Source organism: Lolium rigidum, chromosome 3 (assembly GCF_022539505.1).
Source record: "Lolium rigidum isolate FL_2022 chromosome 3, APGP_CSIRO_Lrig_0.1, whole genome shotgun sequence".
Lineage (NCBI taxonomy): Eukaryota > Viridiplantae > Streptophyta > Magnoliopsida > Poales > Poaceae > Lolium > Lolium rigidum.
Genome location: NC_061510.1, coordinates 322,202,401 through 322,258,843, shown reverse-complemented (window position 1 = coordinate 322,258,843; position 56,443 = coordinate 322,202,401). Strand labels below are relative to the sequence as shown.

The following is a 56,443-nucleotide window of genomic DNA, read 5'->3' as shown; positions in this document are numbered from 1 at the left end:
CCTAATTCGGATCAACACCTACTCGGGGTCGACGGCAAGAAAAGACAATCACCTTGCGGCGCAACATGTCAGCGTCCCTCCACGACAGCCAGCATCGCCGGTGGTCATCGCCCCACCAGAACGGCCAGCTGCGCCAGAGGTCAGCGCCCCACCACAACAGCCAGCTGCGCCGGAGGCCGAGGAATACGAACGTGAGAACTTCCAATGGGATATTCCTACGTATTCACAAGTTGTCCATGAGGATGCGCCGGCATAGAAATATGTGTGCTCCAAGAAGCTGTTCGATTCTCAAGAAACGGCTGAGGAGGAAAATCCTGAGGAGGTCGCCACCGCCGCCGTCAAAAATATGCTGAGCCCAAACACACTCCGTGCTACGGCCACTACGGCGATGGATGGTCCAGCACTACAACCCAAGAAGAGGAAGAGGGCAAATAAGAAGGACGCCAAAGACAAGGCGGCGGCCAAATCCAAGGACAAGGTCCCACTCCTTGACAAGTTGCCAAACAATTGGCGACCTCTGCATCACTTGGGTGAACCGATGCTTGCCGGAGCATGTCCTGAATAAACTCACCCCGGATATGAGGAGCTTGCATGAGACTGTCAGGGCATGTGGAGAACATTCTTCTCAAATCAAAAGATCCTTCTTACCCTCTCTTCGTGGCGAAGGTGCCAAGCGGCATGAACTTCGTCGAGAAGTACCCCGTGGACTTGTGCTTCATCCGGTTCAACGACATCTTCAGCATCTATCGCATGCAAGCGCTCCACTTTAGTGTGGTTCGCCTAGTTGCTCTTAGCTTGTCTTCCCAGATTGTTAAGGAGGGGACGCCGACCATCGCGATAATGGACCCCTTCTATATGCGGGAGAGCATCATCCGCAACGCCGGGGATCGCGCGATTGCCACCCAGACGAGTCGAGGATTTCATGCTGGCGAACATTAAAAAGGGCGCCATGCATTCTCATCCCTTACTTCCCCGAGTAAGTAATCACTCGCTAGTCCCCCATCACCATTCTATCCTATATCTCCATTTGCATTTCCAAAGGTTAATCCGTGTGTTTTCCGCAGAGACAAGTTCTGCACCCTCATCGTCGTGCACTCGCAACACTCGCATGCGATCTATCTCGACTCGGGTAGGGACCGCAAGAAAGACTACACCCACATCAGGGCCCTTCTCAATGATGCTCTCACCGGCTTCGCCAACAAGGCAGGCCCCCTCAAAGTAGAGAGGAAATCCCGAGGAGGCTTGGTCTTAACCCACACAACCAACTTCCCCTGCCTCAAGCAGTCGACGGAAGACAATGGGATGGACGCGTGGTACGCCATCCTTCAGATGCAGGAGTACATAAAGTACGCAGATGACATGTTGCTGCCAGAGAATCCCATAAATAGGTTTGCAAACATGGCGGATGTCCCTGATAGAGAGATTAGAAAGAAGCTCGGGGTCGCATCCAGCAGTTCATTTGCACGGTAATCCTGCGGGATGTCAACGCTAGGTCCGGCGAGTTCTTCTACGGCTACGGTCTACCACCTAATGACGAGATAGAACTCCGCTTGGAGATGTCGCGTGATGAGAGGCCGTTCAACTCGCTTGAGGGCTGCCGTCCATTCCCCCCTAGGCGTACAACCTGATCCTACGACGGGAACACTTGCTAAAGCTTGAACGATATGTCCTTGAGCTTCTGTATTGTAATAATTGCTATATATTCCAATAGAATCGACTTGTTGCTTTTAGTTAGTTGTATGAATGTGCATGTGAACATGTGTCTATAGTTTCATTTACTTTGCTATATATTTCAAGATTATGGCGTAGATAGCTTAATAATTATTTGCATTACTTGCCTCGTATTTGGAGTTCGCCGATGATTAGAATGTTCGGTCACTCGTACACTCGAGGGTGGAGCCAGTGAACCTTGGTGCGACGGCCACAAGTATCAATATCTTGTGCATCCTACCTAGCCTCACTGACTCCATCCCTGGATGTTAATATTTGTTTCGACCAACAAAGTATGAGGCACATGCTATTTAGTTCGTACTACTTGTCTCTTATTTGAGTTGGCACTTGTTCATTGCATTGGTACTAACGTTTTTACTTGTCTTGTGAATGGAGATGCCGACGACATATGTCGTGTACAAGGGAGGGTTCCTGGAGTCTACGACTGACTCGGGAGGACTGTCGGACACGAGTGCACTCTGTTTCAGCGGCAACAGACTACAAGGGATACCCCACTAGGGTGGAGGCGGAAGGAAGATACGCCCGTTATATAGCGGGAGAGATGAGGGACATGAGGACGAACCAGATGAAGACCATGGCCTTCGTGATGATGGTCATCATGACCATGTTGGTCATGTTCTATGTGATTGTAGTTTAGGTTAGGACCTACACTGTGAGGTGTATGACGATACTTGTGACGACTATGTACCGAGACTTCTAACTTTGTGAAACTTCGTCGTTCGGTGTTGCATATGCACATGTGTTGTATGAATCAACGGGACTTGCGTATTTGTGTATTGATACCGAAATGAAACTTGGCTCTCTATGTGCTTCTCATATTGCATGTACTGCTGTCTAAATGTGAACTGTTATATACTGCTATATAAATATGCAAATATGAATTGTAATATGCTGGAAAAAGTGCGAAAATTGAATTTTCGAATATTACTGCCGGCGCACCTCAATGCCCTTCTGCCGGCGCACATCGCACGCGCTAGTGCTGGCAGCCCTACTGCCGGCGCAGTGGCACGTGCGCCGGTGGAACAAGCCCGTTGCCGGCGAAGTAATGCTGGTGCGCCGGCAGTAGATGAACTTTCGCCGGCGCACAGGGTGGTGCGCCGGCAGTAGCCACTTATCACCGGCCCGTTTGCACCGGTGGGCTAGGGTGCGCCGGCGGTAGACCAAATAGGTGCGCCGACAATAGGCCTTTTCCTTGTAGTGTCATGGTAATCATTCTACTTCATTCTTGGAAACATGACAAGGAGATCAACTCTAGAAATATATATTCTTCTCTATTCCAAATTATCCTACATCAAACCTAGAGAGGTGAGAGTTCTATATTATTTATTAGAGAAGCAATGACAAACCTTGAGGCAAACCTTGGATATATATATCCATATAATCACAACATCATCTTTAAGAAGAACCCTAGGATATTATTCAAGACATTCCCTAGAGAGAGAACCCATTTATGTTAACCCTAGATATGATGATCACATCATTATCTTCGGAACATAACCTTGGGATATTATTCAAGTCATTCCCAAGTGAGAGAAACCATTCATACCAATCCTAGCTTTACTTATTTAAGAATCCAGGACAACCTTTGAACTAAATAATTAGGAGATAAAACTATTTCATCTTGAAGTGGTGAGATGACCAAATATCAAATGGAATACTATCATATCCATGAATTGATAAAGTAAGGAGGAGATATTAGGAGAACACCATAAATCGTAGAATAAATATTTCTATATGAGAGAGATCAAGCTATGGTGTATTGATAGGGCAAAGGTGGCCGATCTTTCGATGAGACGTGGATAGATCGATTTGTTGGTGGAGTTCGTGCTTGACGATCCGACTACACGTGCAAAGCTCGTGCGCCAATGCAATCGCTAGGACAATCTCAGAAATCACTAGGACAATCTCCGGGAGTTACTGATCTTGCGGTTGCACGATCAGCCTGACCAGCGAGGGTCTTAATTCCTACCTGAAATCGAGAACAAGTAAGAACTAATAATGCAATCAGAATATTGCGGATGAAAGATGAAAGCTTTATTGAAAAAGGTGGGATTCCGAATAGTCGGTCTTGTTCTGGGCGTTGGCCTCAAAAGAAGTACACGAGAGTTGCAGCGATGGCTAACTTTTAATCTAACCAAAATCCAAGTTCTAATGACGGCTAAAGAGGGATATATATGGGGGAAGTCAAGGGATTTTCGTCCAACCAGCTAGGGTTGTCCAAAAACACCCCTAAATGGGCCTTCTCCTCTTATATGGCCTCTTAAAATCCCCTAAAATACCTAATCCAAAAATACATGGGCCTAGCCCATTAAATAAGGTGACGCAGCACCATAAATAACTCTTTGGACGAATTTTATGATGGAGTAACTTGTATAATTCATCCAAGCATCATTGCTTCACTATGGTGGCTTCAATGTTCCGAAATCCTCGCTTGCAATGCCATCCTGAATTGCTTCACTATGGTGGCTTCAATGTTCTGAAATCCTCGCTTGCAACGCCATCCTGAATCCTTGCAGGTCTGCTGCCATCTCCATGCACGTTCCTAATCCAATGCTTGGCGTCCATGCTAGATCCATCCTAAATAATATAAATACATTTGATTTAGGCAGCATCATATTCTCATATATATTAGGAAGGATTCCTCGTAACGAATGTACTTGAGATGTGGTTGTAGGAGTATTGGTTGTATCTATCATAGAGATGTCCTCATCATCCTCCCCTACTTGAATTGAACTCGTCCTCGACGTAGTCTCATCTTTTTCACCAAGATATGCCTTCAAATCGAAGGTAATCATGTCCTCATCATGTATCCTCAAGATAGTTGAGGCCACACTTGAACTTGTGAGAGAGATCTATTCATAGAACCAGATGATTATATCATCATTCTCTGTAAAGAACCCTAAGTAATTATCTCAGGCATTCTCCTGGGATATAAACTATTGAGACAACCATAATCATGTCCATTCAAGAAACTATTGAGACAACCTTTGATCATTACCAATTGGGTAATGATCATATACTCTAAGAATTGGGAGTAGAAGCCATTGAGAATAAGTTGCTCACGATAATGTCATGATCATGCTATGGAGAAATAGAAGAATAAGCCATAAGTTAAACCCTATATGATAAGTAGATATCATTCACCACATGAAATTATAGGGATATCACTAGTAATCAACCCTAGGCTTATATCTCAATCCTAACTTGGGAATCACTTGGTGATCATAAGTAGAATCCTACCACATCCCCATTCCACTTATTCCTCAACTAAAGAACATCTGAAAACCTTAGAGTTAAACTCTATACTTCATATGGTGAGAAACCATTCAACATTATAACCAAAGTTCACTACAAAAAGAACCATAGCCACTTTAGTTACTTTAATGATAGATTAAGGATAATACTAGAAGTCTATTGGTCGAAGATAAAATCAATTCTCATGTCCTTAGTAACTAAAGGAGAACAACACCTATTAAGCAAGTAACCATCTTATCATGGATATGGGAGACTAAACCCTAGCCAATGTAATATGGTGTCATCCCATCTCTACAACCTAGAATTATATCTCAACCCTAGTTTGTGCATCACTTGGGTGATCACAACTAAAACCTAAGCCACAATTAAGTTCCAAATCATGTGCCATTAGGTAAATATAATTAGAATCCTAGAATTGTTCACTAGTTATATCTTATGCTTCAATTATTGAACATAAGAAACACCTAGTACTAAATCCCATAATTAAAACCCATGTGTGGTGATGAAACACTTATTCACCACTTATCCTTATAATTGAGATCAAACCATCATTGAAACAATACCTACTTTAGATAATTTCAAAGATAATGATAGTATTGACCTTAAAAGGGGTTTATAATAGAAATTATAAAACCCTAATAGATAAGTGCTCACATAAAATCATATGTAAAGTAACCAACTTCTCAAATATGAGGTCAAGTCCTAATGAACAACCTTCTAAAACACTTGGAGAATAAATTATCAACTCTAACCATTCCAAAAGGGAATTGTATTCTAAAGATGAAATGGAACATTTAAAATGAGGATAGAACATCACATAACATTCATGCCTAACTGGCTATTTCGAATCAGATTCATTAGTATGTAACATGCTCCAATGTGAAATACTTGTTTCAAACATATAATGATGTTCTGATTAGTCATCATACAACATCAAAATTGTCGAATTAACATAAATAAAACACACAGTTAAAATAACAGAATTCAAATATGAATTCAAATGGGAAGATACAAAACAGAAAATTAAAAATAGAAAAGAAAAGGGGAGAAAAAACCTTACTTGGCTTACCTGGCCAAGCAGCCTACGGTAGCCCAAACTTCTCAGCCAGAGGATGTCTACTCGAGCCCAAACTCACAGACACTGTTGGACCGTCCACGTACCAGATGCGTTCGGAGAAGAGCAAAGACGATGACTTACGTCGATCGTCTCCAAGGTTTATCGAACTTGTGCATGGACGAGGTCAAAGACATCCCGCTCGTGCAAGCCACGCAACCACAAAGCACGAAGTCTTGTGACATCCAGCGCACCTAATCGATGCACTAGTTCGCGAAGAGATAGTGAAATACCTGGTATAGATAAGCCTGAGCCATCGTCTTCTTCCTCTCTCTCTGCTTATTTTTTCCCCAAATAGAAACCCTAGCTCGCCCGGCCATCACCTATCGCCGACGTCTGGAGCCTCCTGATACGTCCAATTTGCATCACTATTTTATATCATAATTTGTTGTTATTCATTGATATATTTCATATTGGGACACAATACTTATGTTATTTCATCTACACTCTTGTTGGATGATGAACACATTGCGTAGGATTACACGAACCCTCAATGCCGGAGTTAACAAGCTCCACAATAATGCTCATATTTTAGTAACCTTTAGTGTAAGATAGATCAAAAGACTAAACCAAGTACTAGCATAGCATGCACACCGTCACCTTCATGCATATGTAGGAGGAATAGATCACATCAATATTATCATAGCAATAGTTAACTTCGCAATCTACAAGAGATCATGATCATAGCATAAACCAAGTACTAACACGGTGCACACACTGTCACCTTTGCACACGTGCAGGAGGAATAAAACTACTTTAATAACATTGCTAGAGTAGCACATAGATAAATTGTGATACAAACACATTGCAATCATAAAGAGATATAAATAAGCACCTCACTATGCCATTCAACAAAGTGAATAAGTATTCTCGTGAAATATAGCCTAAGAGACCCACACGGTGCACACACTGTCACCTTTACACACGTGGGACAAGGAGTCTCCGGAGATCACATAAGTAAAACTCACTTGACTAGCATAGTGACATCTAGATTACAAGCATCATCATATGAATCTCAATCATGTAGGGCAGCTCATGAGATTATTGTATTGAAGTACATAGGAGAGAGATGAACCACATAGCTACCGGTACATGCACCCCGAGCCTCGATGGAGAACTACTCCCTCCTCATGGGAGCAAGCAATGGTGATGAAGATGGCGGTGGAGATGGCAGCGGTGTCGATGGAGAAGCCTTCCGGGGCACTTCCCCGCTCCGGCAGGGTGCCGGAACAGAGACTCCCGTCCCCTGCATCTTGGCTTCGCGATGGCGGCGGCTCCGGAAGGTTTTCCGTATCGTGGTTTTTCGCATCGTGGGTTTCGCGACGGAGGCTTTAAGTAGGCGGAAGGGCGAGTCGGGGGCCGGACGAGGGGCCCACACCACAGGCGGCGCGGCCCCCCTGGCCGCGCCGCCATGTGGTTTGGCCACCTCGTGGCCCCACTTCGTATGTTCTTCGGTCTTCCGGAAGCTCCGTGGAAAAATAGGCCCCGGGTCTTCGTTTCGTCCAATTCCGAGAATATTTCGTTACTAGGATTTCGAAACCAAAAACAGCAGAAAACAGAACTGGCACTTCGGCATCTTGTTAATAGGTTAGTTCCGTAAAATGCACGAATATGACATAAAGTGTGCATAAAACATGTAGGTATCATCAATAATATGGCATAGAACATAAGAAATTATCGATACGTCGGAGACGTATCAAGCATCCCCAAGCTTAGTTCTCGCTTCGTCCCGAGCAGTGTAAAATGATAACAAAGATAATTTCTGAAGTGACATGCCATCATAACCTTGATCATACTATTTGTAAACATATGTAGTGGATGCAGCGATCAAAACAATGGTAATGATATGAGTAAACAAGTGAATCATAAAGCAAAGACTTTTCATGAATAGTACTTCAAGACAAGTATTAATAAGTCTTGCATAAGACTTAACTCATAAAGCAATAAATCAAAGTAAAGGTATTGAAGCAACACAAAGGAAGATTAAGTTTCAGCAAGTTGCTTTCAACTTGTAACATGTATATCTCATGGATAATTGTCAACATAGAGTAATATAACAAGTGCAATATGCAAATATGTAAGAATCAATGCACAGCTTAATCACAAGTGTTTGCTTCTTGAGGTGGAGAGAGATAGGTGAACCGACTCAACATAAAAGTAAAGAGAATGGTCCTTCAAAGAGGAAAGCATCGATTGCTATATTTGTGCTAGAGCTTTTATTTTGAAAACATGAAACAATTTTGTCAACTGGTAGTAATAAAGCATATGAGTTATGTACATTATATCTTACAAGTTGCAAGCCTCATGCATAGTATACTAATAGTGCCCGCACCTTGTCCTAATTAGCTTGGACTACCGGATCTTTGCAATGCACATGTTTTAACCAAGTGTCACAATGGGGTACCTCCATGCCGCCGGTACAAAGGTCTAAGGAGTAAGCTCGCATTTTGGATTTCTCGCTTTGGATTATTCTCAACTTAGACATCCATACCGGGACAACATGGACAACATGATAATGGACTCCTCTTTAATGCATAAGCATGTGGCAACAATTATTATTCTCATATGAGATTGAGGATATATGTCCAAGACCGAAACTTCCACCATGAATCATGGCTTTAGTTAGCGGCCCAATGTTCTTCTCTAACAATATGCATGCTCCAACCATAAAGGTGGTGGATCTCTCTTACTTCGTACAAGACGGACATGCATAGCAACTCACATGATATTCAACAAAGAATAGTTGATGGCGTCCTCGTAAACATGGTTATCGCACAACAAGCAACTTAATAAGAGATAAAGTGCATAAGTACATATTCAATACCACAATAGTTTTTAAGCTATTTGTCCCATGAGCTATATATTGCAAAGGTGAATGATGGAATTTTAAAGGTAGCACTCAAGCAATTTACTTTGGAATGGCGGATAAATACCATGTAGTAGGTAGGTATGGTGGACACAAATGGCATAGTGGTTGGCTCAAGGATTTTGGATGCATGAGAAGTATTCCCTCTCGATACAAGGTTTAGGCTAGCAAGGTTATTTGAAACAAACACAAGGATGAACGGTACAGCAAAACTCACATAAAAGACATATGGTAAACATTATAAGACTCCATACCGTCTTCCTTGTTGTTCAAAACTCAATACTAGATGTTATCTAGACTCTAGAGAAACCAAATATGCAAACCAAATTAGCAAGCTCTAAGTATTTCTTCATTAATGGGTGCAAAGTATATGATGCAAGAGCTTAAACATGAGCACAACAATTGCCAAGTATCAAATTATCCAAGACATTATAGCAATTTACTACATGTAGCATTTTCCAATTCCAACCATATAACAATTTAACGAAGAAGCATCAACCTTCGCCATGAACATTAATAAGCTAAGAACACGTGTGTTCATACGAACCAGCGGAGCGTGTCTCTCTCCCACACAAGCATGATGGAACTTATTCAAACATAAACAAAAACAAAACAAACGACGCTCCAAGTAAAGTACATAAGATGTGACCGAATAAAAATATAGTTTCAAAAGAAGGAACCTGATAATTTGTCGATGAAGAAGGGGATGCCTTGGGCATCCCCAAGCTTAGATGCTTGAGTCTTCTTGAAATATGCAGGGGTGAACCACCGGGGCATCCCCAAGCTTAGAGCTTTCACTCTCCTTGATCATATTGCATCATACTCCTCTCTTGATCCTTGAAAACTTCCTCCACACCAAACTCGAAACAACTCATTAGAGGGTTAGTGCATAATAAAAATTCACATGTTCAGAGGTGACACAATCATTCTTAACACTTCTGGACATTGCATAAAGCTACTGGACATTAGTAGATCAAAGAAATTCATCCAACATAGCAAAAGAGGCAATGCGAAATAAAAGACAGAATCTGTCAAAACAGAACAGTCCGTAAATATGGATTTTATTAGGCCACCAGACTTGCTCAAACGAAAATGCTCAAATTGAATGAAAGTTGCGTACATATCTGAGGATCATGCTCGTAAATTGGCTTAATTTTCCGAGCTACCTACAGGGAGATAGACCCAGATTCGTGACAAGCAAAGAAATCTGGAACTGCGCAAGAATCCAAATCTAGTACTTACTTTACTATCAAAGACTTTACTTGGCACAACAAAACATAAAACTAAGATAAGGAGAGGTTGCTACAGTAGTAAACAACTTCCAAGACACAAATATAAAACAAAGTACTGTAGCAAAATAACACATGGGTTATCTCCCAAGAAGTTCTTTCTTTATAGCCATTAAGATGGGCTCAAGCAGCTTTAATGATGCACTCGCAAGAAGATAGTATGTGAAGCAAAAGAGAGCATCAAGAGGCAAATTCAAAACACATTTAAGTCTAACATGCTTCCTATGCATAGGAATCTTGTAAATAAACAAGTTCATGAAGAGCAAAGTAACAAGCATAGGAAGATAAAACAAGTGTAGCTTCAAAAAATTTCAACACATAGAGAGGTGTTTTAGTAACATGAAAATTTCTACAACCATATTTTCCTCTCTCATAATAACTTTCAGTAGCATCATGAGCAAACTCAACAATATAACTATCACATAAAGCATTCTTATCATGAGTCTCATGCATAAAATTATTACTCTCCACATAGGCATAATCAATTTTATTAGTTGTAGTGGGAGCAAATTCAACAAAGTAGCTATCATTATTATTCTCATCAAGTGTAGGAGGCATAGTATAATCACAATAAAATTTACTCTCCATAGTAGGTTGTATCAAAGGACCACTATCATTATCATCAGAAATAGGAGGCAAAGTATCATCAAAGAAAATTTTCTCCTCAATGCTTGGGGGACTAAAAAGATCATGAAAACCAGCTTCCCCAAGCTTAGAACTTTCTATATCATTATCAACAATGGTGTTCAAAGCGTTCATACTAATATTACTACCAAAGCATGCAAATAAGATTTCATAGGTTTTTTAATTTTCGCATCAAACAATCCATGTTTTAAATCAGGAAATAGAATAAGAAGCTCATTGTTGTCCATTATGCTTAACTAGTGTAAACAAGAAACAAAAAGATGCAATTGCAGGATCTAAAGGAAATAGCTTCGAGCACACACACAACGGCGCCAGAAAAATACTTTACCTGGGACCGGTGTATGAGAGCCTTTTTACCTTTCCTCCCCAGCAACGGCGCCGTAAAAGTGCTTGATGTCTACGGGAGCTTCTATTCTTGTAGACAGTGTTGGGCCTCCAAGAGCGAGAGGTTTGTAGAACAGCAGCAAGTTTCCCTTAAGTGGATCACCCAAGGTTTATCGAACTCAGGGAGGAAGAGGTCAAAGATATCCCTCTCATGCAACCCCGCAACCACAAAGCAAGAAGTCTCTTGTGTCCCCAACACACCTAATAGGTGCACTAGTTCGGCGAAGAGATAGTGAAATACAGGTGGTATGAATAAGTATGAGCAAAGGCAACGGCACTGTAAAAGTGCTTTGCCCAGACATAGAACAAGCAAGAGTAACGCAGCAAGTAGTAACGCAAAGAAACAAGAAACAAGCAGCCGATAGCAGTATTTAAGAACAAGGCCTAGGGATTACACTTTCACTAGTGGACACTCTCAACATTGATCACATAACTGTAATAGATAAATGCATACTCTACACTCTTGTTGGATGATGAACACATTGCGTAGGATTACACGAACCCTCAATGCCGAGAGTTAACAAGCTCCACAATAATGCTCATATTTTAGTAACCTTTAGTGTAAGATAGATCAAAAGACTAAACCAAGTACTAGCATAGCATGCACACCGTCACCTTCATGCATATGTAGGAGGAATAGATCACATCAATATTATCATAGCAATAGTTAACTTCGCAATCTACAAGAGATCATGATCATAGCATAAACCAAGTACTAACACGGTGCACACACTCGTCACCTTTGCACACGTGCAGGAGGAATAAAACTACTTTAATAACATTGCTAGAGTAGCACATAGATAAATTGTGATACAAACACATTGCATATCATGTAGTCGACGTTCACATGACACCACTAGAAGAATAACACCACAACTTAAATATCATAACATTGAATATTACCCAACATAACTCACTACTAACATTTAGACTTCACCCATGTCCTCAAGAACTAAACGAACTACTCACGAGACATCATATGGAACATGATCAGAGGTGATATGATGATGAATAACAATCTGAACATAAACCTTGGTTCAATGGTTTCACTCAATAGCATCAATAACAAGGAGTAATCAATACCAGGTGAGTTTCCCCTACCAAACAATCAAGATTCAACCCTAGATGTTACAGCGGTGACGAGGTACAACGGTGGAGATGGCGGTGATGATGATGGAGATGATGGTGATGATGATCCCAATGATGTCCAGCTCGATGACGGTGACGATGGCGTCGATTTCCCCCTCCGGGAGGGAATTTCCCCGGCGGATTTCAGCCTGCCGGAGAGCTCTTTTCTCTCTGGTGTTTTCCGCCCCGCGGAGGAGGCTGTGTCTCTTCGCGATTATTCTCTGGAGCTTAGGTTTTCAGGGCGAAGAAGTACGCGAAAGAGAGGCGACCGAAGGGGGGCTGTGGGCCCCTCCCCACCAGGCGGCATGGCCAGGGCAGGGCCCGCGCCGGCCTATGGGGGGGGGGCCATGGCGGCCCTCCTCGGTCCCTCCTTTTGGCTGGCCTCGTCTTCTGGAAAAATAATATCTTCAGTGTAATTGCCGTCAATTGTTGATCTTCCGAAATATTGCATTCTGACGGTGCTTTTTCCAGCAGAATCCTGAATCCGGTGGATGATCCTCCAACATGAAACATGCAAAATAGATGAAATAACATAAGTATCACCTCTAAATATGAAATATATCAATGAATAACAGTAAATTATGATATAAAATAGTGATGCAAAATGGACGTATCACCCACGTACCCCTTCGTCAAAATAACAATGAGGAGTTCATCCTCATCCTGTCCAACGCGCATGGAGGACAGCACGACGGCGTGCTCGTCTTCTCCTCGTCGCTGGCAATCCCTCCTTGCTCGACTGCGTGACGAGGCTCACTCCCGCGCCGTATAAAAGCTTCAGGACGAACCCTAGCTTCGAGTTCTTCCTCCTCTGCTTCAATTTCGCCCAAACCAAAACCCTAGCTTGTCCCGACCATCTCCAACCGCCGTCGGTGGAGACCTCCCCATGCCAAACCTTGACCACCATCGTCACCGCCGTGCTCTTCTCGCTCAGCCCACAGAAGGAATTGAGCCGAAGCGCCCTGCAACGCCGTTACCAAGCTCATCCTCTCCGACGGCCGGAGCCATTGATTCTGGCGACTCAGGCCAGCTCCAACCTCGCCGTCAAGCCCGGCGTAACCCTGGTGAGCTTCTGACTCTTGTAGCGTGCTCGCCTAGCTCGACATCGTCCTATAGTGTCGCCGCACCGCGACCCTGTCCCTGTCCCCGCGGTACCTCACCGTCGGACAAGCTCCGGAGACCATTTAGGGGCGGCGCTGGTACCAGTAGGTTCACCGTAGCGTGCTGATTCGAATGGTGTGAGAAATCCATCCGCGCGAGTCCGGGAGCGGCGGCGCCGTCGCCGACATCCCGTTGGCAGAGAGCTTCTCTGCCACGTTCTTGATTTTGACTCCGGTCAAAGTTCATGTGGCAGCTGACGTGGCTTAGACCCACTCGTCAGTGACCCTGGGTAGCCCTAGCCCGAGTGCGTTTAGTAGTTTTTGTTAACTTTCAATTTCATAAATTGCTGAAACTTTAAATGAATTTAGAAAATCCATATTAATTCAGAAAAATGAAAATAAGATATCAAAATTCTTATAAAAGTAAATTCTACCTAATAAAAATATAAACTGAAAATATTATTTTAAATAAAAATTTACTTATTTAACCCTATTTAATTTAGTCTTTTCTTTTAATTCCAAATGCAACTAAAATTCAGAAATTAAGAAAAAGTTCTAAAATAAATAAAAACCAGTAAGTAAATAAGGAAAACATTAAAACTAATTTTCCTTTATTAACACCTTATTAAATCCTTATTAGGAGGATTTAAAACCCTAATTAATAATTGTCTTAATTATTAATTCTTTAAAAATAAGAAAATGTCAAATCCAATATTATTTTTATTTTAAAGTTATTCATAACTTCAACTTTATAATGAAGTTATTAACCTAAGAACTATATGGTAACTGGGAAACCCTAATTACATATTTAATAAAGATTACAACCTCAAAATTGTATGTGAAACCCAAAACCCTAATTCAACTAGAAACCCTAGCTCCACTATTTCATGTGAACCCTAAATTGTTTCCAAACCTAAACCCCAAGTTAACATGTGATCATGTTACTTCATGCGTAGTCATAGATCCATAATTAGTAGGTAAATGCTTACCAAGTTCACATAAGCTATAGGAACCCTGTCACTAACAATTTAGCATCCTATATATGTATACTCATCAAACAAAGATGATCAAATAGGATCAATCAAGAATCAACCCTAGTTCCTATAATCCAAATTAACAACCTTAATCATTCCTATTTAGCATCACACCATTGTGATGAACTCCAACAGCAATTATGCCAAATATTATGCAATACATATCCATACTCCATTAAACCCTGCAAATGTTAAAGACTTAGGAACCATCCTATTTAGGAACCAATCATTCTTTACTTAGGGGATTCAATAACAAACCTAGACAACCTCAACCTTAATTGAAATACTTCTTATTACTTAAGAAGTATGTTCTTCAAAATTTATTCGTTTGAAGTAAATAAGGAGTAACCATCAAACCTGCTGAATAGGATCTATAAACCCTAGCCAGCTATCACCAACAAGGTATACCAACCTTGATAGCACCCATGTCTAATGAATTTCCTAATATGTGCTCCCAACCTTGTTTGGATCCATCTAATACCTACTCAAGAGACTAATTTGGAGGCCATAGTAAACCACAGAACTCCACAACCCTAATTATCATACTGGTTCTTTATTAAACAACATGTTCTTCAAGAGTAATTATTTTGAAGCATATAACAAGTAATCATCAACCATGCACTATAGGACTTAAAATTGACAACTACTCTTTACTTATTATACAACTCCTATCCTTTGGTGTGTATGATTGTTACTCTGCATTATACCACTCGTTTATGATTCTAAGACAACAAAACCATAATAAGAACCTTGTTTGTGGAATCTCTCTAAAAGTGCAACACACCCTAAGCAAATCATTTCAACTAACTAATTCTAAATCATCGGGGTTAGGTCACTCTTAGAGCGATTGCATCTCATACTTATGCATTATTGCATCCTTGCCAATCTTTTAAACATCGTCCTTACCGGACGATGATGCTATTTCAGACTTTGGAGTTATTGCGTATCGAAGACCTTGCCTGCATAATCTTGCGGTCAAGAAAGGCAAGTTCATCGCTTGCTCATGTCATTTGAGTATTTTTACCAAATTACTTGCAAAGTACTCTAGTTATCACTCTTGCATAAAAAGCAAAAGTACTATTTTCATAACTATTAATATGACTATGTGGTGGGCAATGGAACCATGGTATGTGTTGATATGGTGGAGGTTCCATTGCAATGGGTTCATATCCATCTAGGATTAAACAACAAATGTCGTCCAGTGATTCTTGTGCCATAAAACTCGTGTTAACCATAAGATCTGGAGTGGGATGGAGTAGTCAATTGTATTTCCACCTCTCGTACATCAACGGATGCGCTTACCGTAGCAGTTGTGTCTTGCGAGAGCAACTTGAGGGTGGGGATCCCCTTCTAATTCCCCACGGTAATGCGGTCTATGATGGTTTGCATTGGCCGGCGAAGGACCATGGTTGTGACCTGGTAGTTGTCGAGGTCGGAAGATATCCAAGTGATATAGCCCGGTGATACGTCTCCGACGTATCGATAATTTCTTATGTTCCATGCCACATTATTGATGATATCTACATGTTTTATGCATACTTTATGTCGTATTTATGCATTTTCCGGCACTAACCTATTAACGAGATGCCGAAGAGCCGCTTGTCATGTTTCTGCGTTTTTGGTTTCGAAATCCTAGTAAGGAAATATTCTCGGAATTGGACGAAATCAACGCCCAGGGGCCTATTTTACCACGAAGCTTCCAGAAGACCGAAGAGAAGACGAAGTGGGTCCACGGGGCGCCGCCACACTTGGGCGGCGCGGCCCAGGCGGGGGGGCCCGCGCGGCCCTAGCGTGTGGGGCCCCCGTGAACCCTCCGAGGCTACCCTTCCGCCTACATATAGTCTTCGTCGCGAAACCCCCAGTACCGAGAGCCACGATACGGAAAACCTTCCAGAGACGCCGCCGCCGCCAATCCCATCTCGGGGGATTCAGGAGATCGCCTCCGGCACCCTGCCGGTGAGGGGAATCATCTCCCGGAGGACTCTTCACCGCCATGGTCGCCTACGGAGTGATGAGTGAGTAGTTCACCCCTGGACTATGGGTCCATAGCAGTAGCTAGATAGTCGTCTTCTCCTCATGTGCTTCATTGTCGGATCTTGTGAGCTGCCTAACATGATCAAGATCATCTATCCGTAATGCTATATGTTGTGTTTGTCGGGATCCGATGGATAGAGAATACTATGTTATGTTGATTATCAATCTATTACCTATGTGTTGTTTATGATCTTGCATGCTCTCCGTTATTAGTAGAGGCTCGGCCAAGTTTTTACTCTTAACTCCAAGAGGGAGTATTTATGCTCGATAGTGGGTTCATGCCTCCATTAAATCTGGGACAAGTGACTGAAAGTTCTAAGGTTGTGGATGTGCTTGTTGCCACTAGGGATAAAACATTGATGCTATGTCCGAGGATGTAGTTATTGATTACATTACGCACCATACTTAATGCAATTGTCTCGTTGTTTGCAACTTAATACTGGAAGGGGTTCGGATGATAACTTCGAAGGTGGACTTTTTAGGCATAGATGCATGTCTGGATAGCGGTCTATGTACTTTGTCGTAATGCCCAACTAAATCTCACAATACTCATCATATCATGTATGTGCATGGTCATGCCCTCTCTATTTGTCAATTGCCCGACTGTAATTTGTTCACCCAACATGTTATTTATCTTATGGGAGAGACACCTCTAGTGAACTCGTGGACCCCGGTCCATTCTTTTACATTGAATACAATCTACTTGTAATACTTGTTCTACCTGTTTTTCGCAAACAATCATCATCCACACTATACATCTAATCCTTTGTTACAGCAAGTCGGTGAGATTGACAACCTCACTCGTTTCGTTGGGGCAAAGTACTTTGGTTGTGTTGTGCAGGTTCCACGTTGGCGTCGGAATCCTCGGTGTTGCGCCGCACTACATCCCGCCGCCATCAACCTTCAACGTGCTTCTTGGCTCCTCCTGGTTCGATACACCTTGGTTTCTTTCTGAGGGAAAACTTGCTGCTGTGTGCATCATACCTTCCTCTTGGGGTTCCCAACGGACGTGTTAATTACGCGCAATCAAGCATATTTTCTGGCGCCGTTGCCGGGGAGATCAAGACACGCTGCAAGGGGAGTCTCCACAATCCAATCTCTTCACTTTGTTTTTGTCTTGCTTTATTTTATTTACTACTTTGTTTGCTGCATTATATCAAAACACAAAAAAATTAGTTGCTAGCTTTACTTTATTTACTGTCTTGCACTCTATATCAAAAACACACAAAAAATTAGTTACTTGCATTTAGTTTATCTAGTTTGCTTTATTTAGTACTGCTAAAATGGCTACTCCTGAAAATACTAAGTTGTGTGACTTCACAACCACAAATAATAATGATTTCTTATGCACACCTATTGCTCCACCTGCTACTATAGCAGAATTCTTTGAAATTAAACCTGCTTTACTGAATCTTGTTATGAGAGAGCAATTTTCTGGTGTTAGTTCTGATGATGCTGGCTGCCCATCTCAATAATTTTGTTGAATTGTGTGAAATGCAAAAGTATAAAGATGTAGATGGTGACATTATAAAATTAAAATTGTTTCCTTTCTCATTAAGAGGAAGAGCTAAAGATTGGTTGCTATCTCTGCCTAAGAATAGTATTGATTCATGGACTAAATGCAAGGATGCTTTTATTGGTAGATATTATCCCCCTGCTAAAATTATATCTTTGAGGAGTAGCATAATGAATTTTAAACAATTGGATAATGATCATGTTGCACAAGCTTGGGAAAGAATGAAATCTTTGGTTAAAAATTGCCCAACCCATGGACTGACTACTTGGATGATCATCCAAACCTTTTATGCAGGACTGAACTTTTCTTCGCGGAACCTATTGGATTCAGTCTGCTGGAGGTACCTTTATGTCCATCACTCTTGGTGAGGCAACAAAGCTTCTTGATAATATGATGATTAATTACTCTGAATGGCACACGGAAAGAGTTCCACAAGGTAAGAAGGTAAATTATGTCGAAGAAACCTCTTCCTTGAGTGATAAGATTGATGCTATTATGTCTATGCTTGTGAATGATAGGACTAATGTTGATCCTAATAATGTTCCGTTAGCTTCATTGGTTGCCCAAGAAGAACATGTTGATGTAAACTACATTAAAAATAATAATTTCAACAACAATGCTTATCGGAACAATTCTAATAACAACTATAGGCCATATCCTTATAATAATGGTAATAGTTATGGTAATTCTTATGGGAATTCTTACAACAATAATAGGAACACACCCCCTGGACTTGAAGCTATGCTTAAAGAATTTATTAGTACACAAACTGCTTTTAACAAATCTGTTGAGGAAAAGCTCAATAAAATTGATATTCTCGCTTCTAAGGTTGATAGTCTTGCCTCCGATGTTGATCTTTTGAAATCGAAAGTTATGCCTAATAAGGATATTGAAAATAAAATTGTTACTACAGCAAATGCCATCCAAGTTAGAATTAATGAGAATATAAGATTAATGGCCGAATTGCATGCTAGGTGGGAAAGAGAAGAAAATGAAAAACTAGCTAAAGAGAATAATGTAGCTAAAGTTTGGACTATTACCACCACTAGCAATGCTAATGCTCCACATGTTGCTGCACCTCCTACTAATATTGGTAAAATAATTGGTGTTGGCAATGTTTCCACTTCTAATGCAAAGCCTGCAAAACTGCCGGAAACTGCTAAAACTGCTGAAACTGCCTGTGATAAAACTGCTGAAATTTTTTCCAACATTGGGGATGATGATCCCATTGCTTTATATTGTAATGGTTTGGATTTTGATGATTGTCACATCTCTGAAGTTATAAAGTTCTTACAAAAACTTGCTAAGAGTCCTAATGCTAGTGCTATAAACTTGGCTTTCACAAAACATATTACAAATGCTATCATAAAAGCTAGAGAAGAGAAACTAGAACGTGAAGCTTCTATTCCTAGGAAGCTAGAGGATGGTTGGGAGCCCATCATTAAGATGAAGGTCAATAACTTTGATTGTAATGCTTTATGTGATCTTGGTGCAAGTATTTCCGTTATGCCTAAGAAAATTTATAATATGCTTGGCTTGCCACCATTGAAAAATTGTTATCTGGATGTTAATCTTGTTGATAATGCTACAAACAAACCTTTGGGGAGAATTGATAATGTTCGCATTACCGTTAACAATAACCTTGTCCCCGTTGATTTTGTTGTCTTGGATATTGAATGCAATGCATCTTGTCCCATTATATTGGGAAGACCTTTTCTTCGAACTGTTGGTGCTATCATTGATATGAAGGAAGGTAATATCAAATATCAATTTCCTCTCAAGAAAGGTATGGAACACTTCCCTAGAAAGAGAATGAAGTTACCTTTTGATTCTATTATTAGAACAAATTATGATGTTGATACTTCGTCTCTTGATAATACTTGATACACACTTTCTGCGCCTAGCTGAAAGGCGTTAAAGAAAAGCGCTTATGGGAGACAACCCATGTTTTTACTACAGTACTTTTATTTTATTTTTGAGTCTTGGAAGTTGTTACTACTGTAGCAACCTCTTCTTATCTTAGTTTTGTGCATTGTTGTGCCAAGTAAAGTCTTTGATAGTAAGGTTCATACTAGATTTGGATTACTGCGCAGAAACAGATTTCTTTGCTGTCACGAATTTCGACCTGCCTCTCTGTAGGTAGCTCATAAAAATATGCCAATTTACGTGCGTGATCCTCAGATATGTACGCAACTTTCATTCAATTTGAGCATTTTCATTTGAGCAAGTCTGGTGCCTCAATAAAATCCGCCTTTATGGACTGTTCTGTTTTGACAGATTCCGCCTTTTATTTCGCATTGCCTCTTTTGCTATGATGGATGAATTTCTTTGTTCCATTAATGTCCAGTAGCTTTGTGCAATGTCCAGAAGTGTTAAGAATGATTATGTCACCTCTGAACATGTGAATTTTTATTATGCACTAACCCTCTAATGAGTTGTTTCAATTTTGGTGTGAAGGAAGTTTTTCACGGATCAAGAGAGGGAGATGATACAATATGATCAAGGAGAGTGAAAGCTCTAAGCTTGGGGATGCCCCGGTGGTTCACCCCTGCATATTTTAAGAAGACTCAAGCGTCTAAGCTTGGGGATGCCCAAGGCATCCCCTTCTTCATCGACAACATTATCAGGTTCCTCCCCTGAAACTATATTTTTATTCCATCACATCTTATGTACTTTGCTTGGAGCGTCGGTTTGTTTTTGTTTTTGTTGTTGTTTGAATAAAATGGATCCTAGCATTCGTTGTGTGGGAGAGAGACACGCTCCGCTGTTGCATATGGACAAATATGTCCTTAGGCTTTACTCATAGTATTCATGGCGAAGGTTGAATCTTCTTCGTAAAATTGTTATATGGTTGGAATCGGGAAATGCTACATGTAGTAATTCTAAAATGTCTTGAATAATTTGATAATTGGCAATTGTTGTGCTCATGTTTAAGCTCTTGCATCATATACTTTGCACCTATTAATGAAGAAATACAAAGAGCTTGCTAAAATTTGGTTTGCATATTTGGTCTCTCTAACGTCTAGATAATTTCTAGTATTGAGTTTGAACAACAAGGAAGACGGTGTAGAGTCTTATAATGTTTACAATATGTCTTTTATGTGAGTTTTGCTGCACCGTTTCATCCTTGTGTTTGTTTCAAATAACCTTGCTAGCCTAAACCTTGTATCGAGAGGGAATACTTCTCATGCATCCAAAATCCTTGAGCCAACCACTATGCCATTTGTGTCCACCATACCTACCTACTACATGGTATTTCTCCGTCATTCCAAAGTAAATTGCTTGAGTGCTACCTTTAAAATTTCCATTCTTTACCTTTGCAATATATAGCTCATGGGACAAATAGCTTAAAAACTATTGTGGTATTGAATATGTACTTATGCACTTTATCTCTTATTAAGTTGCTTGTTGTGCGATAACCATGTTCCTGGGGACGCCATCAACTACTCTTTGTTGAATATCATGTGAGTTGCTATGCTTGTCCGTCTTGTCTGAAGTAAGGGAGATTTACCACTCATTTAATGGTTAGAGCATGCATATTGTTAGAGAAGAACATTGGGCCGCTAACTAAAGCCATGAATCATGGTGGAAGTTTCAGTTTTGGACATATATCCTCAATCTCATATGAGAACATTAATTGTTGCTACATGCTTATGCATTAAAGAGTAGTCCATTATCTGTTGTCTATGTTGTCCCGGTATGGATGTCTAAGTTGAGAATAATCAAAAGCGAGAAATCCAATGCGAACTTTCTCCTTAGACCTTTGTACAGGTGGCATAGAGGTACCCCTTTGTGACACTTGGTTAAAACATGTGTATTGCGATGATAATCCCGGTAATCCGAGCTAATTAGGACAAGGTGCGGGCACTATTAGTATACTATGCATGAGGCTTGCAACTTGTAAGATATAATTTACATGATACATATGCTTTATTACTACCGTTGACAAAATTGTTTCTTGTTTTCAAAACCAAAGCTCTAGCACAAATATAGCAATCAATGCTTCCCTCTGCGAAGGGCCTTTCTTTTACTTTTATGTTGAGTCAGTTCACCTATCTCTCTCCACCTCAAGAAGCAAACACTTGTGTGAACTGTGCATTGATTCCTACATACTTGCATATTGCACTTGTTATATTACTTTACATTGACAATATCCATGAGATATACATGTTATAAGTTGAAAGCAACCGCTGAAACTTAATCTTCCTTTGTGTTGCTTCAATACCTTTACTTTGATTTATTGCTTTATGAGTTAACTCTTATGCAAGACTTATTGATGCTTGTCTTGAAAGTACTATTCATGAAAAGTCTTTGCTTAATGATTCATTTGTTTACTCATGTCATTACCATTGTTTTGATCGCTGCATTCATTACATATGCTTACAATAGTATGATCAAGGTTATGATGGCATGTCACTCCAGAAATTATCTTTGTTATCGTTTACTCGCTCGGGACGAGCAGGAACTAAGCTTGGGGATGCCGATACGTCTCCGACGTATCGATAATTTCTTATGTTCCATGCCACATTATTGATGATATCTACATGTTTTATGCATACTTTATGTCGTATTTATGCATTTTCCGGCACTAACCTATTAACGAGATGCCGAAGAGCCAGTTGCTGTTTTCTGCTGTTTTTTGTTTCAGAAATCCTAGTAAGGAAATATTCTCGGAATTGGACGAAATCAATGCCTAGGGGCCTATTTTACCACGAAGCTTCCAGAAGACCGAAGAGAAGACGAAGTGGGGCCACGGGGCGCCGCCACACTAGGGCGGCGCGGCCCAGGGGGGGCCGCGTGGCCCTAGCGTGTGGGGCCCCCGTGACCCCTCCGAGGCTGCCCTTCCGCCTACATATAGTCTTCATCACGAAACCCCCGGATCCGAGAGCCACGATACGGAAAACCTTCCGGAGACGCCGCCACCGCCAATCCCATCTCGGGGGATTCGAGGAGATCGCCTCCGGCACCCTTCCGGAGAGGGGAATCATCTCCCGGAGGACTCTTCACCGCCATGGTCGCCTCCGGAGTGATGAGTGAGTAGTTCACCCCTGGACTATGGGTCCATAGCGGTAGCTAGATGGTCGTCTTCTCCTCATGTGCTTCATTGTCGGATCTTGTGAGCTGCCTAACATGATCAAGATCATCTATCCGTAATGCTATATGTTGTGTTTGTCGGGATCCGATGGATAGAGAATACTATGTTATGTTGATTATCAATCTATTACCTATGTGTTGTTTATGATCTTGCATGCTCTCCGTTATTAGTAGAGGCTCTGGCCAAGTTTTTACTCTTAACTCCAAGAGGAAGTATTTATGCTCGATAGTGGGTTCATGCCTCCATTAAATGCGGGACAAGTGAACAGAAAGTTCTAAGGTTGTGGATGTGTTGTTGCCACTAGGGATAAAACATTGATGCTATATCCGAGGATGTAGTTATTGATTACATTACGCACCATACTTAATGCAATTGTCTGTTGTTTGCAACTTAATACTGGAAGGGGTTCGGATGATAACCTGAAGGTGGACTTTTAGGCATAGATGCATGCTCGGATAGCGGTCTATGTACTTTGTCGTAATGCCCAACTAAATCTCACAATACTCATCATATCATGTATGTGCATGGTCATGCCCTCTCTATTTGTCAATTGCCCGACTGTAATTTGTTCACCCAACATGGGTTATCTTATGGGAGAGACACCTCTAGTGAACTGTGGACCCCGGTCCATTCTTTTACATTGAATACAATCTACTGCAATACTTGTTCTACTGTTTTCTGCAAACAATCATCATCCACACTATACATCTAATCCTTTGTTACAGCAAGCCGGTGAGATTGACAACCTCACTGTTTCGTTGGGGCAAAGTACTTTGGTTGTGTTGTGCAGGTTCCACGTTGGCGCCGGAATCCCTGGTGTTGCGCCGCACTACATCCCGCCGCCATCAACCTTCAACGTGCTTCTTGGCTCCTCCTGGTTCGATAAACCTTGGTTTCTTTCTGAGGGAAAACTTGCTGCTGTGCGCATCATACCTTCCTCTTGGGGTTCCCAACGGACGTGTTAATTACGCGCAATCACCCGGCGAGGACCCAAGGTCGGATTTGGAACAAAGGGTGGGTGTGCGAGGTAGCGGAGGAATATGATTGGCTAAGACCTTATACCGGGCCTCACACCAAAGGAAGTGTGGACGGGAAACTCGAACCCGGTTGGCACCAAGGTTAAGATCTCATATGGGTAAAGCAACACACCTCTGCAGAGTGTAATGAATCGTGACCTGTCACTCCCTGTTCCGGGTTATGGAACTGCGAACGCTGCCGGAAAGGAACTTCATGAAGTTCTAGTAAACCGGTGAAGGCTGACGGACATAGTTCTTCTGAATAAAAGCAACCTTTTGAAGAAATGGTTATGAAAACCTTCATTGGTATTAGACTCTTTGGTCTAATGTTGTAGCTAGTGCATTAAACACCTCTTTCCTATAATAAACATGTTGAGTACGCTCGTACTCATCCCACTCTTAAATCCCCTGCTTAGATATGAAGGCATCGAAGGAAGATCCACAGTGCAACTGAAAGACCGAGGAGTCAACAACTATTTCAAGGGACAGGAACCTGCGTAAGAGTCACATACCATATCCACCATGAAGAAAACCTAGATTAAGTAGTAGAAGGGAACTAGCTCCCTAAACCTAGACCCTATTTAGCTAGAATCTAGGCATAGCCTCTATAGCTAGTCAAATACTCTATAAATAGAGTCTGTGATAAGATTAGACCACGAGTCGTTCTTCTGGAGTTTATTTGCAGTTTTACCTCATTGTAAAGTAGGAGGCTGTGTGGATCTTTTATAAAGAGTCAGTGTTGTAATTCTATAGACATGCCTTGGACCCGCATATGTTTCTGTTGTACCACTCTGAGTGATATAATACTAGTGGAACGGTGTTTCATTGGTGTTATATCAGACTTGCATACTACACCATGCAGTGGTATGCCGGGTCACCACAAAAATCTAATACAACTAGCTTCGCCTTGTGCCAATGAGGAGCGTCGTAGCTGAGAAATCGGAGGCCCGGTGCGAGTGATGGCGCGTGAGACACACGTCCGTTGGGAACCCCAAGAGGAAGGTGTGATGCGTACAGCAGCAAGTTTTCCCTCAGTAAGAAACCAAGGTTATCGAACCAGTAGGAGATGAAGGCCACGTGAAGGTTGTTGGTGAAGGAGTGTAGTGCGGCGCAACACCAGGGATTCCGGCGCCAACGTGGAACATACACAACACAATCAAAATACTTTGCCCCAACTTAACAGTGAGGTTGTCAATCTCACCGGCTTGCTGTAAACAAAGGATTAAACATATGGTGTAGAGAATGATGTTTGTTTGCGAAGAACAATAAAGAACAGAGTTTGTAGTAGATTGTATTTCAGATGTAAAAGAATGGACCGGAGTCCACAGTTCACTAGTGGTGTCTCTCCAATAAGAAATAGCATGTTGGGTGAACAAATTACAGTTGGGCAATTGACAAATAAAGAGGGCATAACAATGCACATACATATCATGATGACTAATATGAGATTTAATCAGGGCATTATGACAAAGTACATAGACCGCTATCCAGACATGCATCTATGCCTAAAAAGTCCACCTTCAGGTTAGCATCCGCACCCTTCCAGATGATTAAGTTGCAAACAACGGACAATTGCATTAAGTATGGTGCGTAATGTAATCAACACAAATATCCTTAGACAAAGCATTGATGTTTTATCCCTAGTGGCAACAGCACATCCACAACCTTAGAACTTTCTGTCACTTGTCCCGGATTCAATGGAGGCATGAACCCACTATCGAGCATAAATACTCCCTCTTGGAGTCACAAGTATCAACTTGGCCGAGCCTCTACTAGCAACGGAGAGCATGCAAGAACATAAACAACACATATATGATAGATCAATAATCAACTTGACATTGTATTACATATTCATCGGATCCCAACAAACACAACATGTAGCATTACAAATAGACGATCTTGATCATGATAGACAGCTCACAAGATCTAACATGATAGCACAAGAGGAGAAGACAACCATCTAGCTACTGCTATGGACCCATAGTCCAAGGATGAACTACTCACACATCAGTCCGGAGGCGATCATGGTGATGTAGAGTCCTCCGGGCGATGATTCCCTTCTCCGACAGGGTGCCGGAGGCGATCTCCTGAATCCCCCGAGATGGGATTGGCGGCGGCGGCGTCTCTGGAACTTTTCTCGTATCGTGGCTCTCGGTAATAGGTTTTCGCGACGGAGAGTTTAAGTAGGCGGAAGGGCAGAGTCGGGGGGCTCACGAGGGGCCCACACACTAGGGCGGCGCGGGCCCCTCCTTGGCCGCGCCGCCTTATGGTGTCGGCGCCCCGTGGCCCCACTTCATATCTCCTTCGGTCTTCTGGAAGCTCCGTGGAAAAATAAGACCCTGGGCGTTTGTTTCATCCAATTCCGAGAATATTTCCTGTGTAGGATTTCTGAAACCAAAAACAGCACAAAACAGGAACTGGCGCTTCGGCATCTCGTTAATAGGTTAGTGCCGGAAAATGCATATAAATGATGTAAAGTGTGTATAAAACATGTGAGTATTGTCATAAAAATAGCATGGAACATAAGAAATTATAGATACGTTTGAGACGTATCAGCGAGCACCTAATTACCAAAAGATATCATAAATCTGCCTTAATTCAGATGTATGTAGACGTTATTTAGTGTATTGATACATCCAAATTTAGACAAATTTGTGACATCTTTTTCACGACCAAGGTACTAAGATAAATGACTCTACAATTTGAATAATATATATGATTTAAAGCTATATGTATTGGATTACGTGTAGATGGTTTTTACTACTACCTCCGAGTATTACACACTTCCAGAAAAAATTAATCGCTGATTTGGTCGATAAAATATGAGAAAAATGCCGCAAAAGTTATACCATTTGATTCATACTTAAAAAAGCTTCTAGATATGTTTTTTTGTATTAAGTTGACCCAATTAGTAGTTAAAAAGATTCACAAAAAATTAATATCTTGATAAACCGGTATAGAAATAGTACTTACTTCTTTCCAAATTAGGATGCCTATAGTTTTAGTCAAAGTCAAGCTTTTTAAAGTTTGAGCAACTATGTATAGAAAAATATCAATATCTAAAATTTTAAATGCAGATAATATGAAAATATATTGCATGATGGTTTTAAAGATATTAGTTTAAAATTATAAATGTTGACTCTTTTTTCTATATAGTTGGTCAAACTTTAAAAAATTATAGAGATGGAATGTTGGAAACACAGGAAGAGGCATTAGCATGCAATAACTTTTGAGGAACTGCACCCAAACGATTTTGCAGATTTCTAGAAAGGAGTAAATGGTCCCTCCGTTCTAAAATGTAAGACGTCTAAGAATTATTTAAAGTCAACGTTTTTTTAAGTTTGACTAAGTTTATGCATAAAAATATCAATATTTACAATAGTGAATCAACATCAATAGATTCACCATAAATTTTAGTTTCTTAATATGTTCATTTCATATGGATTTAAATATTTTTTCCTAAATATTTGATCAAAGTTAGTAAAGTTTCACTTTTGACCAATCCTTAAATGTCTTACATTTTGGGACGGAGTGAGTATTATTTATTGCCTAATGTAATCTTAGGATTAAGATGGCTAAGTCATAAAATTTGGGGTCCTAATATTTTGAGGCCATATGCAAGTGCATGCTCTGCACATGCTCTACATATCGGACTCCAAGGAGGGAGGGGTGAGAATGGCGGCGCCTTCGGCTTGGTCAAGTGTTTATTGTTTTCGCTAGGTGGTCCAAAGATATTTTTGTAGTTTCTATTATTTTTAGGTTTTCTTATACTGCTACTGAAGATTATGAATAGATCGGCATCATTTTTGCAACAAAAAAAAATCCACACATCCTTCGTATGCGTTAGACGCATCGCCGGAACGGGGATAAAGCAAGAAGAACCTTATTCAAACATTAGGATGTAGCCGCCTAATCATCCAAAAAGACACAACAAATACCTAAAAAGAATAAAAATAACAACCTTTCCGCCAGTGAAAAACGGTATTCTTCCGTACATCTAAGATTTCAAAGCCACCGAAGATGGCGCGAACTGGCAACATCACCGACAAGAGGATAGAACCCTAGATGGGTACTTGTATTGCCTCCCCTATCTCTCCCTTACAACCAACTTGTAACACGCTTTGCCATTCTAGGTTAATGAAAGATATAATTTCAAGTCCGAGCTCTGTATGGACCTTGCTCGACGGTGGCCACTCACTAGCAACCTAGTGTGGAACGAAATCGAACATGGCTGTTAAGATGAGTGTGGTGACACTGCACGCACATATACGAGAGGATTTTAATTAAACTTGGGGAGAATTTCAATTTTCTACCTCTGCACCAACTAAGGATGCACTAGGCAACAATACAAAAGCGAGAATGATTCTTCTTTTCGAGAACGAAAATCGAGAGAGGAGATAGGCACTAGGCAAGTGAAGTGTGAGTCCATGTGATTAGCATCTGAGTCTTCGTCAACGTGGTGGCATGGCGGGGGCGGCGAGTGTGTGAAGGCGACAAGTGTGTGGCCATAAACTCGATGCCGGTTTAGGGCTCCAAGCGTATTGGCGTGGAAGGAGAAGAATCATCTTGACAATAACCGCAATTGTGTTTTGTTCGTTGTGTGGTGTCACGTAGTGCCTCGCAAATCTCTCGAGCTAGCGTCTCGGCGCACTCGCTGACCAGACGAGAGGCTGAAGGCACGTGGGAGCACGCCTCCGACCGTGGAAGCCTAGCCTAGAACAAGTCCGACATTGTTGTTCTTTTTTGTTTTTGTTGAGGTAAACAAGTCGGCATTATTGACTAGCGCGTCTTAATTTGCATGGACGGCGCACTCTGGCTTGGTCCACTGGGCACGGGTTAACTAATAATTTAGTGATGCTTACACATGTGGTTCGTTGTGCTTTGTGTCGTTTGAGCCTAACACGCTTTGCTATTCCAGACCAAGATATCATTAGTTCAGACTGATCTCTTTCTCTGAATCTTTACTTGGCAGTGCCTAGGCATGATCACGGCAGATATCAGATATGCAGCATCCACCAAAACACAACATCGTGGGCTCGTGGCTAAGACGGTGGAGTGTTTGGAACGTCCAAGCAAGTGCAAGTGCAAGTGCCCATGTCCCGTCATGTCGATCTTGCTTTGGCTTAGCTGCGTTAATACCATGGTCATGAATCGTACTGCTCCTACCTCCTAGTGTAGTTCTCTTAGGCTTTGACTTCTGTAAATCCATCCAGGTACACGTGCATTCTCCATTACGTGGCATTCGTTTGAACATAACATGGATTTTCCATTTTTATGCTAAGGATATCTACGCTATCAGGGACACATTTAGAGTAAACTATCGTCTGGAATGCTCATCTATGACTTTTGTTGAACTGCACAAGGCCTAACAGTGTTAGTACTGCTTTATTAAGTCATTTTCACAAGTGCTTTATCAAGTCATTTTCACAAGTGCTTTATCAAGTCATTTTCACAAGTTAGCATGATCTGCCATCCAAATGACTCGTGTGACGTATGAAAACATTATAGACTCTAGGAAGCAAAAAGTACCTAAACTCTAAAGAGGATATGGAAACGAACAAATTATTACCCAGCTTTCAAAACTTAAGCCTTTCTAAAAAGCTGGGCTTGTATTTCGGAACGGAGGTAGTACAACACTAAGCAAAGCCAGGAGCAATATCTCCATCCCTTACTGAAACACCGACACCCTCCTCAGATCGTTATACAAACTATGATACCCATGGTATCATATGTTTCCGGCACCAAAAACTCCAACCCATTTTCACTCAAGAAGCCATGCGTGATGTGTGAGTTGCTTCTCCGTGTCCTGGTTTCATCTGTAAAGGAAGTCCCCTCCAAGGCGACTCGGGGCGGAACCCTAACCCCCGCCCGCCGCCGCCTTCCCCACCCCTCTCCTCCCTCCTCCTCATCCCCGGAGGCTGACGCCAGCGAAACCTGGCGCGGCCGGTGATGGGGGCGGCGGGGATCTGTGTGCGGTCTCCTGGTGCAGCGGTAGGAGGCACGCCGCCGTGCCGGGGGGATGGCCCCGGTACCTAGCGGTCGATGGCGGCGCGCAGCCCTCTCCCTTCTTCGCCGCGACCTCACCGGGCGGGAGGTGATGGGGGTGGTGGCGCAGCCCTGGAACCATGGCGGCGCGGCCCTCTCTTCTCGCCGCGGCCTCATCGGGCGGGCGGTGTTGGGGGCGGCGGCGCGGCCCCGGATCTTAGTGGCGCGATCATCTCCTCCCTTCCTCGCCTCGGCATCGCCAGGCGGGTGGTGGTGGGGGCGGATTTCGTGTTGCTCCTCCTCAAGGTCTGGGACCAGAGCACCAAGGGCGGCGGCCCTGGATGGCGGTGACGGCGTCGACCTGGTGGCAGGTGGCGAACGTCAGGTGCCGCTGACCGTGGCACCGCGGTGGTGGTCTTCTCTCTCGCCGAAGGAGATCGGCTAGTTGTGTGGCTAGCTGTGGCGGATCTTGCGATCCGTCGCCTAGCTCCCGATGGCGAGGCGCAGCTGCCGGTGAAAGCCTGCCCGGACTTCGGTCATGGCGGATGATGGCGGCGCGTTTCGTCGTTACCTTGTTGAAGGCATTGTCTCTACAGTCTGGGTTCTACGCCTGGGCTGCTCCAGGGGAAACCCTAGACCCGGGTCTCCCGGATCGGACGATGGCGGCACGCAACGCCGTTCTCCCTGTTGGGGGCATCGTTTTTTGGAGCAGACAACGGATGGCGGTGGTGCTGAGGTGGAGCGGTGTGCTTTTGCTGTGTCGGCATCGTCGAGTCGCCGCGGCATGGTGCAGTGGTGTCTCGGGACGGATGCAGTGTGATGGACACGCGCATGATGCTGGAGTCGTCTGGCGCCGTGGTGGCATCGATGGCAGGCCTGGCATGGTCAATGCGATGATCTCTCTTGAAGATGGAGTCGAGGAAGACGGCGGTAGCAACTTCTATGGCGTGTGCGTTGGCGTATGCTGAGAGTCTGCTTGATTGGATGTGCTTCTCATCTGCTATTGGGCGGCCTGGAAAGGCATTTGGTTTTTGGATGATATGAGTTGGTGAATTGTCACCCCCTTCATCCCTCTGTAGGTTTAGTGAGGTGGCTTCGAGTTTGATCTTTTGTATTGCTCTTGTAAGGTGTTAGTGAATAATCTAATAAAAAAACGTGTGCATCCCTTGGATGCAGAAGCTGGGCGATATTTCCCCTATTTCGAAAAAAATCTGTAATGGAAGTCCACCGAATCAATCTAGAGTAACATATGTTGGACAGAACAACAAGCGGCTCATTAGGCCATTTCTTTAATTTGGAAACATAACCTAAGTTCTTGGCCTTCCAAATCAACAAAAAATTGTTGCAAGCCCTCCTCTCCCCAGTCTCTTCCAATTGGCGGCGAGGCTGCAGCTACTGGGAAGCATGCCAAGTCTCAGAATGACCCCTAGTCTATAGATGTTAAAGATGAAAGTGGGGTGAACTTGTTGCCGAATGTAGGCAAGTCTTCTAATTCCAATGCACAACCAAAAAAGAAGGCTAAGGTTGTGAAAATTGAAGATGATGAATTAGTGACCACTCTCAAAGATGGGTTCTAAATGATGGTTGATGCTGTTGAGAAGTGGAGATAATGGTACTAACCTGATGTCTTGTGGGATGTTTTGGTGGCCACTCAGGAATTTATGAGGCACATATAGCTCACTATAATGCTCGTCTTGCTGACAATCCTAAGACTGCAAATCCAGTCACGACACAAGTTGGTTTGGGTGAGTAGGCATATGGAGAATACCTTTGGAGTGATTTATAATTTCAAGTGATTGCATGAACTTCAGTTAGGTTGCTATTGGATACCTAGTAGCTAGTATGATATATCAACTTGGTCATAGTTTAATGGACTGTAATGAACTTTCACTAATGCTTTTGGATTGCGGTTATGCTATTTAGATAATTGTTTCTAGGTTTTCCGATAAAGTAGGTATTTATTATTTAAAAGGTTTGAGCATTGCACCAGACATCTGCAATACTAAGAAGCACATAGCCGTAACAAGTCCAAAAAAAAAGTAAAAGTAATCCTCAAGAACCTATAGATTGCTTATGGTTGTATGGATTGAAATGTGTGTTACCGTTGATGTGATATGTTTGTTATCCTTGTGAGTATATATTTGTTAATACTCATTGCTGAAAATATAAACAAAATTCTGCTAAAGTTTGATTAGCTTCAAACCCAATTCTAGCCCTTCTGAATTCCTAAACAAACACAGAAACAATTGCATTCCACATTTTTAGTCAACTCTCAACCAAACACAAGAATGTAACCGAAATGAAACCATACCATTTCATTTTTCTTCATCCCAAAACCAAACACACCATAAACTATTTCAAAGATCACGTAAAAATACTATTTCAAAGATGGCATCGTCTCGATTCTCGAACTAAGGGAACTTGGACATTGATTTTTAAAGTTACATGATAAATATGACACGTTCCTAGTAGAAAGTGGATTTGCATAACCTAAGTACTCTGAACCCCTCGCGGTCACTAGTAAAATAAAAATGCCAAAAGAATGTGAACTGAAATTTTGCATGCAAGTTTTTCCCTTTCCATTACTTTCATAACGGAAACACAAAGTTTGTTTTTGCCGCATCCAAACAAAGGGAGAAGGGATAGTATAAACCAACTAGAATTCATCTTATACGAAAAGGGGTGGTAGGAAAACCTCTGCTTGGTCACGACATTGGGAACCAAGCTACAAGACAAAAAAAAAACTACCCTACACTACAACATGCAAAAGTAGCCAACACAACCTGATAAACACCAGTACAACCATCGTCCACACATCAAATCTTTACACGACATCACAACTCAAAAATTCATTGACGTTGCAAACTTTTCAGGCTCTTGTACTAGGGGCGTGATTGATTGCTCTCATGGGTTTTTCCCCACTCTTGCAACTTAGAGCATCTCCAGTCGCGTCCCCCAAACCGTCCCCCAAAGGGATTTGGGGCGCGCCGGACAAAAAAAGCGTTCCAGCCGCGTCCCCCAAAGCCCTTTTTTGTCCGGCGCGCCCCTATTCGGTGTCCGGCGTCCCGAGCCCGTCCCCGTCCCACGGGGACGCACCGGGGACGCCGGACACAACGAAATGAGAGGCGAGGAGGCGCGGGGCCGACCCGTCGGCGGCTCGGACGCTCAACCGCCACATACGTAGCGACGGTGCGGTTGACGGGAAGCGGAACCGTCGCATTGGCAAGCGCGTCGACGACGCGCCAACCCCGCCGGAATGGAGCGCCGACTCCTCGGAAGAGCAACCGCTGCTCTCTTCGACTACTGCGCCGCCGTTCATCCGCGCTCAATAAGACCCGTACGTACGCCGTACGCACGCCACCATTCATCCAAGCCTTCATCCGAGCACCTCCGGCGACGATGAGCTACATCTCCCAGCTCCCGTCCGACACCTCCGAGCGAGGGAAAGCCTGTCGGTCGGCGCCATTGGTGGGACGAGCCAGGACGCCGAGCAGCGGCGACGATTCCCCGCCGCCAGTTGACAGCGAGGAGGAATGGCTGGGCTGGGAGGAGGAGGAAGAAGAGAGCGATGCCGCGGCGGCGGCGGTGGCCCGTGCGAAGGCGAAGGCGGCCAAGGAGAAGGCTTCCAAGGCGAAGGCCGCCAAGGCCAAGGCCGCCAAGGCCAAGGCCAAGGCCAAGGCCAAGGCCAAGGCGAAGGCGAAGGCCAAGGCGCAGCCGACGAGCACCGGCGATGACGACGCGTCGAGCGCCGACACCGCCTCTTCGGAAGAGGTGACGAGCGAGAAGCGCCACCGCGATGACGACGACGAGGCGGGGCCATCGGCGAAGAAGAAGAAGTAGATAGTTTATATGTATTTAATTATATTTTTTCGAAGTTTTATATATAATTTGTTTATGTTCAACCGATTTGAATATTATTAAATAGTTTCTTTCTAGCCAAAAAAAATACTTTTAATGTTTGGAGGCGGCGTTTGGGGGACGCGGCTGGGGAGCGACGTCCCCCAAACGCGGCACTGACTGAAGCTACGTCCCCCAAACGCTCGATCCGGCGCGGTTTGGGGGACGGTTTGGGGGACGCGACTGGAGATGCTCTTAGCCCACAAGCTACCATATGCATGGATACTTAGTGCCTGTTTGTTTGGGCTGCAGCTGAACGAAAAGTAGCTGGAGATGGTAAGATCTGAGAAGTAGCTGGAGCTGGATGGCTGGTCAAATGTAAAATTGTTGTTTGGCAAATCGCATCCAATTTGGAGCTGGATGGTCGGTCAAATGTAAAATTGCTGTTTGGCGAACTGCATCCAGGACGGCTGGTAGACTGATCAAATGTAAAATAGAAAATAATCACAAAAATATTATTTTTCTTATTATTTAATAATAACAAAAAAATTATTTTCCTTATTATTTTTTATTTAAAAAGATTTTACTATAAAATATTAATTAACTAAGAATCGGAATTTTTCTCAAGATGCAAAAAATATATCATTTTGGGTTGCTATTGTATACCGGTTCGATTTGTAAGTGAGAAGCCACGGGAAGCTGCGGGAAGTACCCCGGGACGTGCTTATGGGCTTTAAGTGTAAATGTGAGAAGTGCTTGTTGAAGCCCATGCCTAAAAGTTAGGTGTTTGGCTGGGCTTGTGCTTTTAAAGACCCAAAAGCAGTAAAAGCTCAAGCTCCAGCCCAAACAAACGGGGCCTGCTTGGGCCAGCTTTTGCACTATGATTTTTTGCTAACAATTTCGTTTGGGCTCGGTGAGAGAAACAAAATCACGTTCGATTGGCTGGTTGTTTTAGACTCAGAAGAAATTAAACATGTTGTTTGGTTATGTGTAGAATGGGGGGCGTGATAATATTTCCCCCAACTGGTGAGGTTACCAACCCTTTTAAGCATTACTATTGGCCGGGCAACAACATAAGCTACAAGCAGACATACAATCAACATAGTACAGGACATAGTTCAACATGAAAGTAAATAGTTTAGGACGACATATAGATGATAAAGTAAACATAGTGCAGGACGAAAGACATACTTAATTAGACACAATTTCACTCACTGATCATGGCAATGGCATGATCATGTTGTGGGCACCTCATCATGCTGTAGTCGAAGATTGAGCACCTTGAAGGTCATGAAGTGGCCGATCTTGATCTCATGAGCAATAGAAAATCTAGGACACCCTTGATCGATGCAAATTGTGCCCTTGACCTCTTTCAGCTTGACCATCCAGGAGCAATCGGTGTTCGTCTTCAAGATGATCGTCTTAGGGACGGTGCAAAGGTACTAACGGAAGTTGGTTGGAATTGGAAGCATTTCCAACCCCAGGAGACAACACCTTTGTAGCCAAATGGGTTGGACCGACGTCATCATGGAAATTCCCAACCTTGACTCCCCCCCCCCCCCTTGGCCTCTTGGCAGGGGTGTCCTCTCTAGCTTCCTTGGAGTAGCCCTTGCCAAGGTTGTGCGAAGATGCACCTATCATCAACTTCGAGCACTGGAACAAAAGAATGCAACTACATGTAGAACAATGATAAGTGTGTACATTAACAAGCATACATTGTGCACAACATACATATCGTGCCTCATATACGAGTTAGCGAGATGAATCTGGGTCTAGCAAATATGATGTACACGCATTGATCTTGGATATAACATAAGCTAGAAACAGATCTTGTAGTCAAAATTTTAATCATGGGCACATGAACTAGAACGATATTGAAGCCTCATAATAACAACTTCGCGGCACGGATGATTCATCTGACTGAAAGCTATGCACAGTCATGAGATAGTGTACAATGCTTAAGGTCAGAAAGAAACATCCTGCGGCAATGTGTGGTCACATTTTAATCATCGGCTCAAAGACAAGCAAAGCACGGAACAACGCATCATGGCCTCACAGTAACGAGTTGGCCTCATAAAACATAGCACACATAAATGAAAGAGATGATCCTACCAAATCTACGACATATGATTAAACAATGGTCTTTGTTTATGCCAGTAGGTTCGAAAGGATCATCCCATCCTATCTTAGTACTAGAGTTTAATCATCGGGATGAACAGTAAAAGCCCCCCAATCTAACATGCAATCCACCTAAAAACCAGATATGGCCTTATCAGCAAGATCCTAAGTGAGAAAAGCAAGTAGGTGAACACATATCTTTCTATTTCAAGCCAACAATTCCTAGTACAACAAGAATAACAAGCAAAATAAACCATCCGAACAAGCAGTTATCGCGAACTCAAGAGATCTACCGTGCATGCGCTAAACAAGTAGCCAAAATTCGTCACAGTGCCACAGACCTACGCACATTCAAGCCTATAACCTTGAATTCGAGCCTTACCACCATTGTTGTCCTTGCCGACCAACTTGAACCGGGGGAAGCACGTTCGGGTCGATGTCGTTGAAGGCTTGCTCTATTAAGGCTTCGATAGCCCGCTCATCCGTCGCCGCCGCGGTGGTCTTCGATCTACCGGCGGCAGTACAACCGCCGGTGATGAGAGGGGAGAGAAGGGAGAGGAGAGTACGGGTGAGAATAACTGAGTGTGAGAGGGGAGGGAGGGCCGTGAGCGGATTTATGGCGCGCTTTCTCGATGTGTCGCGGTGTCTACCGCTTTTGGCGACACATGCATGTTTTTTTTTCACATTGTGCTTGCTAGCGCCTGGACGCGAAGGAACGGTGGAATAGAGCGTGTCTCGTGGGCTAACTTTTACCTGCATCTGAGCTACTTTAAAATCGTACTGTGCGGAGAATCTTTTTCACATGAACAACCAAACGCCCGAAACTTAAATCAATGGGTATGGAAAAACACTTGGCGAACAACCAATCAGTTTTAGAAGTCGCTAGAGCCATATGCACCTCAGAATGGAGAGAACACGTACTCGCTGTGAGATCTGATCGACTTCTTTCTTGATCCTGTTCGCCATTTTTGTATGCAGAGGATGTATGCAGGCATATATTTACACGTTACATCATGTGCTTGTCCAGTCAGCAAGTTACCAGTACCACTCGCCGGCCCACGGGCCCAGCCAAGCAAGTCTTCTTCAAGGTCGTCGCCTCCGATCGTACTACCGTCGATGCGCTCGCCGCACTCTGTCGGCCGGGCAACACACCTCGGTCCCCGCGGCACGGAGTATTCCTTCATGGAACACGACTATTCTCTCCGACGACGTCACCGAGGTGACGTCCAACTAGCCGGTCACCTCCACGACGCGATGCGGTGACTCCCCTCAAGCTCACGCTCACACCACTCAAAAACTCGCACGTTCTTGTTCCTTTCCTTTACCTCGCAACAAGCGGCCAAGCCAAGAGGGGAATAGAAAATCTACCCGCGGATAACCTTTTTTCTTTCGAGCGACGACGAAATTTCCCGATAAGAGCAAGCGCCGCTGGCGCTTCCGCGTTCGGTTCCTGTACCTTTCCTTTGCCGATTGCGGTAGCAGCAGCGCCAGCCAGCCAGCCAGCCAGCGCTTCTCCTTCTTCTTCCCAGAATCCGGGCGTGTTTGGCTAGTTCTTGTGCCGGCCAATCAATCATTCGCCGCAGTAAATCCGCAGAGCTTTAAAGCTGTTTATTTGGAGCTTTTTTTCGAGCGCAAGTTCCTCTCCATTTTCTTTTGGAGTTCCAGCCTGCTGCTCTCTTCCGCTGGTTTTCTTGCAGGAGATCCATGCCTCCTTCTTGACCTGAAACCTTCTTCCGGTTTTCTGTACTTGATTTGCGTGATTCCCTTTTGTTCTTCTTGGAGTGTTTGCCACTTTCAGAGGCTTTGATTCATCGGGAAGATCCACTTCTCCAATCATTTGATCCCAGAAAGTCATAAGCCACCTCGTGCGGAGTGGAGCAGAGCTCGGATTCTGTTTGTACGCCTTGCCCAAGAATCATGGACCAAACCTGAGCTTCTAGAACCTTCTACCACCAGCTTTCCCTCTTCCCGCTCCATGGAGACATCGACAGTTACCTTCTCCTCGTCCTCCTCGCCTCCGCCGTCGCCGTCCCCGTCACCGTCGCGGCCGCAGGCCGCGCCGGCCGACCTCGACGCCGTCAGCCTCGGCCGCCTCAGCGGCAACCTCGAGCGCCTCCTCGACCCCTCCTTCTTCAACTGCACGGACGCCGACGTCGTCCTCGCGGCTGGAGGCGACGACGCCGTCGTCGGCGTCCACCGGTGCATCCTCGCCGCCAGGAGCAACTTCTTCCTCGCTCACTTCTCCTCGCTCACCGCCGACCCCGCTGCCGGCGAGAAGCCGCGGCTGGTGCTCGCCGACCTTGTCCCAGGTGGGTGCCACATCGGCCGCGACGCCATCGTGCCCGTTCTTGGCTACCTCTACACCGGCCTCCTCAAGCCGCCGCCGCAGGGCGCGGCCGTCTGCGTCGACGACCAGTGCTCGCACCAGGCGTGCCGCCCGGCCATAGACTTCGTCGTCGAGTCCACCTACGCCGCCTCCGGCTTCAAGATCCCCGAGCTCGTCTCGCTCTTCCAGGTAATAAATAATAAGCAGAGATGCTTCAGTTCAGAATACTATGCACAATGAAGCATTGCATCACTGGAGTAGAAATTTATATGCTGCAAACCGTTCTGTCCAAATGAGTTGCTGAAACTCAATGTGAAAATTTCAGTCCTGTTTCTCTGACCACTAGATCCTGAATTTTGCAGCGTCGCCTGTCTGACTTTGTCAACAGAGCTCTGGTTGTGGTTGAGGACATAGTGCCGATTGTTCTCGTTGCTTCCACCTGCCAGCTTACAGACCTGCTCAGCCAATGTATTCAACGGGTTGCCCACTCCAGCGTTGACAGCCGTTACCTCGAGAAGGAGCTTCCAGATGAAACCTTTGCCAAGGTCATGGAGCTTCGTCAATACTTGTCGCCTCGCGAATCGGACGAGTTCATTCTGGGTCCCGAGCATGCCAAGAAGGTCAGGAACGTTCACAAGGCCTTGGATTGTGATGATGTTGACCTTGCTAATCTGCTCCTGGAGGAGTCTGGAATCACCTTGGATGGTGCACTTGCCATACACCATGCTGCTGCCTATTGTGAACCCAAAGTGTTAGCTCAAATATTGAAACTCAAGTCAGCCAGCGACTCCGCTAACGTGAATCTGAAGAATGGGAGTGGGTACACACCGCTGCATATGGCCTGCATGAGGCGAGAACCCCAGATCATCCTTTCACTTACAGAGAAGGGAGCATCCGTGCAGGAGAAGACCAGAGATGGCCGTGACGCTCTTACCATCTGCAAGAGATTAACAAGGGAGAAAGACTGCAACAGCAAGCTGGAGAAGGGTAAGGAGAGAAGCAAGGCTTACTTGTGCATCGACATCTTGGAGCAAGAGATCAAGAGGACATCCTTTGTCTTGGAGAGGCAACTCTCTGACGAGGTTTCAGTTGCCATGCCTTTGCTGGCAGATAATTTTCACACCAGGCTCCTAACCTTGGAAAATAGAGGTTTGCATATAATATAACTTTGATCTTATGTATTTTGCAGTTAACTTTGTCAGCATGAAGATAATTAGGTGTATGTGTGCTATGATGTTTTACTATCTGATAACATGGTAGAGACTTTGAAAAGTTGGTACTTTTTTTCTTCTCTCGAATTTAGAAGTAAATGCTTCAGAGTATACTGTTAGCAGAAATTCTCTGTTATATTCTTCAAATATCATCTATATCAAAAACCATTGAATTATATCCTTAGTTCATATATGTGATGCGTATGCTCCAGTTGCTTGATATGGTATGTAGCACACAAGAGGAAATCTAATGCTAAAAGCATTATCAGTGCGATTTTATTACTGTTTGCTTCTCTTTCTTTTTTTTTTGCTTAAAATAATTGCTAAAATAATATTTGTGTTTCTATGCAGTTGCCTTTGCCAGAATATTCTTCCCTTCCGAAGCAAAGCTTGTCATGCGCATAGCTCAAGCTGACTCAACTCAAGAGTTTGCTGGTCTCAGCTCAGCTAACTTCTGTAAATTGAAGGACGTTAACCTTAATGAGACTCCCATAATGCAGAGCAACAGGCTGCGTGAACGTCTTGACGCCTTGATGAAGACAGGTATTTTGCATAATCATTCATGTATTATATAGTGTGGATATTGCTTCAGTATTTGTCTTCGCAAGAAGGTTTGTGAATCTTCAAAAAAAAAGTTAGTTCAAGGTGTGTGCAAATCTATAAGTTTTCTAAATACAAATTGAAGTGTAACGAATAAACCATCCCTGCCCAAAGTGCGATACACAGAAGATTTGCCTTTATGCAACAAAAAAAATAGTGCACAGATTTTGTTCATGCCAAGATATCTTCAATTACAACTTACAGGATATTTCGATCTAGTGGGATAGGAACTAATTAGAGGAAAATGCAGATAAGATTTTCTTAGTACACACCGATGCTTTGTGGAACCTAGCATATATTGTTTTATTTGCTTAGTTATGTGCAACAAAAACTTGGTGGCTTGGACTAACAGATATTTGATCATCATTCTTGCTTTTATTAGATTTTTTTTTACCATATGTCACCTAAACTTACATTACCTGTTTTCTTTTAAGATTCACAAATTATTTGCAAATAGGAATTTGATGCAAGCCCCTTCTAAACATTTCCAGTACTCTATGGATAAATATATGTCACTGGTCTTGAACTAATTAAGCTCACACAAGGTAATGATACGCATGATTGATTAAATGAACTTCTCCTTATGTTTCAGTTGAGCTAGGGCGGAAGTACTTCCCGCATTGTTCAGATGTTCTTGATAAGTTCCTCATCGAAGAATCCACTGATTTGTTCTTCCTTGAGAGTGGCACTGCCGAGGACCAGCACACCAGGAGGATGCGCTTTTCTGAACTCAAAGACGAGGTGAACAAGGCCTTCAACAAAGATAAGGCGGCCATAGGTTCTTCATCAACATCCTCCTCCTCTTCACCAAGGGCTGATGGAAAGGTTAGACATGGCAACAAGAAAGCGAGGCTATCACGGTAGCATCAGTAGGTTAAGCCCAACACACGATTTCAGAAAGGTGGGGAAGCATGGTCTGGATGTTGTTGGCCATTTGTAGTTCAGGGAAACCATGTAGCCCAACAAGCATCTCAGTTATGTTTGCTTACTTGGGGGTGCATTTCTTGTAGTTATTGTGGTTTAACATATGACACGGTTCAGTAGATAATTTTGAATCTTCGGTGGCCAGTTTTACACAGCCATTCTAGCTGTGTTGTGTGTCCTGGTTCATCGTTTTCGAGAAAACTGTAGTATTAGCATGTTGGTAGTACGTAACTTCCAGTCTTGCACAATGCTTGAAAGTATTAGGTGTTCGGAAGATGGATCTTTTAAATTCCACGAGCCTTCAGATTACCATATTTTGTAAATTTGAAGATTTTTCTACATTATCATCCTTGCATTGGACTCTTCATGAAGAAACCCCTGGTTAAGTATTCAGTCAGACTGTAAATCACAAACCCGACTCAGACACAAAGCATGTTTTATAATACTGTAGTTTGCTTACTGGGGGTACTTTTTGTAGATTATTTTTTGTCATATGAGACGCTTCAGTGGATAATATTTAATTGTGTCAATTACGCAATGTTCTTGCAATCCTACATGATCTGTGTCAGTTGAATGTTAGTAACTCCCACCATGTACGCAAGTGTTCATGCTAAACTAACTTTCTTGAGGGAGATGTGTGACCCATTTGAGAAAAAAAACAGTAATACTCCTTCACCGGACACTTGAAAGGTTTTGAAATTCGGTGGCTGAAAGGGTTGCTAAATCTTCACCGGGCATTGGAATATCTATGTTGCGAATTTGAAGATATCCTTCAGTGACACAGATATTTGAACAATGACACTTATTAGGGAACAACTTAAACGAAGACAAACCTTGAAGCACGTAGTGTCGCGCCGAGAAAGATAACAAAGAAGTCCAGAAACACAAGTCGCGTAAATATGGAAAGAATTACTAATGTTCTATGAACTTCAGGTCAGAGTTCAGAACTTAACATCAGGTGGATAATTTTGCCCCTCTCCCGCTGCCAACCAGATTTTTTTTTTTTTTTTTTTTTTTTTTTGCATCATTTAGCCTGCACAAAATCATTTTTTTCACTGCAAATTTGTACATATGATCCGGTGAGAGGGTTGTGCGTATCCTTCGGTACATTCTTCATCAAGACAATTGCGCCGTTTGTGCTTCCTAGCTTTGTGCCCCCGACAACAATGGCCGATTGCTCCGAGATACATTGTGCCGTTAATCCATGTTTGTCTGTAGAGTAGTTTGAGCAGTTGGGGAAAGGAAGAGAGATACTGGCTGTTGGTGCTTGGTGCGGCGCCCTGTTTCTGTCTGCAGTTGCTGACCAAGTACTACTACAAACGAGAAGGATAAGCAATGTTTGGTCGCATGTCCATTTCGCACGCACGGGAGCACATTGGTACCCACTACTACGCTGCCTCGTGGCCTCGTGCTGGAGCCGCTTGGGTGTCACATGCTCGCGCCTACCGATAACGTTGTCCTCAAAGGGGGGTGGAACTGGTGGTACTCCGTACTGTATTAGTTTGCGTGCCATGATCGCCGAAATGGGAGGCCCAGATCAACAATTAAGCTAGAGCTCATCCTAGTTTTTTTTTCTCTCCCCGGAGATTGAACCGATACTTAGTGATAAAGAATTTATTTTACAAGAAGATTAAAGATAAACAACAAAAACTAAGAAGCATCGAACCACTGAAGATGACGTAGACTAAGGAGACCTGAGCTTCGCGACAATGTCCCCAAGAAGGTAACCACGCAACAAGCGTCATCGACACCAAGACCACATGGGTCTAAGCAACTGTAGCCCTAATGGGACCGGAGAGGGTAGCCAGAATGACGCCCTCAAGAGAGTCCCGATACCTGCATGCTTTGTCATTGTTGGCGCCGGAACGCCAAGATTTCGCCTAGGAAAACCCACAACACACCTAGTACCTCACCAACGAAAAAATAGCGCGCTATTTCAGTGTTATAGCGGCGCTATAGCGTATTTGGAAAGTGAACGCTACGATATGCATATTTGGCTCGCTATGGCGCTAATCACGCTATTAATTAGCGGCGCTATGCGCGCTATTTTTCGTAGCGTTATAGCGGCGCTATTTTATAGCGTTGTAGCGGTGCTATTTTTTTACAGGAAATCGAGCAGCCGATTAGCTATTTTGGATCTTTTGGCCCACGAGCTTTCTAAATCCCCATTCTAACTGCAGTCATTCAACTCGTTGGAAACCACAGAAGCGCATCGACAATTTCCACTCCTCCTTACACGACGCGTACATATTAAAGAAGAAGAATCAACATCACAACGAGTAAGAGCTACTGATGCAATCTGGCTAAGAAGAAGAAGAAGTTGCTTCTAGTTTTGCATTATGATGAGTTGCAATTTGCGGTTCTTCTTCCGAATCAGATGATGACCGAATACATTATCCATCTAGTTCATCTCATTTTGATTAATTACTACTTCTGCTATGTAGTTGGCTCTATAATTGTTTGCATGTTGGCAGGTTAATTAGTTATCTACTTGTCCACTTATCTACTTGTTGGATTGATAAATCTTTATCTTCAGCGCGATCATGACTTTATCAATTTAATTTGTTGATCGTTGTGATGTGGAAATTTTTTTAGCTAATGAAATCCTTAATATACATACTATATTTATTATTTTTAATTTGTTTGTGAAACACTATTTTAGAAAATAGCACGCTATTAGCACGTTATAATCTTGATAACGTATTTTGAAAGGTCACACTGTTTTATTTAGCGCCCTATTTTTTGTTCCTTGTACCTCACACTATTAATAGACATCAGCTGAGCTAATTCTATACCATGCGATAATGTTGTCCTCAATGGGAGATGGAACTGGCAAAATGGGAGGCCCAGGTCAACCACTAAGCTAAAGCTGTCTAGTTTTTCTCTATGTCGGATATCATGGGAATGGTAAAGTAACATGGGACTATAGATGGAGGAGTAATGCTACACCTACAGACGTGTGTGAGTCTGTAGGTACGTGTGTAGCATCACTGTGGAGGGAGATGCAGATAGCACCACAATGCTATAGTTAGGCCTTGTTTACTTCTCTCGTATTTTTTTTCTCAATAAGTATGAAGATAGGAGGGGATTTGCTGTTCACCCAATCTCCTCAAATACCCTTCCCAAAAAATGCACTAGTATGATGGAGAGTTTTTGATTTAGGCAAAAAATATGGAGATGGGAGGGGATGGGAGGGGATATCTCGGGATTATATCGTTCAAAACCGAAGAAGTAAACGGACTAGTGGGGATTTTCCGTGATACAAAATAATCCCCTCCCACCCCCATAAATACCCTATAAGTAAACAAGGCCTTAGGAGGACTTTTTACGGGATGAGGTGGAGGACTGCAGCTGGTGCGCGCACACCGCATGGGGGCAACTCTACACACCGTATGGGGGCGACTCTATCTGTGTACCGATTAAGGGCTCGTTCGGTTACCTAGGATTGAATCCCGACATGGATCTGCTCGAGACTTGGATTTGGTTGATCCAGATCTGTCATCCAATCCCGCTTTGGTTGATTACCCATAATCCAAGCCTTAACTTTTGCGTTCGGTTATCCCACGAGCGAAATTGGAAACAACCCAACTGAATGAAGCAACCTTGCTCGATCTCTCTCTTCCGTCGTGGAAATCTTTCCACGGGTCCAGCGGGGATGGTTTCTTTCCAGATCGATACAGTGTAAATGTCTTAAATGGGCTGGGCAAAGAATTCCCTCAGGGCATAACCGGAGACTAAAACTTTCCTGAGCTGGATACTTTACCTGACCGGGCTGGAAAACAAAGACTGGGCCGAATCCAGGCCAATCCCTGGCTCCTAGGGATTAAACGAACGAGGCCTTAAGGGCTCGTTCGGTTACCTAGGATTGAATCCCGACATGGATCTACTCCAAACTTGGATTTGGTTGATCCAGATCTGTCATCCAATCCCGCTTTGGTTGATTACCCATAATCCAAGCCTTAACTTTTGCGTTCGGTTATTGATGGCGTGTAAGACACGCGTCCGTTGGGAACCCCAAGAGGAAGGTGTGATGCGTACAGCAGCAAGTTTTCCCTCAGTAAGAAACCAAGGTTATCGAACCAGTAGGAGTCAAGGAACACGTGAAGGTTGTTGGTGGCGGAGTGTAGTGCGGCGCAACACCGGGGATTCCGGCGTCAACGTGGAACCTGCACAACACAATCAAAGTACTTTGCCCCAACGTAACGGTGAGGTTGTCAATCTCACCGGCTTGCTGTAAACAAAGGATTAAATGTATAGTGTGGAAGATGATGTTTGTTTGCGAAGAACAAGTAAAGAACGGAGTTTGCGGTAGATTGTATTTCAGATGTAAAGAATGGACCGGGGTCCACGAGTTCACTAGTGGTGTCTCTCCCATAAGATAAATAGCATGTTGGGTGAACAAATTACAGTTGGGCAATTGACAAATAGAGAAGGCATAACAATGCACATACATATATCACGATGACTACTATGAGATTTAATCGGGGCATTACGACAAAGTACATAGACCGCTATCCGAGCATGCATCTATGCCTAAAAAGTCCACCTTCGGAGTTATCATCCGAACCCCTTCCAGTATTAAGTTGCAAACAACGTGACAATTGCATTAAGTATGGTGCGTAATGTAATCAACACAAATATCCTTAGACAAAGCAATGATGTTTTATCCCTAGTGGCAACAACACATCCACAACCTTAGAACTTTACGTCACTCGTCCCGCATTCAATGGAGGCATGAACCCACTATCGAGCATAAATACTCCCTCTTGGAGTCACAAGTATCAACTTGGCCGAGCCTCTACTAGCAACGGAGAGCATGCAAAAACATAAACAACACATATATGATAGATTGATAATCAACTTGACATAGTATTCCATATTCATCGGATCCCAACAAACACAACATGTAGCATTACAAAAAGATGATCTTAATCATGATAGGCAGCTCACAAGATCTAACATGATAGCACAATGAGGAGAAGACAACCATCTAGCTACTGCTATGGACCCATAGTCCAGGGGTGAACTACTCACGCATCAATCCGGAGGCGATCATGGTGATGAAGAGTCCTCCGGGAGATGATTCCCCTCTCCGGCAGGGTGTCGGAGGCGATCTCCTGAATCCCCCGAGATGGGAGTGGCGGCGGCGGCGTCTCTGGAAGGTTTTCCGTATCGTGGCTCTCGGTACTGGGGTTTTCGCGATGAAGGCTAAGTAGGCGGAAGGGCAGGGTTGAAGGCGGCGCGGGGGCCCCACACCATAGGGCGGCGCGGGCCCCACCCAGGCCGCACGGCCCTCTGGTGTCGGCGCCTCGTCGCCCCACTTCGTAATCCTTTCGGTCTTCTGGAAGCTTCGTGGAAAAATAAGACCCTGGGCGTTGATTTCGTCCAATTCCGAGAATATTTTCTTTGTAGGATTTACGAAACCAAAAACAGCGAGAAAACAACGACCGGCTCTTCGGCATCTCGTCAATAGGTTAGTGCCGGAAAATGCATAATAATGACATAAAGTGTGTATAAAACATATGAGTATCATCATAAAAGTAGCATGGAACATAAGAAATTATAGATACGTTTGAGACGTATCAAGCATCCCGAAGCTTAGTTCCTACTCGCCCTCGAGTAGGTAAACTATAACAAGGATAATTTCTGAAGTGACATGCTATCATAATCTTGATCAATACTATTGTAAAGCATATGAGATGAATGTAGTGATTCGAAGCAATGGTAAAGACAATGATTAAACAACTGAATCATATAGCAAAGACTTTTCATGAATAGTACTTTCAAGGCAAGCATCAATAATACTTGCATAAGAGTTAACTCATAAAGCAATAAATTCTTAGTAGAAAGCTTTGAAGCAACACAAAGGAAGATATAAGTTTCAGCAGTTGCTTTCAACTTCAACATGTTTATCTCAAACACAAAGTAATATAACAAGTGCAATAGGTAAACATGTAAGAATCAATGCACACAGTTCACACAAGTGTTTGCTTCTAAGATAGAAAGAAGTAGGTAAACTGACTCAACAATAAAGTAGAAGATAGGCCCTTCGCAGAGGGAAGCATGGATTACTATTTTTATGCTAGAGCTTTTCATTTTGAAAACATAGAAACAATTTTGTCAATGGTAGTAATAAATCATATGTGTTATGTATAAGACATCTTATAAGTTGCAAGCCTCATGCATAGATTACCAATAGTACTCGCACCTTGTCCTAATTAGCTTGGATTTACATGGATTATCATTGCATAACATATGTTTCAACCAAGTGTCACAAAGGTGTACCTCTATACTGCCTATACAAAGGTCTAAGGAGAAAGATCGCATTTGATTTCTCATTTTTGATTATTCTCAACTTAGACATCCATACCGGGATAACATAGACAACACATAATGGACTCCTCTTTAATGCATAAGCATTCAACAACAGATAATATACTCATAAGAGATTGAGGATTGATGTCCAAACTGAAACTTCCACCATGATTCATGGCTTTAGTTAGCGGCCCAATGTTCTTCTCTAACAATATTAACAATATGCATACTCAAACCATTTGATAATGATAAATCACCCTTACTTCAGACAAGACGAACATGCATAGCAACTCACATGATATTCAACAAAGGTGTAATAGTTGGTGGCGTCCCCAGAAACATGGTTACCGCTCAACAAGCAACTTATAAGAAATAAGATACATAAGCTACATATTCTTTACCACACTAGTTTTTAAGGCTATTTTCCCATGAGCTATATATTGCAAAGACAAAGAATAGAATTTTAAAGGTAGCACTCAAGTAATGTACTTTGGAATGGCACAGAAATACCATGTAGTAGGTAGGTATGGTGGACACAAATGGCATAGTTTTTGGCTCAAGGATTTGGATGCACGAGAAGTAATCCCTCTCAATACAAGGCTTAGGCTAGCAAGGTTGTTTGAAGCAAACTCAAGTATAAACCGGTACAGACAAAACTTACATAAGAACATATTGCAAGCATTATAAGACTCTACGCTGTCTCCTTGTTGTTCAAACACCTTAACCGTAAAATATCTAGACTCTAGAGAGACCAATCATGCAAACCAAATTTTAACAAGCTCTATGTAGTTCTTCATTAATAGGTGCAAAGTACATGATGCAAGAGCTTAAACATGATCTATATGAGCACAACAATTGCCAAGTATCAAATTATTCAAGATATTATACCAATTACCACATGAAGCATTTTCTGTTTCCAACCATATAACAATGAACGAAGCAGTTTCAACCTTCGCCATGAACATTAAAAGTAAAGCTAAGAACACCAGTGTTCATATGCAACAGCGGAGCGTGTCTCTCTCCCACACAAGGAATGATAGGATCCGATTTTATTCAAACAAAAACAAAAACAAAAACATACAGACGCTCCAAGTAAAGCACATAAGATGTGACGGAATAAAAATATAGTTTCACTAGAGGTGACCTGATAAGTTGTCGATGAAGAAGGGATGCCTTGGGCATCCCCAAGCTTAGATGCTTGAGTCTTCTTAAAATATGCAGGGATGAACCACGGGGGCATCCCCAAGCTTAGACTTTTCACTCTTCTTGATCATATTGTATCATCCTCCTCTCTTGACCCTTGAAAACTTTCTCCACACCAAACTCAAAACAAACTCATTAGAGGGTTAGTGCATAATTGAAAATTCACATATTCAGAGGTGACATAATCATTCTTAACACTTCTGGACATTGCACAAAGCTACTGAAAGTTAATGGAACAAAGAAATCCATCAAACATAGCAAAACAGGCAATGCGAAATAAAAGGCAGAATCCGTCAAAACAGAACAGATCCGTAAAGACGAATTTTTCTCAGGGCACTTAACTCGCTCAGATGAAAATGCTCAAATTTAATGAAAGTTGCGTACATATCTGAGGATCACGCACGTAAATTGGCAGATTTTTCTAAATTACCTACAGAAGGGGCTGCTCAATTTCGTGACAGTAAGAAATATGTTTCTGCGCAGTAATCCAAATCTAGTATCAACCCTACTATCAAAAACTTTACTTGGCACAACAATGCAATAAAAGAAAGATAAGGAGAGGTTGCTACAGTAGTAACAACTTCCAAGACTCAACAAAACAGTAGCAAAATAAAAACATGGGTTATCTCCCAAGAAGTGTTTTCTTTATAGCCATTAAGATGGGCTCAGTAATTTTAATGATGCACTCGCATAAGGATGAGAGTCGAAGCAAAGAGAGCATCAAAAAGCAAGTATGAAACAAATTTAAGCCTCTCCCACTTCCTATGAAAAGGAATCTTGTAAATAAACAAGTCAATGAAGAACAAAGTGAATAGCATAGGAAGACAAAACAAGTGTAACTTCAAAAATTTCAGCATATAGAGAGGTGTTTTAGTAACATGAAAATTTCTACAACCATATTTTCCTCTCTCATAATAATTTCCAGTAGCATCATGAACAAACTCAACAATATAACTATCACATAAAGCATTCTTATCATGAGTCTCATGCATAAAATAATTACTACTCCCAACATAAGCATAGTCATTCTTATTAATTGTAGTGGGAGCAAATTCAACAAAGTAGCTATCATTATTATTCTCATCACCATAATCATCAAATGTAGGAGGCATAGTATAATCATAATAAACTTTATCCTCAATAGTAGGTGGCACCAAAATACCACTATCATCATAAATGGGAGGAAAAGTGTCATCAAAGTAAATTCTCTCCTCCATGCCTGGGGGACTAAAAATATCATGCTCATCAAAACCAGCTTCCCCAAGCTTAAATTCTTCCATAGCATTAGCAATAATAGTGTTCAAAGAGTTCATGCTAATAACATTGCTACAACTATTTTGCAAACAAAGTTCCATGGGTTTTTTAATTTTCTCATCAAACACCTCATGTCCTAACTCAAGATAAATACTATAAAGATCTCTAATATTTTTGTTGTTTTCCATTAAGCCTAACTAGTGAAATCACACAACTTAATTAGTGTTCTCAGGAGTATTGATTTTAACAGTAGTAAAAATAAGTAAAGCAAACTAAATAAAGTAAATGCAAGTAACTGTTATCACCAGAATTTGACCGAGTCAGAGGTGGGCCGCGATCAAGATGGACTGGAAGAATATATATATAGAAGAAATACGTGAATCGGCCTTACATGCAAAGTTTGGGCTAGTTTGCCCTTGTATCTGTAATATATTAGATTACGTGTCGGTTAAGAGTTAGAGTTTTACCCGTGCACGGTTAGGTGCACGCCTAAATTAGAAAGTCCCTTGGACTATAAATATGTATCTAGGGTTTATGGAATAAAAACAACCAACGTTCAACACAAACAAATCTCGGCGCATCGCCAACTCCTTCGTCTCGAGGGTTTCTCCGGTAAGCACCATGCTGCCTAGATCGCATCTTGCGATCTAGGCAAGACAAGCCTCGCCCACGTTGTTCATGCGTTGCTCGTACCGAAGCCTTTTTGATGGCGAGCAACGTAGTTATCTTAGATGTGTTAGGGTTAGCATTGTTCTTCGAATTACATGCTTTCGTTATGCAACCCTTGCACATCTAGCCGCCCTTACACCTATCTTAGGTGTAGGGGCGGCACCCCGCTTGATCATAGTTTAGTAGATCTGATCCGTTACGATTGCTCCTTGTTTCATCAAGGATTAGTTTAACATCCGCAATAGTTAGGCCTTACAAAGGGTTGGAGGATCCAGCGGCGTGTAGGGTGACGTTTGCTAGCCCTAGAAAGGATGTTCCGGGGATCAACCTCGTGTTGGTTTTTAGGCCCCGTCTAGGATCGGCTTACGGTCACCGTGCGCGAGCGCGAGGCCCAATCGTGAGTAGGATGATCCGATTATGCGGTGAAAACCCTAAATCGTCGTAGATCTCATTAGCTTTATCTTGATCAAGCAGGACCACCATATATTCGGACACCTCGTTCGAATCATGGGTGGATCGGCTCTTTGAGCCGATTCACAGGATAACCCGAGAGCCGATCGAGGCTCGTATTTAATGTTTACGTGTATGCCATGCGAGGAAACTAAGCGAGGCATCATCCACACCTTCCCGACCAGGTATAGGTCAGGTGGCACGCCCTTGCGATAGCATCGGACGTGCGACCGGGAGGCTTTGCGGGCCGTCGCTCCGAGGGACCGGGGCCGCCCGCGGCCCTAGTTGTTCCCGGCTCTACCTGTGTTGCCCGTCTCTGCCCGCCGGGGGTTTCGACGTCAACACATTCCGCGCACGCCCGGTGGGACGACCTTCGACATCCACAACATCGCCATCTACGTCCGAGATGGCGGAAGACACTCCGGTCACGTACGAGGATCTGCCTGATGAACTCAAGAAGAAACATGACGAGATCAAGGCAACCCTCGAGGCCGAACTCATCGGCTCTTTTCACAGAACTCGCTCCCATGGCGTCAGGTGGAAGGGTTTCACACCTGAAGGCGCACTCGATGGAGTGGACCTTTCCGCCCCGTCAGAAGAACGCACCAGGTCGCTGCGGCAGGAAATCAACTACATGGTGGCTCATTCGCTGCACCGCCACTCGAGAGCCTCGGTGAACACTTTGGAGCGTGTCGCTCCGCGCGTGGTCCAGGAAATCATGAGCCACCGGTATTCTCCGTCGGGACCAGCTCGGGGACTTTCAAAGGAGAGATGCCACTCCAGCCCCGGCCGTTCGCATGGGCAGCACCGGAACTGCCGAACTCATCGGCATACGTCGTCTACAAGATTGGTGGTGATCCTAGTGACTACCAATTCCTACCCGAGGCACCCAAGGAGATCCCGCACGGATACGCGTGCGCATACGTACTGGACCGCAACGCCCGGGCACTCTCGAACCAGGCTGCAACGTCGGGGGCCTTCGGAATGGCAGGAGGAACGTCGGGAGCCGATCCTGAGAAGCAAACGTGGCTAGCTAAGTACGCCACTCCGACAAACCTCCACAGCCCAGCTCCTGCAGTTGGCTTAGAACCGGAAAAGCAAGCATGGCTGGTTAAGTATGCCACCCCGGCGAATCTTCGGTGGTTCGACACCTTCGACCATCACGGCGGATCAGATTTGTGCAATCCCGAAAGATCAGTTCGGCATGATGCCGAAAAGGAAGACGTTCGGCTACACCAAGCCGTACCCCAACGACTACGAACCGATCCCGCTACCACCCAAATATCGGCTCCCGGACTTCACAAAGTTTAGTGGATCGGATGGTTCCAGCTCCATCGAGCATGTGAGCCGATATTTGGCACAGCTGGGCACGATCTCAGCATCAGACGAGTTGCGTGTGAGGTTCTTCGCACAGTCCCTCACAGGATCGGCTTTCGGGTGGTACACATCGCTGCCACCGAACTCCATCCGGACTTGGAAGCAGTTGGAAGAACAGTTCCATGAGCAGTATCACTCAGAGGCTTCCGATGTTGGTATTGCCGATCTAGCGCAAGTACGACAGAAGCGCGGGGAAACAGTGTCAGAATACGTCCAGCGCTTCAGGACCATTAGGAACCGATGCTTTTCGGCTCATATAAGTGAAAAAGAAGCGAGTCGAGTTGGCGGTGGTGGGTCTCTCATCATCGATTAAGGACGTGGCCTCCCAAGCAGTACTACCCTTCGTTGGCGCACATGGTGCGAAGTCGTCGGCATATGAGCAGCGCCACCCGGATGTTTACCGAGGACAAATTCAAGCGTGCGGTGACCCCGATTGAGGCGGACGAGGATGAAGGTGCTGCGGGAGATCGAGAGGTAGCGAGTGGCTGAATGGACTCGAGCGACGAGCCCCGTGACCTGCAAATGGGTGAAGCCACAAGGCCCTCCAAAAGGGTTCGACTTCGACGTGACCAAAACCGAGCAGATTTTTGATCTCTTACTCACGGAGAAGCATATAAAGGTACCCGAAGGCCACAAGATCCCCACGGTGCAAGAGCTGAACGGAAAGCCATACCGCAAGTGGCATAACACGTTCACCCACACCACCAACGACCGCAGGGTGTGGCGGCGCAGATCCAAATGGCGATAGAAAACGGACGGTTGATTTTCAACCAATACGCCATGAAGGTCGACACACACCCCTTCCCCGCCGTAAACATGGTGGAGTATACTTACCATGGAGGGTGCCAGCCGGATTTCCCGTGCAATATCAACATGGTAGGACCTGGACACCACTTTGGTAAGGACGGAGATGAGGGCAGCTGCTCTCATAGCAAAGATACGAGAGGAAGCCGCTCCACGCGATCGGCTCCGCCAAGACGGCAAGCGCTACGTCACGAGAGGAGAGGTGAAAAACATAAGGTATCAACGACCTCTCTCTGATCACCTCCTCAACAAGTATGTGAGTCGAGTATGACCAACGCCGGCGATACAACGGCGATGATGAAGAAGATCGTCTGGCTAGGGACGACAGGAGACGTCGTCGGCATGATCATGATGAGGAGGAGCACGAGCGCCGTGCCAAGGAAAAGCTGGGGGAGCGAGTCGACGAGGATAGGCATTGGGACTGTCCCTTCTTCAGACACTGTTGGGATTCAGGAATGAGCCGATTGCCCACAATCGGCAATTGCCCAGAATGCAACCAGAAGAAGAAGGAGGCAGCCAACGTGTCCGTATTCAAGCGCCTAGGGCCTCTCCCGCCACAGAGCAAACGAGCCGAGTCCCCTCGGTTGAAAGATCTCGAAGATTCAGAAGACGAGGGAGAAGAAGAAGACAGGTATCACCGGCCAAGGTGGTGCCCTGATGGACTCAGCCGTTCCCGAAACGCAGGGTTCAACGATTGCGCGGCCCGGAGGAAGCCGAGAGGTTATACTTGCATACATTGAGGAAGGCAAGGCCTGATCGGCCGCGAAGGTTCAGCGAACCCTGGATGAAGAGGGTCGTCCACGGAAAATGGAGTGGCGCCCAAGCAAAGGAAAGCCGATGATGAAACATCGGTCGGCACAAACATGGTGCTCGTTCTTCCGACGAAGCTTAGTGCTCCACGATTATATGATGCACTCAAGGTGGACGACGGCAAGCGCACCAACATGATAAAGTCGAGAGATTGGGCTGGTTTTATCTACCGGCCCGAACGTGTAGCAAGAGCACGTCAATGAGCAAACGTGGCGAGGCTGATCCTTGTGATCGGCCCCAAAAAATTTATGAAGGGACATCACAAAACCTTCACCGAGCAAGCAACGTGGAGGCCGATTCCAGCAATCGGCCAAAATTATCCTCACCATCCATTCCGCCTGGGTTCAACATGTTATCCAACAGAGCCGATACCATCAATTCTCTTGACAGAATCGGCTCGGGGGGGCACCCAGGTGGATAAAACACGAGGATATGCAGTGGAAGCGTCTCATCCTTTGGTGATGGGTATTGAAGTATGGAGGCCGATGCATAAGTTGGCCGTAAAAAATCCAAAAAATTCGAAAATTCGAAAATTTTAAGCACAGCCGATGCAGCAGACATCGACTTAAGGATATAAAAGCCGATGCATGGTGATCGACTCAAGAGGAATAACTGTTACGATCAGAGGGTCAATGGAGCACGAAGGGAGATTTTAATGGAAGAACTCCTCAATGGAGTAGCTTAAGGGCTCGGATCTTCTCTTCAAGAACAGTGCCAAGAGCAGCCTGGACGTGCAGATCAGGTCAAGGATGGATTGTGTTAGATCCGCCAAAGGAAAGGAGCCGATCTGGCCGGCAAGGGGCAGGAAGAACTGAAGAAGCTCGGGGCAGCTCACCCCGAAGGTTCTCTGCTTCGGAGAGCCGATTTTGATGGGAATCGGCCGGCTCGCATGATAGTTCTCTCGGACATGGCCTAGCCCGGGTCCATCTGTCCGAATGGCATGCCCTCGTATCCGTCCGCCTTGATTGAGACTCGGGGGCAGTTGGCCTGATGGAGGCCCCGTTTTTGAAAGCCGATTAGGTGGCCATCGGCTAGTCCTGCGCAGCGATTTTCGTCAAAGGTGATGATCTGGCGGAACTCAAGTTTATTATTCGAGAAGATGAAGGGTAATTACGAGAGACCGATGCGTTGCCATCGGCTCATTGAGAATCGGTTCAAGAGAAATCGGCAAAACCAAATTGGGGAAATTTCTTCATTAATAAACAGGATTTCTTACAAAGGAAGAGCTGATTGCTCAAAGAAGGAAGAACAAAAGAAGGGCCTAGTGGCCAATCTACTACGGCTAGGCCTATGCTGGTAGATCCTACTCTACGGGCCATCACGCCCTCGTCGTCGTCCTCGGAACTCTCATCGGCACTCGCTGCCGATGGGCTCCTCGTCGCTACTCCCGTAGCCCTCTACGGGAGCTTCATCCCCGTCTTCATCGTTGCTCGCTCGTCGTCGTCCCACCACATGCGGAGGCGTTTCGCCGGCGGGTAGCCCTCGAGGGAGTCGTCGTCGTCGTCGTCTTCCTCTTCCTCTTATTCGGAGGTGGGGCAGCCGTCCCGGGGGAACCGATCGTCCTCGCTTTCGACTCCGGTTCCCGTCGGCGAGGAACCGAAGATCTTCATCCCCGGCCGGTCAAGGACTTATCGTCCTCGGACCAAATGGAGGAGGCGTGGCTCTCCTCGTCCCATTCTTCTGGGGCACGGATTTCCGGCGGCGTCTCGCGGGAGGAGTCGGACCCGTAGGAAAGCTCGGAGGAGGAGGAAGAAGACATGGTGGCACGAGAGGGTTTTTGGTGCTAATGCGAGGAGGACGAAGGAGACGCAAGCTGTTTAGAACGGTTAAATAAAGGGGATATGAGAGAGATTCAATGCCACAGCAGTTTCCGCGGAGATGTTGCCCAACAGGAGAGTTTTGCGGCCACATGGAGAAGTGGAAGGGGCAAGGCATCATGATGAGGATTCTGCGGCAGTTCTGCTCTGCCACGACATGACCCGACGAAATAAGAGCATAATGATTTTGGAAATGTCATTTCCAAAACCAGGGGGCATGTGTTATCACCGGAATTTGACCGAGTCGAGAGGTGGGCCGCGATCAAGATGGACTCGGAAGAATATATATATATAAGAAATACGTGAATCGGCCTTACATGCAAAGTTTGGGCTAGTTTGCCCTTGTATCTGTAATATATTAGATTACGTGTCGGTTAAGAGTTAGAGTTTTACCCGTGCACGGTTAGGTGCACGCCTAAATTAGAAAGTCCCTTGGACTATAAATATGTATCTAGGGTTTATGGAATAAACAACAACCAACGTTCAACACAAACAAATCTCGGCGCATCGCCAACTCCTTCGTCTCGATGGTTTCT

The 56,443-nt window shown here is 43.9% G+C and overlaps 1 protein-coding gene across 1 annotated transcript; it reads left to right on the top strand.

Annotated features, from left to right (window-relative positions):
- Positions 1 to 37,469: 37,469 nt before the first annotated feature.
- Positions 37,470 to 41,517, top strand: LOC124703809 (BTB/POZ domain and ankyrin repeat-containing protein NPR3-like). The gene is made up of 4 exons (XM_047236038.1): positions 37,470 to 38,662; positions 38,836 to 39,622; positions 40,036 to 40,227; positions 40,877 to 41,517. The coding sequence occupies exons 1-4, from the start codon at positions 38,123 to 38,125 to the stop codon at positions 41,146 to 41,148; spliced, it is 1,791 nt and encodes a 596-aa protein (XP_047091994.1). The 5' UTR covers positions 37,470 to 38,122; the 3' UTR covers positions 41,149 to 41,517.
- Positions 41,518 to 56,443: the final 14,926 nt, after the last annotated feature.

Coding starts and splice junctions, on each gene's coding strand:
- LOC124703809 (XM_047236038.1), top strand. CDS start 38,123: ATGGAGACATCGACAGTTACCTTCTCCTCGTCCTCCTCGCCTCCGCCG. Junction 38,663..38,835: donor AGCTCGTCTCGCTCTTCCAG/GTAATAAATAAT, acceptor TGAATTTTGCAG/CGTCGCCTGTCTGACTTTGT. Junction 40,228..40,876: donor TGACGCCTTGATGAAGACAG/GTATTTTGCATA, acceptor CTTATGTTTCAG/TTGAGCTAGGGCGGAAGTAC.